Source organism: Schistocerca piceifrons, chromosome X, assembly GCF_021461385.2.
Source record: "Schistocerca piceifrons isolate TAMUIC-IGC-003096 chromosome X, iqSchPice1.1, whole genome shotgun sequence".
Lineage (NCBI taxonomy): Eukaryota > Metazoa > Arthropoda > Insecta > Orthoptera > Acrididae > Schistocerca > Schistocerca piceifrons.
In genome coordinates this window covers 871,001,431-871,073,519 of record NC_060149.1, presented here as the reverse complement: position 1 = coordinate 871,073,519, position 72,089 = coordinate 871,001,431, and positions in this window count along the sequence as shown.

Sequence of the window (72,089 nt, the reverse complement as noted above, 5' to 3'; positions counted from 1 at the left end):
CGCTGAGCTAGCGGAACAGTACCGACCGCAAGGTCCAAATGAGATAAATTTGTCGTGGAGGCAGACAAAAATGTGGGGACCCCAGTGTTGAGGCAGACTACATCCGCTTGGTGGAAGACGTCTAGCAATAGGGAGCCACGTGGACATGGATGTGGAGATCCCCACAACGGGTGGTGGGCATTTTAGTCCCCAACCAGCAAATAGGGGGGTGGAAGCTGATCAAGAAGATGAAGGAGATCAGCTCGTGCCATTGGTGTGGACGATGGAATATATACCGTACATAGAGAGAACGTGTATCCAGAAAGGGAAAGACGGACGGCGACAGCTTGGAAGGAACTGTTTAAGGGGATTGGGTGATAATGGAGAGTATCATGGAGCAGAATCATGAGTCCTCCATGGGCTGGAGTGCCTTCAACAGAGGGGAGGTCATATCGGACGGACTGAAAATGAGGGAGAACAAAGCGGTCATGGGGACGCAGCCTTGTTTCCTGAAGACAGAAGATGACCGGCGAGTAGGATCGTAAGAAGATCGACAATTCATCCTGATTGGCTCGAATGCCGCGGATATTCCAGTGGATAATGGACATAGGGGGAACATAAAATGGAGGAACGTGACCAAGGGTGCTGTCAACTCAACGACTGCTCAGAGCTTGCGACCGACAGCATGGAATGGCATTCAGTCGAAGGCAGAAGATCCTGATCCATAGGTTGGTCAGGAGCAGCTCCTGCCACCAGCGATCGGCCGGTTGACCGGCCACCAGCAGTACGCATCGGCGACACAGAAGACGGCCGAGGGCGATTTCCGCCAGGTGGTGCTGTAGATGGGACACACCTTGACGGAGAAGGAGAGGAACTGTGTTTCTTCGTAGCCTTCTTGGAAGTATAATGTTTAGATGAAGGAGGAACCGATGGTTGTGAAGTTGCGGTACGTAAAAACTCTTCACGAGAATGCTCTTTTTTCGAAGACTTGGCGTCTGACTTTTGGGCTCGAGATTGAGCAGAACCCGACGAAGGGTGAGCCATTGAGTGGGCAGGCGAAAGTGGTGAGGTTGAACGGGCGATCTTTGCGCTGGCCAATCTGATGACCGTGGTACTAAAGGTGAGGTTGCAAGTCTGTGTGGCCGCCTCCTTTGTTGGCCGAGGAGAAGCAAGGACAGTGCTGTATTTTCCTTTCTGAGGCACGGTGGGCTGCCGACTGGCGAATAATTTTCGAGCAGCAAAGGTCGACACCTTTTCCTTCACTCTGATTTCCTGGATGAGCTTTTCGTCCTTATAAACAGGGCAAACTCGAGAGGAAGCAGCGTGGTCACCCATACAGTTGATGCAGCGAGGGGATGGAGGTGGACAAGCACCCTCATGGGCATCCTTGCCACACGTAACACATTTGGCCGGATTGGAACAGGACTGGCTGGTGTGATTGAACCGCTGACATCGATAGCAACGCGTAGGGTTTGGGACATAAGGGCGAACAGAAATGATCTCATAGCCTGCTATGATTTTTGATGGGAGTTGAACTTTGTCAAATGTCAAGAAGACAGTGCGGGTTGGAATGATGTTCGCGTCAACCCTTTTCATAACCCGATGAACAGCCGTGACGCCCTGGTCAGACAGGTAGTGCTGAATTTCTTCGTCAGACAATCCATCGAGGGAGCGTGTATAAACGACTCCACGCGAGGAATTTAAGGTACGGTGCGGTTCCACCCGGACAGGGAAGGTGTGGAGCAGAGAAGTACGCAGCAATTTTTGAGCCTGGAGGGCACTGTGTGTTTCCAACAACAGGGTGCCATTCCGTAATCTGGAACAAGACTTTACAGGACCCGCAATTGCGTCGACACCTTTCTGAATAATGAAAGGGTTGACCGTGGAAAAGTCGTGACCTTCGTCAGACCGAGAAACAACTAGGAACTGTGGCAACGATGGAAGAACCGTCTGTGGCTGAGACTCAGTGAACTTACGTTTGTGAGCAGACATAGTTGAAGGTGAGGAAACCATTGCGGAAGAATCCCCCATGATTACCGGCGTCTCCGATGGCGCGCTCCTCCCTTGTGGGGGCCCTCACCGAGGGCACACCCGCCTTAGGTGATTGTTCACACCTCAGGTCACACCTCCCGACAAACGGACGGAGGGACCAATCGGCACTTTCGGAAGGTATCAGCTCGGGTAATCACCCCTCCCTGGGCCTGGCCGTTACCAGGGGGTACGTACGTGGCCTACCTGTCTACCCGGGGCGGGGAATTACGCGTTACCCCGTCACCGGCTACGCATGGAAGTGCGTGGGTCGGCCTTCAGACACGCACAGGGAGGAAAAAAGAGAAAGGGAAAGGAAAGAAGAGGGGGTCTTAAACGCCGCAGCGGAGAAAACGGCAAGGAGAAGAGGGAAGGAAAAGAGAAGGACAGAGGAAGGACGAGGACTTGTAAGTGTAGAAAGCAAGGAATTTGGAACAGCTTCGAGCGTCCGTCTCCGGACGTAGGCACCAACCATACTCCCAGAAGGGGAGAAAGGGAAGGAAAGAGCCAGAGGTAAGGGGGGGGCGAAGATGGGGGACGGGGAGGGATGCAGAAAGGGAAGGGAAGGTATGCAGCCCGGAAAGGAAGGAGGGCCACATTAGCTCGGGGTCCCGTGCTCGCTACGCACGTGTCCACAAAAGAGTTGTGGACCCCCTGGGGGGGGTCTTCACTGTGTGGCGTTGGTGATGGAGAGCAGTCTTTCATAAGCTGACGGTGTGAGTAAACATCTGAAATATTCAAGTGCAATTTTCTGTAGCTTTGGATAGTTACTAACGATGAGATTCCATACTTCTAATGGATCTTAAGATCTAGAAAACTATGTTTCATATAATAATTGATAGATTCGTATAATAATTTATAGCTCCATTTCTGTTTCAGTTTACAAATTATTCTTTTTATTGAAATATTGTGTATGTGCACACCATAAACTAAACTTATTGTCGTTTATCTTTTAATCATCTGGCAGTTAGAATTGCGTCTAGTGGATACTTCTTCAGTTACGAAGTTGCAGTGCTTGTACTATTCCGAATTACGATGTAATGTTCCTTCGGACATGAACTGACGCGGCTACAGCCGCTATGAAAGTCGTAAAATGTATTCGCAGTTGCGAATATGGACAACCGTCAGCTCTGTAGTGGAATGACAACCAAAATTTGAGCCGGACCGGAACACGAACCGGGATTTCCCGCTCGTCGCAAGCAGTCGCCTTGACATTTTCCTGTTGGAGCACTATTCGCGGCCAGACCCAGACTTCCATATGTAGTCAACCACGTGTCTACAACCTGTGCTCTTCATACATCACGTATATTCACCCACCGGCACTAATTTTCATTGTCGTCATGCCATTATACAGATGACGGTTGTGCATATTCGCAAACTGCGACTACATTGCATGTACTTCTTCAGTTACTTTGAGCTGTGATTCTCTTCTTAGCTGATGACTCGCTGATACACTTCCTTTAATCACTGCTCATTTCTTTTCACAACGGTAGTCAAGCCGTCACTCATCGCAAAAGCTTTTTTTTCCTGCGAAATTAACCTTGTGGGGGAAAAACTATTAATTTTTTCTTTCATATTCAACTGCCAGCTGGGGTGGCCGAGCGGTTCTAGGCGCTTCAGTCAGGAACCGCGCGACCGCTACGGTCGCAGATTCGAATCCAGCCTCGGGCATGGATTGTTTGATTTCCTTAGTTTAGTTAGGTTTAAGTAGTTCTAAGTGCTAGAGGACTGATGACCTCAGATCTTAAGTCCGACAGTGCTCAGAGCCATTTGAACCATATTCAACTTCTACTCCTTTAATCACTATAATAACGTTATTAGTCATTGAAAAGAATATTTTCCTGCAAAACTCTTAAGACGTTATTGGCAATGGTAAAAAGTAGCTTGAGGTTTTCAGCAACGTCGAAGGTCTATATTTTGCCTTTGATATCGATGTTAGACTGCTGCAAAAACATGGGTAACGAAATTTAAACACGGATACTTAAATTCAGATCATCGGTAATGTGTAAATACACATCCTTAGCTAGGAGTAACTGTACGCTGCAACCTAAAGTGGAACAGAGACAAAACCTCATGCAGGTAATGCAAACGCCAGCCTGAGACTCAGTGGAAGTGTCTTAAGGAAACGTGAGTAATGCACGAAAGAAGTGGCCCACAAAACACTCGTTTCACCGTTTCTTTACTACCGCTTGTCACTGTAGCACCCTTACTAGAAACGACTGTTAGAAGAAGTGGGAAAGTCCTATGAAAAGCAGCGCGTTTTGTTAAGTCTCACGAAATGAGAAGACCGGAGGAATTACAGCCAGCGTTGAGGTCCGTCCAACGCGCCATCCATGAATAGATTAGGGAAGAAGGGGAGGTTTTGGAGCGTGGTGCTGGTACCACAACTGCCCAGCACGGGCTTTCTGAGTGTACAAGTAGACGGAGAGAGAACTCTCAGGGTATTTGATACGCGGGATGACTTTCACATTCCTTCTCCATTGTGAACGCTGTGCCTAGAGTTTCCAAGTTTGGTTTGCTGCACCGCTAAAGTGGTCCGTCCCATTTGAAATCCTGCGACGCAGAACACGGTACAGCGCTGCTCTGACTGGACGCCCTACGCTCGGCTGTGTTTGCGTTTCCTCACTTATAGCACAACATTCTGCGTACCGGTACTCACAAGAAACCCAGCAAACGAGACACGTGACGAGTGAGCGCTGCAGACAGCGGACGAACTCCTGTGCGCCCAAATATTTACCAGGCGATCAGTCCGAGGCAGAGGCGAGCCGGGCTGCGGGTTCTTGCGGACGGTGTGGGCTGGGGGTAGGCGGAGGCGGCGGCAGCTCTCACCCGCGCTCTTCGCAGGGGGCGGCGATGATCAGTGAGCCCCGTTAGCGAACCGTCGCCATCAGTCAGCAGCCTTTCCACTGCTAACACTAGTGACGTGGTAATCAAAAGGGGGGGCGGAGGGGGGGGCGGAGGGGGGGGGGGGATGCTGAATACAGTTTAAGTTACTAAAGCCCAATAATGCCTCTAAATGTCCCCATCAATTAATATATGGTATTTTTGAGTATATTAACTCCATTCTTCAACACAGTTTACCACAGAGCGAAATGGACTTGTAAGGTCCATTTAACGGAATGGATTGTATCACGAAAAGAGGTATATAAAAAAAGGAAGACAATGGCTCCAGAATCTGGTCGAATTCAATCAAGTATTACTGAGGAAATTATAATAGGGAAAGAGGTAGTGGAGGTGGTACAGAAGTTATGCTATTTTGGCTGCAAAAGAACTGGCGATGGGAGACATAAAGGGGATATGAAATGGAGACTAGGTGAAAAAATATATGTCAACATTTGATGTAAATTTAAGAGATAGTAAGTCGTTCACAACGGTATTTGTCTGCAGCATTACATGGAAGTGAAACTGGGACGATAGAGTTCAGACGACAAGATAACAAATGGTTCAAATGGCTCTGAGCACTATGGGACTCAACTGCTGAGGTCATTAGTCCCCTAGAACTTAGAACTAGTTAAACCTAACTAACCTAAGGACATCACAAACATCCATGCCCGAGGCAGGATTCGAACCTGCGACCGTAGCGGTCTTGCGGTTCCAGACTGCAGCGCCTTCAACCGCACGGCCACTTCGGCCGGCAACAAGATAACACATATTACTGCAATACGATGCGCCAAATGGGATTAGATGGGTACACTGGGTAATTAACACGAGGTTCGACATCGAATCGATGTGTAAACAAATTTATGGAATAACTTCATTAAAAGAGGGCATCGTCTGAATCTACTCATTTTTCTCTGGCATTGGAGAGAGTTGATTTAGAAATGAATGAAATATGGAGAGTCAAAACTGTAGAGGGGAATAGACGCTTGACTACAGTTAAACGCTTAAAAGGAACTTGTTTGTAATAGTTAACAACAGACTTGCAAGAATAGACTAGTATCGAACGCATCAGCAGCTGAATCCTTTCACAGAAGACTACAACAACAACATCAAGTGAAACATATAATACCATTAGAAGGTAGTTAGGTATTCTGGAATAATGGGGGCATTATTCTCACTAAGTAAACAAACCAGCCACTTGGTAGTCTAATTTAATAATCCTTGTGGAACAAAGTGTTCACTTGGTTGCATGTTTTGTTCATTTAGGCCCTAATTAGTGGTCAGCTACTATTCTGATAATTCCTGTAATTTATAGGCAAGATGACGACCATAGTTCACACTTATTCAGGTGTTCAGTGCTATTAGCTGGAAGTGATAACTGTCATTTTCTCATTATGGTAACTCATGAGTTAAGTGTTGATGCCCCCTCTGTGCAGCTATTGGCCATCTCCCCAAACTACCACAACCGCCCCCCGCCCCCATTGTTTCTTAGCGTCCCTGAGACTGTCGTTTTTAATGTGGACATCCTGTTCCTATTTTTACATGCTGCTTTCTCATCAAATTTTCAAAACAATACTCATTGACAAAATCAAATCATTTAGTACAATTAATCAGGACGAACAAATTACGTCGTTTGGAAATAAAAACATTAGGGTAGCACTTTACATTTTTGACAGTTATTTGTCCTTGTGATTTGAGTTTAATATGAACATTTCAAAACTCAAACATTTAGGAATCATCGTATGGGTTTTTGTTACAGAAATACGTGTGGTTTTTGAAGCGGTTTACAACAATCACTCAGTTGAACATTAATCATTCTTGTTCGACTGTTGTAAAGGCGACGCATTGTAGGCGATATCAGCAATGGCGAATGCTACAGCGCGACTGTGGTGTAGAGCGGTCACGGGAGCGTGCTCACGATGCTGTCAGCTGCAATCAACACCGTTGCCGCACAAGCACGTTCATGTTAGTTCCGGTTTCCGCACATTCATTAGTGTCCTCAGAATACCATACATTACACATGTTCGCAAAGTGTTTATCAAAGTTTTCGTTTCTTAAGCGCTTAGCTTCGCGTCGGCGTGTAATAGTCATTCGTGATGTCGCATTGATAAAGTTCCAGTGCTACAGTCTGTTCCATGGTTCATGAGCGATACACACTACCTGAGTTTCAAGTAACAACACTTCACTGTGTTCCACATCAGCGGATCATCTCATCACCTCAGTGCTGTCGTCTGGGTGAGTACACAAATAAAGTTCACTTGCCACAAAGAGTGCCGTCCATATTCGACATTAGCGCAAAGTGTTCGTATTTATTTGACCAGGCGAAATTGCATTATCACGCGTATAACGTCTCTTGATAACGCATATTTTTCTTTGCTCTTGTATAAAGAGTCCTCCTGTGAAATGGAAATTTACGTGCGCTACTTCAGCACTGACAGTTCTGTTTGCCATTGACAACTTATTACTCATCCCCTGTCGTTGTGTGTCATGTTACTTACAAATGTGCTCAAAGAAAAATCGCACAGCTTACTTACTATGTTATTGGAAATAACCGTGTGATTTACATAGTTTTTATGTTCTATAACTTTCTAACTTTTTCCTCTTAAAATTCTTCGCGACATTAATTTCGTTGTGTGGCTGTTTGCGGTAGTGAACCCTAGCTTTACAGTGTTTTTTCAGTATGTAATGCGAGTTTCGTCATTACTACTGGAGCTTAGGAAATCGCTGACTGTTTTTACTTCACAAAACCTGGTGTGTACCGCTGAAATTAGTCGCAAGAATTAGTGCACAATACGAATCTGCTTATAGCACAATGTCACCATTTCAGTACTGTTGGACTAAAATCTCAGTAGTTTTATCACTTCACTTTGCAAACATAAACGGCAAGCTACTGTGGGTCGTGTTTTTAGACTACTTGCTAGGCATAAACAGAAAATTATTTTATACTACAAATCATTGCATCTGTCAAAAGTTAAGATCTACTGCTAGCAAAACTTTATCATTTGTACGGTTTCTTAGTTAGTTTCTTTACTTAGAATTTCATAGCAAAGGTAATGGAATAATTGCATCCATGAAAATGTTACTACGAATACATTAAAATAAGTTTCTTGTTACTTTTATCTTTGTAATGTTAAGGAAAAGTCTTTACTTAAAAGATGATTCCTGAACTTGCTCATCAGCAAAAGATTTACTTCAGGTCTGCTTATGCACATGAAGAAAATAAAAATGTCTTAAGAATGCTATGTACGCTGTGAAACGTCTTACATACTAACACATTTACAAATTCTCATAATATTGACAGGTCCATACACTCTAGGAAATGTTTACTCAGCAAAATATTTCTTTATGTCTTGTAACATCAGATGGATTTCATTCGATACAGTTTCTCTGTTGGCTCACAGGACAGAAAAGGTAGAGTGGCAAAATGTCACGTGGAGCTTTGGGTTGGGTTGTTTGGGGAAGGGGACCAGACACCGAGGTCATCGGTCTCTTCGGATTAGGGAAGGATGGGGAAGGAAGTGGTCCGTGCCCTTTCAAAGGAACCATCCCGGCATTGGCCTGGAGCGGTTTAGGGAAATCACGGAAAATCTAAATCAGGATGGCCGGACGCGGGATTGAACCGTCGTCCTCCCGAATACGAGTCCAGTGTCTAACCACTGCGCCACCTCGCTCGGTTCGTGAGGTTTTACTTTCATTGTATTCACACATCCTTTAATTATACTGAGTTTTTCATCAAAAACATACATATATTTCTTTAAAAGTTCAATCAGTTCGCTTTGTTGTGCAGTGTTTAAAAAAACTGATTCATAAACTTTGCTTTGTATTTCTTGCCTGTAAGACTGTACATCAAATTATTGTTGACTAGACTGTGTTTGATCTGGCAACATAGGAAATTGATTGTCACATAAAATTACCTGTGGTTTTGTGTATTTGATTCGGACTCCTTGACATGACTTTTTGTGAACCGGCTTGCTTTTAATGAGTGGTAGGGCTATACGCTTCCCATTCATTTTTAATACACATTTGCCACAAGAAAGATCAATTACTGCATCTCTTTCTTGTAAGAAATCTACTCCACAAATGCAGCTCACTGATAAACCTTCACAAACTGGGAATTTACTCTCTATAGCTCCATTACCTGCCTCAACTAATACATGAGTCTGCATACGTACTCCCCTTGACTTATTTACAAACGCACCAATGACCCTACAAATGTGTACCGGCAGCGTATGTGGTGTCTAAAGTTCACAAATCTTATTATTGAATTCTAAAGCCATACAATTTGTAGCCGGGCCCGTGTCAACAGTAACTGTGGTTGGTAATCCATCTACTACAGCGTGAAATGAAGCTTGGGTTGTTAGTTACACAATTGGTGTAATCACTCAGATTTTTGCCCTGATTATATCTTGTTAAATACACGCTCTCACGACATTTGCCCCCTGCTTTGAGGTCGCATTTAGTTTAACGCCTCTGAAGTGCTGGGCGTGGTGCTGCCCACTACTTCTATAATTCTTACTGGTGGCTGTTTGCCACTGGACACAATAGTTCTGGACAAACCTCGAGGATTGTTCGGTGGTGCAGAAGCGCCAGCTGATTGTGTATTGCTTCCTTTATTAGGATGCCAATTAATGTTTGACTGCTGTGATAGTGGGTGCCAGCGGTTCAGCTGATTATTGTTATTGCTATTGTAATTACTGTACCCTGGATGATATCTGTTATCTTGCCTACGCCTCTTATTAAAAGGAGACTTTCTTCCATCCCTTTGTCCTAGGTTATTATTGCCATTGTAAGATTGAGGCAAACCATTCCCATTTTTGTTACCATTACCGTTTTTATTGTGATATTGGTAATAGTTATTACTGTTGTTATTCGATACTTGAGCATTACTACCCCCGCTCAATTTCGCTTCTTCATGCAACAGGTCAACAGAATCAAGCGTTGACATGAAAAGTTCTACGTCTGGATCTGGTACATGAATTAGTAATTACTGTACCCGTAGCTTTTATTAAGACTGGTAATTTTGATTTTAAAAGCTATATGACTTCCTGCTTGGGCATTGGTTCATAGCAATATTTCGTCTTATTCATATATTTCTCAAAATATTTACATAGTGTACCTGCTTTACTATTGTACATCTTGTGATTAAACACCTCACGCCTTGAACACTCTTCTGTATTTGCTGGCCAACACTTATTTAGAAAAGCTTTCTCGAATTCCTCCTAAGTATGGCAATAATCTATTACTTCACTCGCCCATAATGCTCCATCACCTTGAATATGGGTAGTGACAAACTGTATTTTCTGTTGTGATGTTTAAAGCTTTCCCGGCGTACTGATTGTTCCATAAAAACACGGGAGAAGTGCCGGATACCAGCAACGTCCTGCCACGATATTTCGGCGCACAGTCTTCTGGCCATCTTCAGGTGAGTGCCACTGTAGTGGTGCTGGCGAGTACGCGCTGAGCTCCGCTATTTAAAGCCGTACTGAGGTGAATTGCACATGCGCTGCTCAGCGTGCGCGTTCATAACGGCTCCGTGCGCTGCGCCTCGCGCCCTCCACTGTGAAAGCCTGGCGTATTGGTATCAGGTCGATTTCCACCTTTATGCAGATAACTACGTCGACTACGAAGTTTCTCTATAACAGGATTCTAAGCAGAGTTTAGCTGATAACCGTTATCTCGATTAATGACGGCCTCGTAGTCAGACAATCTTATTTCCACAGATTCATTGTATTTTCTGTTTATCATTTCATGCTTTTGGTAGTATATCACGGAAGCTTTTGATAAAAATAATAGGGTGTGGTATTTTGCGATCCTGTGTAAAACTTTGGAATGGTCTGTATGTTAGTAACTTCTCTTCCACAAGTATGTTAGAAAGAGAACTGACCGCCCCCCTGTTCACAAGCTACGTGAACGGGTTGCGGACTGGGCATTGTTGCTGAACAGCTGATTGGTGTTGCTGCTCGAGATGTCACAGTCTGATTTTCTGGCAACTTATTGACACGTAAATCAGACTCGCCTGCTGCGTTTTTTATCGCTGTCAGCTCCCTTTTTAACGAGTCTACTTGTTCTGTAAGTGCCTGTTTCCATTCAGAAACCTGTTCGGTGTTTTCACCGAACATGTTTGCTGCAGACAAAGCTTCGTTTGTCGCTTTCTTTGCTGTTACAGGCAGTTCTTTCCGTAAACAATCTTGTAATTTGGTGTCTTTCATGTTCAATCATTTTACAAAGTTAAGAGTAAACTGATTGCCTTTCTCTACAAACTTCGCTTCTACAGATTTCTCCTGTTAGACAGCGAGTGCCTGTACCTGTGTAGCCATTTACTGCACGGAATTTTCTAATGTACTTTGAGCTGCATTAACTTGCGCGACCTGCTTGGTTACATCATTGACAGCTTTGGGCAAGTGCTTGTATGTTTTTCGCATGTCGTCAAATTCATCACTAATATTTTTGAAGTTACTTTCAATTTTACTGAATTTTCTATCAAGATCTTCGCGAATTTGTAAGGCAACATTTTCTTGTATCTGATGGGCTATGGCGTTCAAAATTTGGTTTACTATTGTGGTTACATTATTTTGAATTTCAGTGGCCACAGTTTGTTAGTTTAGACGAAATACTTCAAAATGTGTCTGACAGTTTGAATAGAAAACTTCACTCATACTAGTTTTAATTTCAGTGGCTGCAGTTTGCAGTTTTGTATCTAAATTGCCAGTTACATTTTGTTGTTTTGCCTCTAAATTTTCAGTCACATTTTGTAGTTTTGCATCTAAACTGTCTGTTACATTTCCTGAACTTCTATAAAGCGTGCATTTTTATCATGAGCAGTGCAATGTAAATCTTGCATCTGTTCTCTGAAAAATGTGAACAGTTCCGCGAAATTAGTAGGTACTAACTTACTCTGGGTGGGTTCGGCAGTATGTTCGGCCGTAGCTGCATTTTCACCCGCCGATAATTCATTATTTTGAGTTTCGTGACTCGCCATATTCTGCTCGTCACTGTCTACGTCTGACTCTACTCTGGGCGGTGTAGCCATTTTAATGTTTCTACCGTGTTTGCCCATGAATTTAAAAAAATACACCTCACAGAATTTAATAAAATTGAGAGTTAATTCTCCTCAAGTTACACGCAGCAAATGTTATTTAATAAGAATTACTGTTAATTTAATCTGTCGTCCAATATGCCCCACATCGCTGCCTGTCTTTAATTACGTAGTGGGGAATCATCCGATCTCTACCTTTTTGTGATGAGACTTGGTCATCAAGGCCATAAGGCCTACTCGTCGTTTCACCAAACTTCAACCACTTCCCATGAGAGCTTACGGCAGTGATACCCCAACAGGCTACGAGCTTCGCCGTTTCAGGGATACTCGTTTCCAGCCATAGCCTACAACAATGTGCCCTTTGTCCAAACCGCTTATATCAGCGGATTTGCTTATTTGTGGCCCATATCTTCGCTATAATGTCTGTCCATTCGCCTGTCCTCCGTTTACACTCTTTCCTTACTGCGTCTTGCGGCCGTAACACCACCAGGAGGCACTGAGCCTCGCGGTGAGCAGTGGTCATACAGCTTTTGTTCATCAGTGTATGCTCCACACTTGCGCCACTGCCACCAGTGTAAGGAGGAGAGCCATGCACTGTACTAAAGAGCGGTAACTTTCCGTATTTTGCACAATTTTCCTATCACACCGTACCGCACACCTCAAAGAACTTGTCTTGATATCATGAAGCCTGTAGAAAGCAAGCTACCATTACTTCTTTACCTAAAGCTGAAAAAAAATGCGACACAACAACTTCTGGTTTGTGTTTCATAGCCCGCATCTCGTGGTCGTGCGGTAGCGTTCTCGCTTCCCACGCCCGGGTTCCCGGGTTCGATTCCCGGCGGCGTCAGGGATTTTCTCTGCCTCGTGATGGCTGGGTGTTGTGTGCTGTCCTTAGGTTAGTTAGGTTTAAGTAGTTCTAAGTTCTAGGGGACTGATGACCATCGATGTTAAGTCCCATAGTGCTCAGAGCCATTTGAACCATTTTTGTGTTTCATAGCTGTCAACTGGATCACCATCACTGTACTTCATGGTGGAGGCAACTTTCCCTTGCATGTGGGTAAACAAAACACAACGGTTATAGAGCTCGAGTTGTCTTTGTCGTCGGCTGTGACCACTACCCCATCCCTCCCCCCCCCCCCCCCCCGCCCCCCCTCATCCCATTCACCTGCCCAGCACCCATTCATATTTCCACCCATACAGTGTTTGACAGAGGATTGAACATGATACCGAATTCCATCTAATGCTGAGAATTTCCACTTGGGTAGAAGGCATATGTGTAGTGCCAGTTATTTATTTTGAAGCAAGGCCAATACTTACATTCTTACCTGACTATCGAACATCGAGAGCCAATTAATAAAAGACTACTGATCGAGTAAAAGCTAACTGACTGTCTACCTCCATACATACGCTAATCAATCCCTACATTTCTTGGAGAACTACGTGTCTTTCCCAGAGACTATTTTTTTCGGTCACGTATCGGAATGAAGTATGCAAACCTATAGGATTCTAGCGGCATAAGCATCATGCTTTTACTTCGCAGATCAGCTACATAACATGAACAAATGTAGTCTCACATGATTGTGTTACTAAGCTGACAAAACGAAGTCACTTTCTAGCAATGTCACTATTCACCAGTATATATTACTTGACCATAATCGTAAAGGCGACAATGTGGCACTTCCCAAAATCCGTCCACAAACATCTCTATTAAAAAAAAAAAAAAGAAAAAAGAGTAACAGTGGGAGCCCTATTTATTGAAGCAGAGTGGATGCACGTATTTGCAAAAAATGGTTCAAATGGCTCTAAGCACTATGGGACGTAACATCTGAGGCATCAGTCCCCTAGACTTAGAACTGTTAAACCTAACTAACCTAAGAAAATCACACAAATCCATGCTCGAGGCAGGATTCGAAACTGCGACCATAGCAGCAGCGCGAATCCGGACTGAAGCGCCTAGAACCGCTCGACCACAGCGGCCTGCACGTATTTGCATCTTTCCTAGACGCTTTTAGTGTGATTAAAAAAATGTGGACGCTTCCAAGCCCTGGACCTCTGCTCTCATGGCTACTGTAGTACGATACAGCTAATCAGCCAATCACAGCAGCTCTACTTAAATATGCACGCACACACATACACACACTCTACGAATTGTTTAACGTTACACTGTTCCTACTTCTATAAATGAGACTGTATGAATACCTCATCATGATGACACATTTTTCTCCACAGCAAGACACGTACCGTTGTCCTTGTCAAGTCATTGTACTGCCAGTGACATTGCGATAGTGTTCAGCATACACATCAACGGCACATTGGTATATCATTTACGTCGAAACCGAAATCAGTTCTATGTGACACAAAGCTGGTATACGGCCCCAGAGGAGTTCGATTCTATACGTATTACGAAATTTACTTTCCATAGCAGTCTGACAATTCTAGTATTTAATTTTTCTCATTTCGACAGAATGTGTTCAAATTACGCTCCAGTTATGGCATAAAACTCTCCCTATGCTTCAGTTCCACTATCACATCGATCAGATATACGCTCTGTAACTCCTAGTAGTTGCCAAATGTATTTGTTTTTTGTCTGCAGTTAGAACCATTCGTGATTTGTCCACAGAAGAAATGTCTGTCCGTCGGTCAGAGTTTTTGAGCTGCAGAGTAATTCCATAATTTTATTCAGCGTGTTTTATCTTCGAGTCAATCTAGTAAATTTTAGTTTCCTAATTGGATGTGAGTCCATCCATTTATATACAGGCAAAGGTCACGGACGTATGTATACCATGCACACAGTCTTCTCAGTTACTCACATAGTCTCTGCTAGACCTTAGCAGAAGACTGATAATAACTGTCGAAGCCACGTTATTATATTTCATAACTGAGCAGTTAAAAGAAAATGCTAAATCTCATGACAACCCCGTGTCGTTGATGTTTAACGTTTTCTTTCTCAAGTCATTGAAAAAACATATGGAAACCTTAGTTTATTTAGCTTGACACTACACGCTGCTTCAGGCTATTTACACAGCGTCATTTATTACATAATCGCCATATAACGGACTTAAAACGCAGTATAAATAGATTACAACCTGTGTTCGTTACTGGTACATTCTGTTGGTGGTTTCTGGCGGATGGGAGGTGTGTCTGTCTGTTAATCGAAATTTTTGAGCTGAAGAGCACTTTCTTCACACTACTAGGCAACAACTTTAATATACCAGTGTTGATCTTTGTTGAAAGATGTGTCCTTTGCTCACACATTCTCGTCTTTCACGATTCCTGATTACAAAACTTTAACCATCGATATATCGATGTACAACGCATGAGCAATATCGCCTTTCTTCCTTTTATATCCCACCCTAAGTTATTTATCAAGGAAAAAAAAACTACAGAACTGAATACCTTCCATTAAAAACCCTCGTATTAGCCTCCTCTTTTCTCACTGCAGTCACTTTGCGAGATATATGTGGGAGGCAGTAATATGTTTGTTAACAACATTTAGAAGAAGCTATAAGGAGATCATCTCTCAGCCTCCCTTTCTGTCAAAGAATCACCTATCCTCCACATTCTCACCATTCATGAATCTTTCTGTCTTAGCTATATGGCTTTTATTTTATTTTGACAAGTAAGGCTAGCTCTACATGTCGCCAGCCAAGTCACAGAGCCCTACTAAATCTCTCGAAATCCCATCACGTTGCGACAGCAGTGTTTCATGAATCAAAAGGCTGTCTAGGAGTTTCCACATGACTAGCTACGTAGAGAGCTACCACGAATAAAAACCAGCATACTAACATATATGAAGAATTTCATAACCATGGAGATGCTTACGTCAAGATATCTTTTACGACTACTGCTTCCAGTGATTTGTAGTCGATGATGTAATAGAAAAGTAGCATATTTCCTCGGCTCTTTTGGTTTCAGCAGTTACATTAATATACATTCAGATTCATTGCCTACAAATCTCAATCCTCTGCTAGTCGCTATAGCCTTCCCATGTCGCAACCCTTCTTTTAGACCGGCTCAGAAATATAAATACCTATTTCGCAAATCATTGCACAGTGTGGACTATGTCGTAGCAATCATCGATTTCTTCGCTCGTATTCCACTTCCAAAATTCTTCGTTCCTTTTCCACACTAAAAAATCATAGTTCTTTAACACAGTCCTGGAGTTCTTAAGATCACAGTGGAATCATAACTTTCATATTAAGAACAAGTATGCTTCACGTAAGAAAAAACAAGAAAAGAATGCGTTTTAATGATAATGCTTTATTCTTCACAATAGGTATTAAGTTCATATAAAAAGATACAGAATTACATAACAGTATCTCTTACAACATCGCCGCTTTCGGCAAATATGCTCTCACTCTGGCTGAAACAGATCTCTGACGCATAGTACACGAGGAAAGGGTAGGTCTACATTTACCGCAAGCAGCAATATGTCTCTAGGGAAAGAGTAGTACTTCCATTTCTTCCTGGAAACAGATGCTTCTTTCAGAAGATTTGATGGAAGATTAATACTAGCTGCATCCTTCGCAATAATTTTTACATGCATATTGTGAGAGATATTATCTACTAAATCCTTACCCTTCGCAAGAAGCACAAACAAGCAATTGGAAAACCACAACGCATGTTCAGCCTGTGTGTTGTTCATTTCGTTCTAATATTTCAGCCCTCCAGTACAATGGAAGCACACGGTTTCATCTCTGTCACTGCTATAAAATATTACAGCGGCATTACTTACTTAGCTAAAGACCAACCTTTGAAAGGTGCTAGCCTCACATCGTATATTTCATATGTAGGGTGAGCTGACTTAATCTCCCACACGCGAAATGTTGAACAGCCCATTCTAAAGACCTTAGATACAGACACTTATGCTTACGTGATATTGGCGTCTGTTCTAATCACGTATTCAAAATATGGTTGTAAATATAGCATATCTCCCCTTCGATGAAGTCAGTTTTTTGCACAGCTACTCCCCCTCTTTTTGAATGAGCCCCACGTTCGTACCTCACCATATATCCGCAGTCTGCCCTGGTAATGTTGAAGTCATTGTCAGCTGGTACTCCAACAGTAACACGCAAAGAAAAATTGGTTGTTAAATGACAGACAGCGACAATGTAGTATCGATTCGTCGATTCGTTGTTACTCTTCACCAGTGCATGTCAGTCATGTGAGCCCGTATCGTTCGTGCTACGTGGCTGATCCGGGAAGCAAACGCATCATGCTGATGATGATAGAATCGTATAGGATGGCATACTCCATTCGAATGTGTAACGCAAAAAAATCTCTGGGAAGGATGACGCACATCTGCCAGAAATGTAAGAGTGGATTAGGGTATGTATGGACATTTTACCGAGAATCATTTTTTTAAACTTCCTGGCAGATTAAAACTATGAGCCGGACCTAGACTCGAACTAGGGACCTTTGTCTTTGAAAAAAAAAAGTTGGTAGAGCACTTGCCCGCCATTTTTAGGGCCTCCCATCTCCCCTTCTAGCACTTCCATTCGCTCTCCTTCATGCGCCTTTTTCGGCGACCTTCAATGCCCCACTTTTTTTAAATTTATTTATTTTTTTTATTAATGGTTATGAAACTGAATGGCATGTTGAAGACAATGTTAGAAAATTGTAATCCGCATAGATTACCGTGAAAATAACTCTCTCTATAATACTATTGACTGCATTAACGGAACTCAAAATATTCTTCCATTAGAATTTAAACAAAATTGAGAGAGAAGCAAAAGTAAAAATTAAGAGAGGAAATTAAACTTCTTCAGTGATGCAAGTCTTATGCATGAGAATGGTTTTTCCCTACTATTCTTGCACTGTGGCATCACTTCTGTTACTTTTTGGGAAAACATGCTTTTTCGGGGTTCTGTTGAGGCCTTCACGGCTACCGTATCGGTCCCGGGGCCCACGAAGTCTCCACCGTACTTCACCCTCAACAGCAATCCCCTAATTTGACAGCCTATCTTGTTCGGTTGATTTCATATTATTTAGGTATTAACAGGTGCCTTGTTTCTGAAACAAAATTTGCATCATGTTGCCGAACTTCTTTTTATGGTCTTTGTTCCGGTATATTTTGATGTATTGGTCTTTCATATATTCTCGATATTCTTGTAGATTGTCATTGCCTGTGTTGTTGACAACATAATTGAAAAAATTTCCAAATAGCCAGAAGATGACATTGTTTTTTTGTCGTGGAAAGGAAATTTCTTCTGGGAAGAGTATATCGTGTAGTGTGATTTCTCTTTCATCGGTCCGTTTGAGAAAAGCGACTTGCAATATAATGTCATTCCCAATATTCTTGTATCCATTACAGATGAAGCGATGCTTTAAGGAACCCAAACTGTATTTAATAGGACTACAGGCAACCAATGTGTGCCAAAAATGTCACAGTTTTTCATTGGTATTAATAGTGTTGTTGACAACTCTGACTACGGAAGTGCAGGCGTCATGGTACAGTGTCTTGTTATTTATATTAGTCCATATTTTTTCCCAGTTTTTGTTGGGATACTTCAACACCATTTTATTTTGGTTTTCACCTGATTGTAACTTATCTACTATGTATTTACTTGTCCTCTTATTTTTGTCTGTTGAAGTGCATGTCAAGTAGCTTAATTCTACATAAAAATCCTTAATATGCTTTAGGTTGTAATTTGTTGTGAACATCTACTGGCGACTGCATGCTTCCGTATTTAAGAAGGTCAAATAGAGCGGCAGTTATGCTGTTCGGCTGCGTCTCTATAAGTTTTAGCGCTCTTTTAATGAAGAGGGCAGTGTTTTTTGTCCGAAGGTCTGTCAGCCCTAGGCCTCCGTTTTCGGGTCTCGATGTAGTCGTTCCTACTGCTACTCTGAAAATATGGCCTTTCCATACGTATCGACAGATTGTGCTCATTATAGATTTCGCTATGTCTGGAGGTGTTGGTAAAATATGAGCGACATATGCAGCTTTCGATGGTGGTGGTGGTGGTGGTGGTGGTGGTTAGTGTTTAACGTCCCGTCGACAACGAGGTCATTAGAGACGGAGCGCAAGCTCGGTTTAGGGAAGGATTGGGAAGGAAATCGGCCGTGCCATTTCAAAGGAACCATCCCGGCATTTGCCTGAAACGATTTAGGGAAATCATGGAAAACCTAAATCAGGATGGTTGGAGACGGGATTGAACCGTCGTCCTCCCGAATGCGAGTCAGTGTGCTAATCATTGCGCTACCTCGCTCGGTGCAGCTTTCGAAAGAACTGCACAGTTTATTAGTTTAATTCCTTGCTTGATATTTAAGTCTCTCGTTTCATGCAGTATTAAGCTGCCTCTGATTTTTCCTAACACCTGTCTCCAATTAGCAGCCGTTGTTCTTAATGGGCAACTGTAAAAATTTATGCCCAAAGCAGTGTGACGGTCCACCCTGTTTGCCCACGGTAGCTGCACATTGTCAAGACCCTGCAAATTTAAAAAGGAACTTTTCGTTTCATTTATTCTCGCACCAGTTACCCTGCTATAAAGCAATAACTTGTCCGTTCGCTGGGCATAGTCATCATCGCTCCTTACTAGAACTCCCACATCGTCAGCGTATGCATTTGTAACCGTCTTCAGCCCAGCTATTGTTATGCCTTCTAAGGCTCAAATGGCTCTGAGCACTATGGGACTCAACATCTTAGATCATAAGTCCCCTAGAACTTAGAACTACTTAAACCTAACTAACCTAAGGACATCACACACACCCATGCCCGAGGCAGGATTCGAACCTGCGACAGTAGCGTTCCCGCGGTTCTGGACTGCAGCGCCAGAACCGCACGGCCACCGCGGCCGTATGCCTTCTAAGGTTATGTTCAAAAGCCGTAAAAGGGGTTCCAGAAAAACCACATAAAACAACATGGACAGGGGACTTCCCTGAGGAACTCCACTAGATATCAATACTTCATTAGTATGTTGTCCATTGATCGAGATTTTGGTTCGTATGCCTCTGACGATGTTCAATAAAACCGCTAAGTTGCCATCATTGAAACCTATGTGTTTCAAGGTTCTGAGCAGATATCCGTAGTTGACTCTGTCAAACGCTTTAGCAAAATCAATGAAGGCAATGCCTCCATTCGCTGACGATCATGAGAAAACTGTATGTGAATATAGACATTATTTCTGTCTTAAAAATGGTACGTCGAGGGAGACACGTCTGGTGGCATCCAATGACTTTTCTAAAATCGATCCCATTCGTTCTTTAAGCACACGTGCAACTGCCTTGTTATCTGAGCTCATTAGACTGATCGGCCCCATTTTAGTAATATCTTTCGTGTCCGTACTCCTTCCCTTTGGAAGTGGTACAGTTACACTTTCCTTGAGAGCAGCGACAATTTCCTCTCCCCTCAAGACGTCATTAACTACTTCCGTGAATTGGGAACCTATTAGGTGCCAAAAGGTCCTATAAAACTCCACAGGCAGGCCGTCTGGGCCGGGAGACTTCCGTGAAGGTGAAGCTTTGAGTATATCAAAAACCTCGTCATTCGTAATTTCTAACGTTAAAACTCTGTTCTCCTCCTCTGTAACAACTGCCTCTATTCCGGAGTTCTGTCAAAACTCCTGTACTGAGTTGTCGTCAGTAGCATTTCCAGAATATAATTGCTGAAAAAATCTATGTGCTTCATTTAAGATATCCCTTTGTTCTGTCAGGACTCTTACCTTCCGTTCTGAGGCTGGCAACAAAATTTCTTGTTCTGTTTTTTGTGTGTTGTATCAAGTAGCAGATCGAGGTGTATTTTGCCTCCACCATCGTTCTAGTGTGTGATTTGATTTGTAAACCCTCCAAATGTACCCTCTTGATACTTATCATTTTGGCTTTAACGTCTTTAATATTGATAAAGACGTCTTGAGACATTGGTTGGTCGTAAAGGTCTCTTAAGCAAGAGTAGTAAAACTCCATTGTGTGTCTTGACCACATAGCCCTTTCTTTGGCTTAAATTATCAGCGCTGCTCTTATCTTTTTCTTAGCGGCCATAGTCCACCATTCAATAGTTGTTCTATATTTAGTACGCAGCCTTAAAACAGACTGCCAAGTTTCTTGCATCTTTAAAGCTAGAGCGTTTTCAGAGAGGGTATTGATATTTAATTTCCATAGTGGGCGACACCAATAGGTCTTTTGCCTGGTTAATTTGATGCTGCACCTCTCTCCGAGGTGGTCAGAGAAGGCAGTTGGCATCACCTCGATACTACTGATTTTGGTGTCTAAAGTGACCAACGCCTGCAGTTCTTGGGAGAAGTTAAAATTTGGTCGCTGATCCTTTTTATTTAAAACACAATTAAAATCTCCACCAATGACAACTTCTGCAGGGTTTTCTTGGAGTAGAAATAAAATATCACTTTTAAAAAAAGGCTGCCCTCTCTCGTCTCGCATTGTTGCCTGAAGGTGCGTAAAGGTTTATAAATGTGGTGTTAAAAATTTTGCAGCTAATTCCCCTCCTCGACTCCAAAAGGCACGCGTTTGTCATCTCGATCCCTTCTTTAGCAAGGATGACTGTTCCACACGCGTTTTCTGGAGCCACATTCAACACCTCTTTGTAACCTGAAACATGCAATTCTTTGACATTAACTTCCTGCAGGAAGGCGATATCTGTATCTGACTGATACAGAAAGTCCTTCAGTGCAGCTACTTTTGCTTGACTCTGAATTTTGTTTATGTTTAAGGTGGTTACGTTATATGTATGTTCCACTGTGAGACGCTACAAGACAGTTAATAGAGGACACTGTATTGGAGCCGCGTACAGTAACTTCTGTTTAGATTATATATAGTGTTATTTTATTTTACTCTTTTTCCATTGACGGTTTTCCTTCTTTTTTCTTTATTTTCTTTCTTCTTAGGGTTCATTGAGTCAATTTTTAATAAAAAAATTCTTCCTCAAAAGCCCCTTCCGCCCCCATTGCATCGGTCTGATCCTTTTCGTCCGCCCAGTTAAATCGTGGCGCGGTGATGTCGTGTCCATGTCCTTGTCCAAGTCGGGTTTCATTGTCCATATCTGATGTCGTATTGTCATGCAAGGGTTCAAATGTTCCGTGTGGCGTGTCAGCCCGTTCTTGTCTCTTGTTCCGATCCGAAGACTCGCCGACCGCTTCCTTTTGTGTATCTTCGTCCTTTTCGATCTCCTGTATCTTCCTCAGCCGCTCTCTTAAAGGAGGGGCCTAATTCTCTGCAGCTTGATGTGCTCTTCGTCTCTTTTTATTTTTTTATTATTTCGATGAAATCGTCGGTGAAACCTTTGGTGAACTTCCTGGCGACTTCATGGAAGGTCGAGGAGAAGTCACCTGTCCCGCATTCGTAGCGGAAGATTTTTGAGCTCCGTTAATTTCGGAGTCGGCCGTTGTTGCTCTTTCTACGGCACGTTAGATGGGTGGTGGCATTGGTTCGTCGTCTTGCGCTTCCCCTTTTTCTTTGACGTTTCCTGAACCTGTCTGTGGTTTCCTGTCATGTGGTTGTCAGTTATTTGTTGTATCACTTTCTCTTTATGTCCATCCACTGTAGTTCCCTCTGGGATGTTGGCCCTTTCGTGTGTAACTACCGCTTCGCACTCTACCAAGTCTACATCAGGTATTATCGATGAAACTTGTCGCTCGTTGGAAGAGTTGTCAGACTCAGAGGGCAAGCGCTGTGCTCCCTGAGTGACGTCATTACTGGCCAAATTCTGACTGTCATCGTTAATCAACTCCGCGGTGCTTCCCGTTTCCGTGCGCGCGTCGTAAGGTCCCGCCTGCTCGGCCATATTCTGTTGTTAGCATGCAAGTGACGTACGCTGCCGCGGCAGCTAGCCGGGCCCCCTATCAACTTGTCCTGGGACAGCCGCCTCGTTAGGCGGTAACTGAGGAACACGCCTTCTACTGCACCCACTTCTGACGTGCACTGTGGCGTTACATAACGCACAAGTCCGTAGCTGACCATCATAAATTATGAGAGCGCGATGGCCGCAGATATTCAAGTAAGAAGGGGTATGTCGTAAGAGCTCCATCTTAATCTGTCTAACTCCATTGAAAACCGGAAACACATATAGCTCCGACCATTTTTCTGCAATATTAGATATAACCCTACCATCGGGCTGAAGAGCAGCATTGATTGCTCCGGCAGGGACCTCGAACGGCAGTTCGAAAACTCTCACTGTTCGAATGCCTAGCCCGGCATGGGAAACAAGAACGTCACTAACGGTTCCGTCTGCATGATTAAATTTCGTTTTGCCATCACACTTGTCAACTATCGAGGAGCACAAATCAGAGGAAATCAATTTCAAAGAGACAGAATTAGTTAAAAGAAAGATGAACGCCAATAATTTCGTCTCCTGTGATCTTGTTTCCGTTTCTGAAAGCCACCTTTTGACCTCAAAAGCCTTTGGTCCTTTACAGGTCCAATCAAAAGTGAATCTAACCGTATCTCTTGTTTCACGGTTAATTTCGTTCATTTTGTCATTTTAAATCACTGAAAGATGCTAAGTAAACAAAGCGCTCTACCAACCTTCGTAACAGCCACACAGCCGCTGTTTACGCCAGCCCTCCTAGCGCTGCCGCCACACGTCCGTCCAGCTCGGCGGCCGAGCAACGAATGCCAACCGAGCTACCCAAGCACGACTCACGCCCCGTCCTCTGGAATCATTTTTTACTCGTTCAGCCCGTGACATTAGAATGTAAAAGTAATTGATAATCCGGTGCGATGCACCATGCAACGTACAGCAGCTTGTGGTATATTTGTTACAGATGTAGGATACTCGCAGGCGATGCAGTTCTCTAGAAGAAGGCGGGAAGACCTCTGATGGAGCTTGCACAGAGCATGAACGTAACTAATCCATTGCACACTAATAGGACTAGAAATCCTATACACTGCCTTCAGAAGCATTAATCATCTGGAGGTGAGATGAAGTGGAATGCATATGTCTGAGTCATATTTATTTGCCGGAATCTTAAAGGAAGTAATGCAAAACAGTAAGGATTGGTAGGTTGCTGAGATAAAGCAGAAGAATACGTCCGACTCAAATTCATTTGCACTGATTTCTTTAAGTGATGTAAGCCACCTGCTAAGAATTGACAGTGTAGGAGACGGCTAACCGCAAATCTCACCGGTATGTCACCTAGACACTGTGGTACTTCAATCTGGATCGAGGTCTAACTGCTGTTGCTGGAAGAAACATCGACAGTGATTGGATCTGGCTTTTTGGTTAGCTGCCTCTCGATGTATGATAGTCAGCTAAGTGTGTCAGTACTAGTTTTGCTTCTACATAAATAACTACCACGACTTGTATGCACAGTACTCATGTGGGTATAGTGTACTCTAGCTGGAATTGGGTGCAAAGTGGTGCAAATGGCTCTGAGCACTATGGTACTTAACGTCTAAGGTCATCAGTCCCCTAGAACTTAGAACTACTTAAACCTAACCAACCTAAGGACATCACACACATCCATGCCCGAGGCAGGATTCGAACCTGCGACAGTAGCGGTCCTGCGGTTCCAGACTGTAGCGCCTAGAACCGCACGGCCACCCCGGCCGGCTGAAATTAGGTAACGTAATCTTTGAAGATCTGCGAAACTGTTAGAATCGCAATATGGAGATATATCCCAAATGAAAAAAGGTGAAGTATTTCTTGTGGAGCACTATGCTATCAACGAAAATTCTGAGACCCTCATGCCGTCATATATCTAGTGTAGTGATCACTGGCATGCGCCAAAGGAGATTAGTGCATGCACAGGGACACATTTGTAAACAATAATTCAGTATCGATGAATTGCAGGTCTTATTTATCAGATTTTCTTTTGTGCAGTCCTTGTATACTAAATTTACAGAGATAAGGTTTCCTTGGCTAATAAAAAAACTTATATCTACTGTAGCGATCACAGAGGAGATTAGGGTATTTGTAGAGGCATACAAATAATCACTTTTCCTCGATCATTAGGCATGTGATTTGAAAAGGAACGAAAGAATGGACAAGACTGCTACGACATAGTCCACACCGTGCAGTGATTTGTGGAAAATGTGTTTGGATTTCGGCTCCTATTTATAGCTGGGTTACGACACAGGTAGGCTATGGAGTGGATTCGTGGACGTTGGAGCAGAATGTAGATTAGTGTAACAATTGAATGTAAAATAGCCAAAGAGACCTGCTACTGTTCTATTACATCATTGACTACAGATCGCTGGAAGCAGCACCAGTCGTAAAAAATATCTGGACGTAAGTATCTGCATTTTTGTAAATTTCTTCCTGTACGTTAGAGTGCTAATTGTGATAACTCTCTAAATAGCCAGAGATGAGTAAAGGCCGAGACAGTCTTCTAGTTAATGCAATAGTCCTTATGTAATGTGATGGGATTTTGAGAGAAATACCAGGGATCTGTGACTTGGCTTGGGACATGTAGAGCCACCCTTACACCTCAAAATGTAGCACATCCTAATGCCATTTCCCGAAAATTGGAAGATTCATGAATGGTGTGATTGTTGGGATTAAGCAATTCTCTGACGAAATGGGAGGCTAACAGGTGATGTCCTTAGCGCTTCCTCTAAGTGTCGCTAGCAAAGATATTACTCCCTCCCACATACATTTCCCAAAGTGACTGCAATGAGAACATAAGGGGTTAATATGAAGTATTTTGCTGGAAGACATTCAGTAGCAGAAGTTTTGTGTTTGTATTTTATCTTGATAAATACCATAGGGTGGGATGAGATAGGAAGAAAGACGGTGTTACTGCTGCGCTGTACATCTATATATCGATGGGCGAAGTTTATAATGGTTGTATTGCGAAAGACGAGAATGTATGAGGAAAAGAAGGTCATCGAGATGATGTGGCCCCTGGCCCAATCTTGATGTCAAATTGATATGCAAATCAATTATACTGATCATTTAGGTACACCATACCGAAACCCCCCCCCCAACCCCCCCCCCTTGGATAACATAAGGTGCTCTACCCAGTTGACACATGGTCCATCCTCCTCCCACTCCCCAAACCTACTCCTCCCCACCCCTCCCCCACATACCCTATTGGCAGAAATTTTAAGCTTTGGCGGGAAATTCAAAATGGCAGGAATTTATTTGTCCAACAGCTGTACTGACATCACACCCCACCCGGGAATTAGCGGGAAATTAAAAATGGCGGAGCCCTTCCTGGCACTTCAAACCCGTTCCCTCTGGGCAGAATGTCCAAGTGCATGTGCATGGCCCCCTGCCCCTAAACGAAGGGAAACTTTCCAGATGCAGGAGAACAATGTTAGTGTACTTTATTTATTTTGGTTTTGAAACTGAAGTGAGGATCGGTCCTAATTACGTAATTAATCATAAACGTCGGTCCTAGTCACACATCTATGTGCATAGCACCACACGATCACCTAAAATTCGTCAAATTTTGAGCTGTATTGGATGTTGTGCAACTGGTGTTATCCTGCTGGGAAAAAGTTGAACAATACAACTCGAAACTAATGGTAGACGTACTCAAATTCTACATAGGATTATCCCTTCACCTACAAGTTGGCGGGAAAATGGCTGGATTTGAAGATACTATCTTTATTTATGGTCAGGATTGTGTTCTACTCGTGTGATTCTGCAGTTGGACAGAGAGGAGTGTAATAAGTGTATTGACTGTAAGCATACAGCTGAGGACTATGTCTGTCGCTGTTTGATGTCAGAGGTTGCTACAGATGCCTCCCACTGCATTGCATGAAAATCACTCTTAAGACAACGTAATTGAAATTAAGGAATGCCAATACACACTGCACCAACTGATGGAAATGCTTCACTATTCTAATTACATATGGAAATTGTCACGAAAAAAAAAGAAACAGCACTTGTAATCAATGGGTCATAATGCAAAACCTCCACTAGGAATTGCGGAATATCGTCATCACAAAAGATCACATTGAGAGAAAACGTATGCAACTGCTGCCCCTCTCTCCTGATGCAAAGTCATGAACTAACTTACTTATAGTCACTCTTACCAACCTTCATTCCTCTTTCACCCCGCAGTAGGTAGGGATACAGGCATGTTCTATCTGTACTCAGACCCCCTCCATGCCATTAAACGTACTTCGCAGGAAGACTGGAACAACGTCGAAATCCTGGAGATCTCTCCAGATCGCTTTTTCAGGAGGACGGCTGCTACTGCCACTGAGCGGTGCCTATGCTGACTGCAGCCCCCTCCGTATCTGGGAGCAGGATCTACAGTCCAATGTGTCCCTCGTGGACCATGTTGCTGGACGACTCTGGAGGTCAGTCAGAGTTAACGATACCGACATCTGCAATAGGGCGCGACGCTGGAATTCTACAGAACAAAGCGAGATAAATCATGAATACCCCGACAGCAATTTCTTTGTCTAAACTGCAGCTGCGACACACTGTCACCCATGCTGCCAGCGTACCACCCCCACAAGCACCAGCCATTCTGTAATGAAAACAGTTCAGTGTAACGATTGTATTTTAGGTCAACACACCTCCTCTAAAAGAGCATCAGTTTAAAAGAAGAAACACAGTTGTCACGACAGTAAATATCCTGTTTCCAAAAAAATAGGCGCAGTTTATTTTGTTTTTGTTTTTACTCTCAAACGTTAAATCTATACCTATTTTTCTCATAAAATTATTAGAATCTCTCTCTCTCTCTCTTTCTCATCTCCAGTCATTTTGTGACATCCAGAAACATGGAGCAAAAAGACTGTAGCCCTGCCACAGATTACGGTTGACCAAGCTGCAGAGCTCGGTGCTATACCTCTGAGGGATGTATTAACTTATCTCCCATCTCCTGTACATGTTTACCATGCATGAAATCTAAGAAAAACGTTCCACTGTTTTGCTGCAAAAAATACCGATCACTTCAGAATGTCCTCATCTTTTCGAAACATTCACTAAAGTAAAGAAACAGGGAGAATATAAACTGCAAGTAAAATACGTCATTGTTAAGCAATTTGTTTCAGTTTGATGGAGAGCATCACATGGTTTCAGAACGTCCCTCGCAGTCAAATGACGGTCTATAAATAAATGACCATGAATTTAAAACATTTCAGACACATGAAATAGCAATACAGAATACAGCCTTTCTCACCATTTGCTCACATCTCGGGAAAAAAGACGATTATTTTATGTTCGACAAGAAGAAGATATAATTAAAGAGAATGCTGTTGTTTTGTACATTATGGCAGGTCCCATTTTACCAGTGTAATGATATATCGCATTGGCGTTTACGAAACAAAAAATAAAAACTAATCGTGAGAGCATGTCTTGTAATAGAGCCCACTAATGTCATCTAATAGTGAACGCTATAAGATTCCTCAAATACATTGGAAACAAATACTGTCTGCATGCTAAAATCTGACATTTTTCCTCCATCTCTCTCCTCTACCACCCTGCATGTAAGGTTTCTGCCACTCTTACTTGAAGATCCAAATCCTGTAGATTATTATTCGTAATAGCAGCAGATTTTTGCGGTGAAGTTTCATAAGCAGTTTCATCGTCACAGAAAACCCAATTCACACAATCTACGCATGTCGAGAGAAACATTTTATTTTGTATGTTTCACAATGGGTTATAATTCAAATGCTGTCTACTTTGTAACTAGAGGTTGATAAGTACGAAATAACAGTGGACTTAGAGTAATACATATTTTTAAACATGCAATAGTGACGATAATTATAATGACAGTCATGATTCCACGAGAACAGATACCTCACTGCTATTAGTTTTATGAGGGAAATCTGTATAGTTTGAAAGCATTATGTGCATTAAAATTACAAACTGTCATGTATGAGCGCTAAACATGAAAAACCGATACAGATCACCATCTACACAGTCCTTTGCTACTTTTGAGAGCACTCTTCATTGCCGTTTTGTAACATTCAGAGGAGATAAAAAACTTAGAACTCTCTGCATCCCATCATACTAATCGTTGTAATAGAACCTCCCAACATCGCACTATAAGATTTTACCACGTCTCTCTCTCTCTCTCTCTCTCTCTCTCTCTCTCTCTCTCCCTCCCCATATGTTGAAAACCAAATATCGTTTGTATGTTGACACCGAGCATATTAGGTATGTAAGTATTGGTCGCCTGGAGCAGGTGGCCAGTGGCCGAAGTCAGTCTGTGGGGCATGGTCCTCGTCCTTTACAGGGGACAAAACTTTACACAGGTCTCTGCAACTATCAGTCACAATACAGGGTCCTTTGTTGCTCTTTCATAAGCAGTCTGGTATACTGCTTGGATGTGCTACACTTAAAAAACAATATAGGACTACAGCTATGTACACCACCATAGATTTTGTTTTTCTGCCATGACTTCAAGGTCTGTGCTAGGTACAAAACTGATGTTAACATGGCTCTCACCAAAAACTGGACATCACAGGGAGTAAACTACGCTGCTCCTGCAACGTACAGGATGGTAGAAATGTAACACAGAGATGATGTTTCTGATTGTCGAAAACATGGAAGACGCCGCAATATAGGGCAACAGAAAAAGTTTGCGGCATTGTGGAGCATATCCAAACAACTGCTCAAAGGTGATGACCTATAAAGTTAACCTCATCTTCTACAGTGACGGGGTAGCAGATGTCACGGTGTTCTTTTTCGAAGAGGCCAAGAGCATTGTTCCCTCTTTTTGCACTTATGTACATGATCACTGTTCAGTGCTGACCATCACAGGAATGTGCTGCTCACAACACATGCAGTGTAGTAGGAGTGAAAAGAAGTACTCTAATGTTACTGGTGAAAAAAAATGATCAGTACATCCCAGCATATGGGAATGGGACGAGTCTTCAACGTTCAGGAAAGTCGCCAAACAACTGTCTGAAGGTGATGACCTTTACATTGAGTCGCATGTTCCACATTGACATATAGCAGATGTCCAGTGTTCCTCTAAGGCCCCCTCCATCTCAGTCAAGTGGTGTCAGTCAGTCATTAAGTGGTGGCCAACAGCCATCCAATGAATGAATGAATGGGATGGGATGGAAAAGACACAGTCAATATGAGATGATGTACTGTAATAAGGACTGCAGTTGGTAGTGCATACAATTTTAGCAACTTCACCAGTTGTTCCATAATTTCAATACCAGCCAATGACACAGCAGAATGCTTCCCAATTTCTGTAAAATCACTAAACCACTCCTCCACTACCTTGCATGTACCATATACTAGACTGAATGGGGATGCTGCACAGTCATCTATCTGCATTTGAAGTCATATACACCGAAGTATACCAGAGAGCGCCCTCTACCAACACCGTTAGGTTATCTACTTATTTCTAGCACGTCAATCATAGGTCGAAATTTACAATTACGACTGGCCTTTCTCTGTGTGGAGAGAGGTCACAAAGTATTCTCGCATGTGTAGGATAAAGTCGGTGATTGACAGATCCCTTTGAATTGTCCTTGGCGAACCCTGCTTGTAAACACATTCGCTGATTTACACTGCACTTGACCAGAACTAGGAGGGTACTACACCATCTGTAGAATATAAGGTTATGAGTGACTGGGTGCATTCGAGTGTAGTGCAATACTGTATTGTCTGACTAATGCGCTGATTTATCTTGTTTTTAAGAATAATATTCACGAATACTCTTCTCTCTCCATCCAACAGACATCTAGCAGACAAAAAAGTGGAATTTATATGATCTTGTGCCATCATCGATGATCTGTAGTTTTGCAAAGAACTTCTTGCTATTTGTAGAGCTGTAGCACCGTTGAAAATAAGTTACAAGTGGTTGAAATCGAGATGTCACAGCTGGTAATATGCATGCATAATCTGTAATGTAAGTGTGTAGAGCTGTCAGTGATAGCAAGTTGTGCATTTGAACCGCATCTGCCCAATTGTTTGTCTATAAATTACGCTGTTGGGGGGGGGGGGACACTACGTATGTAGGGAGAATGGAAACTGTTACAGTCGAGAATGCGAAGTGCAGTCGACACATTGTCAACTAACGAATAGCCGGCCGCTGTGGCCGAGCGTTTCTAGGTGCTTAAGTCTGGAACCACGCTGCTGCGACGGTCGCAGGTTCGATTCCTGCCTTGGGCATGGATGTGTGTGATGTCTTTAGGTTAGTTAGGTTTAAGTAGTTCCAAGTGTAGGGGACTGAAGACCTCAGATGTTAAGTCCCATGGAGCTTAGAGCCATTTGAGCCATTCAACTAACGAATAACTTATTACTAATATAAAGAAAACTCGGAAATCTACTATATCCATTACATTCCATTTCTTATGAAGTAACAGTGCAACCTGTTTCCATAACTTCTGTTCAGCAAAAACTGTTTCTAAACCAAACTTACTTATGGCACCTATCCAAGTTTGAGTTCCAGGGTGTCACCGAGATGAAGCTTCAGTCTTGGCCTCTAGCCCAGAGACACGCAGCACATAGAAGTCCGCTGTGTTCAATATGAAGGTGCTACTTCAACAGTATTGAGGCTACATGGACTATACAGAAGAGAGTTTGTACCACAACATATGGAAACTTAAGTTAAGTAGCTCTTTGTTTATAAATAATGAACCCACTTATTAATTGCTTGCAGTTTGCGTTATAGAACGAGAATACCGACCACCAACCAAAATCCACTCCTTGCTTCCTATGGTACAGCCCTACAGAGACAACCAGACGACATAAAAGCGGCCAAAGAGAATACAATAGAGACATACACTTAATTTTATCTTTCACAGTGACAGTAGCAGATAAGTCATCATCTTTGAGCAGCTGTTTGGAAATACTCCACAATGCAACAAACTCTTCTACATTCCATATGTTGTGACGTCTTCCACATTTTGTCAATAAGAAACATCACCTTTGTGTTTTATTTCTACCACCCTGTATGTTATGGGACCAGTGTAGTTTACAACACACAGTGTTCAGCTTTTTGTGAGAACCAGTAGATCGAAATGTGTTAATGTCAGTTTAGCACCTGACACTGACCTCGACGTCATGGTAGAAAAACAAAATGTATGCCAGTGTCAAAGTTGTAGTCATACGCTGCCAGGATGTATTACAACTGAAGAACAGTGTATCAGAATGTTTGTGGAAGAGCAACACAGGAACCCTCTCTTGTGACTGATAGGCTGTTGGATGAGGTCTTTTTCCACCAGATGCACCAAAACTTTGATGTTGTTTACACAGGCCAGTGTAGTCACTGGCCACCTACTCCAATCGACCAGTACGTATACATGTAATAACGTCGATGTCAACAGACAGATGCTATTTGTTTTTCGACGTATCGGGATAGAAAGAGATGTGGTTGTGGTAGAACCTTATAGTGCGATGTTGGAAACTTGTATTACAAGGAGTGGTATGACAGATTTAAGTTTCGATGCAGATGTTTCTTAACATTTTACCTTCTCTGAATGCTACAAAATAATGACGAAAAGTGCTCTCCGACATAATAATTGACTGTATACATGCTGATCTGTATCAGTAAGTCAGACATCTCAAGGAATGTAATCCCCTTGTGGTTAACAATTTCTAATTTGAATACCTGGAATGCTCTCAAACTACACCGACTTTGCTCACAGAGCTAAAAAAAATCGACATTATCTGTTCCCATGAAATCATGATTCTTTTTATTATCATCATCACAAATGGATTTTTAAAAATTTGTATCACCTCAAGTCCTGTGTTATTCATACTTCATGATATCTTATTACAAAGCTGACAGCACTTGAATTATAGCTCGTTGTGAAACATGGAAACGATAGGTTTTTTCCCGACATCTGTGTAGATTGTGTGAAACAGACCGTTATGTGATGATCAAATTGCTTATGAAATTACAACGCAAGTATCTGTTGCTGTTAGGAATGGTAAGCTGCCTGATTTGGACTACTTCTACAAGTACAAATGTTAGAAACTTTACACTCAGGTTTGTAGAGGGGAGTTATGGAGCAAAAATGTCAGATTTTAGCATGCAGTAAGAATTTATCTTCGATATATCAGAGGAATCTTACAGGGTTTTCTACTAGATGTTGTTAGGAAGATCTGTTACAAGACATACTCTTATGATTTGTGTGTTTTTCTTTTTTTGCATTTTGTAAACGCCAGTGAGATACAGCATCTCATTGGTAAAATGGGATGTCACATAGTGTACAAAACAACAACGTCATCTTGAATTTTAGTTTGTTGTTGTTGAACGTAAAAGAATTGTGTTTTCTTCTGACATGTGAGGAAGTGGCTTGAAAGGCTGTATTCTGTAATGTTATTGCGTGTATCTGAAATGTTTGTAATACACAGGTGCATTACAGTTTAGTTACAGACACATATTTGAACGCGAGGGATGCCCTGGAACCATGTATTTATGTCCATAAAACTGAAAGAAATTGTTTAATATTGATGTATTTTCTTTGGAGTTTAAATCCTCGCTCTTTCTCTCCTCCAATGAAAGTTTCCAAATAACGAGGACATTCTATAGTGACCAGTGGTTTTTGCAGCTAAATAATGGAAATTTATTTTTGATTTGACATTTATTATCCTTGGGATTCTCTTAGAGTTCTCTAGAATTTGGTTGTTATTCCAGTCACTGTATAACAGTGTGCAGGAGGTCCGAGTGCCACAGACCAGAGAGTGTATCACTGTCACCAGATGAATCTCCTTGTAGAACATCACCTACAAGACAGAACAGTCCTGTATCCCTGCCTACAGTGGGGAGAGGGAAGAAGGTAAGAGGGGCTCGAACTTGTTTAGTTTGTGACCATACATCGAGGAGATCACACATCCAACTGCCAACCCCCTCTCCTGATGCAATCTTTTGGGACAACGATTTTCCCCAATCTGCAGCATGTGTTGCATTATGGCATGTTGGCTACAAGTGCTGTTTTTTTGAATGACAGTTTGGATGGGTAATTACAGCAGCGAAGCATTTTCCATCAGTAGTTGTAGAATGTGTTGGCAGTCCTGCATTACAGTGACCTCAGGTGCAAGCTGATTATCGAGCAGTGGAGCAGGAGGTATCTGTAGAGAACTCTAACATCAAACAGCGATGGACATAGTCCTCAGCTGTATCCTTACAGGTAATACACTTATTAAACTCCTATCTGTCAAATACCAGCGTCTCGTTAATGGAACATTATTCCCACCAAAAATAAAGATATCACCTTCCACTCCCATCTTTTTCCTACCAGCTTGTTGGTGAAGAAATCATACCATGTAGAGTTTGACTACATATGCCAGGGTTCAATGAACCACCTTCAAACTGTCTCTACCATTCCACTCTCGAACAGCGAGCGGGAGAAACGTGCACATAAATTTTTCCATGTGAGCCCTGATTTCTCTTATTTTATCATGCTGATCATTTCTCCCTATGTAAGTGGGTACCAACAGAATGATTTTGGAATCAGAGGAGAAGACTGGTGATTGAAATTTCATGACAAGATTCCATCGCAATGAAACACGCCTTCGTTTTAATATTGCCACACCACTTCACATATCATGTTTGTGACACTATCTCCCCTATTTAGTGATAAAACAAAACGATCCGCCCTTCTTTGAACTTTTTCAATACCATCTGTCAGTCCCACCTGTTATGGATCCCACACCACACAGCAATACTTAAGAGTGTGGTGGACAAGTACAGTGTAAGCAGTTGTTTAGTAGATCTGTTGCATCTTCTAAGAGTTCTGCCAATGAATCGCAGTCTTTGGTTTTCTCTAGACACGACATTATCTATGTGATCGTTCCAGTTTAGGTTATTTGTAATTGTAATCCCTAAGTATTGAGTTCAGTTTACAGCCTTCAGGTTTGTGTGACTTATCCCATAATCGAAACTTAGCGGATTTCTTTTAATACTCACACTTTCCTTTATTCAGGGTCAATTGCCTATTTTCGCACCACACAGATATCTTATCTAAATCATTTTTCAATTCATTTTGGTCATCTGATCACTTTACAAGATGGTGAATGACAACATCGTCTGCTAATAATCTAAGAGGGCTACTCAGCTTGTCTCCTATGTCGTTAATACAGATAAGGAACAATAGAGGGCGTATAACACTTCCTTGGGGAAGGCCCGATATTAATTCTGTTTTACTAGATGACTTTCCATCTATTATTAGTTTCAAGTGGTGTTGTGAAATATTTTCCCACAAAGATAACACCAGTTGTATGACATCATCCATTTTTGAGCTGTATTGTGATTTTTAGGCGTCCCAAGTGTAGCACTATGCATATAGAAGAGTAAATACTACCAATCTTCTTAATTAGAAGCGATCTTCACTTATTATGGGTGGGAAACTGAAGTAAAGTACAGTAAGCTAACCTTTCTCACCTGCATCTGGACTGTTTCCCTGTGTTGGGGTAATTTACTTGGACTTTCTGTGCAGAAGGACTTCGATTCAAGTCCTAGAAAGGGTAGAGCAATTTTTAATTTCCTGCCAATTCAAAGGTGGGGATTGGGGGTGAGGGGGGGGGGGAGGACCTCAGCACAGCCCTGGCGTGAAGAAAGTCGTGGTGAAGGGGGGAGGGGGAGGGGTGGGGGGGAGGATAGGGCAGAGACCAACAACATGCTGGCTGGGTACAAAACATGACTTCCTCTGTGGAGGGGTGGGGGTTTGGGTAGGGTGGTTGGCATAATGAACTGATCAATTCAATTAATTTGTGTGTAACTTTCACATTAAACTTGTGCCAGAAGACCCGTTACCCTACTACTGTCATCCACAAAGGATCAGTTCTTGTGTATTTAAGTTGGCTAGTAGATAAAGGCCTGTGAATAATGTGCTCTGCAGCTCAAATATTTTCATCGGCAGACACACACACTTCCCACCTGTCGGAAACGACCGAAAGAATTACCAGCAGTGAAAGCAGGTTGTAATGAATCAATTATGAGACTAAAATTTACTTTACTGGCTCATAAATAAAATACGGTGACAAAAATTGTGGAATACCTCTGCAGCTCAAGTGTTGTGATTTCTACAAGGAAAGAATGTCTGTTTTCATCTGCAGTTAGGACCACTCGTGACAGGTAGACAAATACGTTTGACAACTCCTAGGAGTGACAGAGCGTATATCTAATCGCAATAATAGTGGCACTGAGGCAGAGGCAGATGTGTCTGCCCTAATTGGGGTATAATTTTAACACATTCTCTAGGTATAAGGGAAAATAAATGCTGGAATATTGTCAAAGTGCGATGGAAAGTAAATTTCATAAAACTATACCTGTGGAACCGTATGCAAGCTGTGTGTCACATAGAACTGATTTTCGTTTTGGAGTAAATGATATACCAATGAGCTGTGAAGGTGTACGGTGTGCACTGCCAGAATGCCATTGACAGTACAGATGATTCAACAAAGTTTACTTTACACATCTTGCTATGGAAAAAAAGTGTCAGCATGATGAGGTACATAGAAGTAGGATTCATGTTACACTAAAAATTTCTGAATGTGTGTATGTTGCATATTTAAGAAGCGCGGCTGTGATTTGCCAACTAGCTGTATTATACTACAGTGGCCGTATAAGCAGAGGCCCAGGGCTCTGGATGGCGCAGGATACTTGCAAGTGCTGGACAAGCTGCTGCGTGATGGAAGCGGCTATGTCTTTTTCTAATCACACTACAAGGGACTACAATGGATGCAAATACGTGCATGTGGTGTGCTCCAGTACATAGGGCTGCCACTGTTACTCGTCCTTACTTTGATCTAGATATGTGCGGATATATGTCATTCACAGAGGGTGGTTGCAGCTCAGGCCACACAGAAGCCTGCACTTTTCTCTCCAAACAGTCTGGGCAGTTGAAAGGGGTGGGGGAGAGGTGAGGTGGGCACCAAAGACTACTCGAACTTGATAATCATAATGTTTTGTGTATCCATGGGTGGGGGCAAGCTGCATTCGAGACGTACTACACTGGCTATGTTTCAGTTAACAGCTACGTAACATACACTGAGATAGATTCTTATACACATTTTTCCGCTTTTAAGTAAAGAAGTAATGAGAGCACTATTTCCACAGCCTTTGTGATATCACGAAGAGTTCTTTGGGGAGTGCAGTGTCGTTCGGTAGGAAAACTGTGTGAAGCATGAAAATTTATCATTCTTTAGCATAGTGCATAGCTTTCCTGTTCCTACTGTGATGGCAGTGGCCCAAGTGTTGACCATATTAACGAAGTATGATACCTTTCTCTATAGAAACATTGCAGCCACTATTTTCTGCAAGTCATCTGTAATTGCATAGTGTTAGGAGAGCTGATAGTTATGCCACCTGTGATAAGTTCGTTCTCATTGAAATGTAAGTCTGGTGCGTTTTTTGTTTTAAAATAAATTTGTTTAACGCTAATTATGTGTAATTTGTTAGATTGTGCAATATTATCAATCTTTGACCAATTTTTATGTACGTTTTCCTATTTGTGGAGGAAATCGGCATAATTTTAACCAAAACCCCATTTTTACATGTGTCGTCTTAAAAATCAGTAAAATTATAGATATTTGGAGAATATTGGGGGAGAATTGATGAAATTTCCCTGAAGACTGTCTATAGCATGTGTTGGTGGTGTTTGTTACTAAACATTTGAAGCTGTGTACGAGGTGCGACAGTAAAGTGATGAGACCGAGTTTCTTTGCAAGATGTGCCTACTCAAGCCTGTAGGGTTGCCACAATATCTTTGACCTTGGTGTATAAGGTGCTTCTAGTCCAAGCGGCGCGGCACATCAATGTAACTGCTCGGTCGTGAGTTGTGCTGTAATAAGTTAACACATGTTTGTGTTTCTCGTCACGGAAATGGAACCGCATAATATTGTGCAACGGTGTGCCATTTCTTTTTGCGTTAAATTGGATGAAAACGCGACGACAACTTACAGTAAGCTTCAGAATGCTTTTGGAGAGGAGGTTGTGTCGAGAGCTCAAGTGTTTCATTGGCATAAAATGTTTAGTGAAGGCAGAACGAATGTTGGTTGTTCACTGTGGTCTTCATCTTCATCAACCTCACAGACAGATTTCAACTTCGCCAGGGTGCGTGAACTCGTACGATATGATGGAAGATTCTCATACCAAGATCTTCAGTTATTACTAGACGAACCGTATCGTGATTGAACTTCAATTCTTCTGCAATCATTTTCACGGATAAAGATTTGTGCAAAAATGGTACCCAAGCATCTCACACCACAACAGCGAGAAACACGGAAACATGTGACAGCCGATCTGTTAGAGCAAATGGAGATCAATCCAGAAATTTTGACCCATGTTATCACTGGTGATGAAAGTTGGCGTTTTGTTTCTGGATTGTACTGAAAAAACCAAAGTTAGCAATGGTGCTCAAAGGGATCAACCAGACAAAAAAAGCTCGCATATCAAAGGCCAAAGTGAAATTGAAGCTTGTGTGCTTCTTTGATTCCAAAGGAATTGTTCATCAAGAGTGGGTGCCTCCTGGACAAACAGTTAACCAATATTACTACAAAGAAATTTTAGAAAGACATAGTAAAAGAGTTCTTCGTGTCCGAGCCAACATTGCTGATTATTGGATTCTGCATCACGATAATGCGGCATCCCATACTGCTCTGTCAGTACAGAAACTTTTAACCTGAAAACAAATTTCAGTACTACCACAGCCACCTTAATCACCAGATATCGCTCCGTGCGACTTTTTTCTATTTCCAAGAGTCAAACCGGCGTCAAGGGACACCATTTTCAAACAACACAACATGTCCAAAAAGCTGTGACGAGGGTCTTGGAGGATATTACAGAAGATGAGTTCCAGAAATGTTCCTAACAATGGCAGAAGCGCTGGAAAAAGTGTGTGCAATCAGAATAGACCAACTTTGAAGGAGACAGCACTAAACTTGGCTAAAACCGAAAGCAACATTTTTTTTCACATCAGTCGCAATACTTTATTGTCGCGTCTCGTATTTTATGTGCGCTATCTGAAAATGGATAAAATAGCAACAAAACCATTATTTATGTGTGTGTTTTAAAAAATCGGTAAAATTAGTCGCGAAACCCATATTTATGGGCATCTTCTTCAAAAGTGGGGGAGAACAGCAGGAATTGATATAAAAGTAGTAAAAATTTATCTCCTTAAAAAATAACCACAAAACATTAAATAGTTTTGTATATTGTAGAAAATATCATTGGACTCCGAAAATTCACGAAAAGTAGGCCAAAACTGCTGGGTGCTTTACTATGCTGAATATTTGCAATATCGCCTGAATTTTCTAATGCTGCTACTGCTGCTCCAGTGAAATCGACATTAGGAATGACAATCTCAGGGATGCTAAGGAGCAGTAGGGGCTGTGGTGGCTCTGCAGTGGCAGGATGGGGGTGGGGGCAATGGCTGATAGCAGCTCAGTGGGGTGTCATTCTTTTAGGTCATAAATTACCATAATTAAAAAGTACTCGTTATCAGTTCTAGCTCAAGTTAAGAATAAATGACATGCGGAGGCCTTGGTTCATGTAAATTATGCTAATTGTCAAGACAGTAATTTTTATTAATTATGGCTTGAATAAAAAAACATGTAACTCAGTGAACATACATAAATATTATTAAATTAGGCTATCGCAAGTGGCTGGTTTGCTTACTCAAGGAGAGAATTTCCCCAATTGCGTCACAATGCCCAATGCCCCACTACTAATACCGTCCGATATTTATCACTTCTATTTGCGTCAGAATTGTAGAAACTGTAGTCAGTAATACGATCTACATCGAGCAAAATATTCCTCTGTATGGAGTTTGAGAGATCAATTTCTCATGACCGACTCTCGTACTCTACTCCCATGACATTAATAGTGTCCATATAGAAAAAGCCGAATTCCTTCGGCGTTTCTAGGCCTCCAAAAACCATTTCGATCAGTATTACGCCTTTTAATGAAAATACGCTACTGCATGACATCTGACCAGGCAACGAGAATTTACGGACAGATAACACGTTGGTACACCTCTGGCCCTTATGCAAGCAGTTATTTGGCTTGGCACTGACAGTGGTTTAGGATGTCGTCCTGAGGGCTACCGTCCCAAATTATGTCCAAATAGCGCCTTAGATCATCAAAATCCCGAGTTGGCTGGAGGCCACTGCTCATGATGCTCCAAACTTTCTCAGCTGGGGAGAGACGTGACCAACGTAGAGTTTGGCAAGCACGAAGACAAGCAGTAGAAACTCTCGCCGTGCGTGGACGGGTATTAACCTTTCTTAAATGTAAGCCCAAGTTTGCTTACCATGAAGGGCAACAAGACGGGGTGTGGCTCCTAACACGTCTTCGGCCTGGAAGCTTATTGACTGGAGCAGAATTGTCTTTAATGACGAGTGCCACCTGGAACTGAGCATCAATGACCAGTGATGCGGTGTCTGGAGATGCCCCGAACAGCAGTGAGATACCAAGCTGACAGTTTTCCGCCATACGGCACGATAACAAAGAGTGGTGTTCTGGTGTGCCATTTCTTTTCATCATTTGTATATGTGTTCATATACATCATACCTACCAATTTTCGTTCCATTTGGGTAATTCCTTCGCCGTGCGTCGTTCTTTTTCTTTTGTCTTTGAGTGTATGTGGGAGTAAAAATGTACTATATACGTAGTGGGCCATTGCATACGCAGACATTACATATGGCAAATAGCTGGATACAATTCAAAGCGGGATACTGAGAAACGGTAGATCGTCTGAAAACGTGTTTGCCCATACCTGACTATGGCTTAAGTACGTGAGTTCGATGTTAGATCGGTCTCAAGTGGGGGCATTGGGCGTGTATGTATAAGGACCGATACGTAAAGCCGCAGTGCTGTTTGACAGCGAAGAGTGTGTCACGCAAACGTTGAGCAATCTTAACTAGCAAACACTTGAGGGAAGAGGCCGCCCGTCAAGAGCAACCCTCCTCGGAGAACTTCCTGCATGAAATTAAAACATCTGACACAGAACACTGCGAGAAGTGATTTCCATTCTCCATACGTGAAAGGAGTAGGAAAATGTATTGTTATACGGTACACTGAAAACTTATCTTTGCCCTTCAGTACAATGTAATTCGCGGAGTATAGTCCAAGTGTACCAGGAGAAACCCAAGCAATCTGTGTTGAATGTTGTCTCTTTCGCAGCTAATTGAGTAAGTGTGTACGTATGCGATGGATATATCCGATGGAGACTGTTCACAGTGGCATCTCGCACCGTAATGTAACTATGTTTCAAGAAATCTAGATCTAAGCCTGAGATGCAAATACTACCCCTACCGCGGAACTATTTGATTTCCATCCAGTATACCCACAAATCAGAATTTGTAAATTTCGAAACAAACAAATATGGAACCGTCTAGTAGGTACGCATGACACGTCCCTGAAATCAGACAATTTGCGTTTTCAAAATGGCTCTGAGCACTGTGGGACTTAACAGCTATGGTCATCAGTCCCCTAGAACTTAGAACTAGTTAAACCTAACTAACCTAAGGACAGCACACAACACCCAGTCATCACGAGGCAGAGAAAATCCCGACCCCGCCGGGAATCGAACCCGGGAACCCAGGCGTGGGAAGCGAGAACGCTACCACACGACCACGAGCTGCGGACTTTGCGTTTTCAATTTTCATAATCAGCTCCACCGATCCTACTCATTTCCAAACAATATAGGAGCCAGACTGATAATAACACGAAATAATAAGTTAAGCAATATGTCTAGAGGAATTCCGCAAAGGCATTCATAACATCGTTCGTCGGTTTCTGCATGGGTTTTTCTATAGAATGACTGCCGCTATCAGCTGCTGTCATGTCTTAAATTACATCGAATCATCCAATCTTTTTGTAATAATCGATAGCAAACACTTCATCTACAACAGATCGATTGCTTGAGATTGTGGGCTTTCGCATTCTTTTTTTTTTTTTTTTTTTTTTTTTTTCCACAACCTAAATTTTCGGATAACAGAAGTATAACATGGCACATTTGAGTTAAAAGTTTGGATTTGTTGTCTGTTTCCATATCAGAATTTTTACTTCTATTTATTATATCAGCTTACCCTGTGTGATTCAACTTTCTTAACTTTCTTTCCATGTACGAAATTATCTCCAGTGTTAGTAACATTTATTGGATGTCAGAGCCATCATTTAATCGCAGTGATAACAGGTTTTGTGTGGGATAGTTTCTACGAACTAATTCCACTGAGTCCGGTATGTGAGCTCAGCTCAAGCTACTTTTTGACACTTCCGTTACAGAAAGGTATCACACTCGATGTAGGAGGTAAAAATATCTCCAGTCAGATAATCTATTTCAGCTGAAGGACGATGCAAACATCGATAGAATTGCATGGATAATTTATTATATGTTTCTCTTAAACATATAAAAACAAAACTCGAGTCCTGATTTGTAATGTGTGAATCAGATGGAGTTTTTTTCATATATACAGAGTGTCCCAGGAGGAACGATCAATATGTAGCGATATGGTAGGAACGGTCTTTCGAAGAAAAGTCGAGTAAATATGTATTCTAAAACGTATCCCTTAAGATCTAAGACCACTTCTTCATTTCCCAGATTGTGAAATAAATCCTAGATTGTGAAATAAATTTGCTCTACCGCAAGCTCTTTGTTTTCCGTATATGCGGAGGTGACAGTAATAAAAACCTTCCGGTAAACATGGGCTCCAAATTGTGTATGTTAAGAGCTCTGGATGCCTACCCACCTTTGCTAGAGTATTGTGAAACATTTCTACTGAAAAAATACCTAGAACCTCTGAAAATATGAAAGGCAAAGAGTTTGCCGTACAAGATATTTGTTTCACAGTATCAGAGATGAAGAACTGGTCAGAACTCTTAAGATATGCATTTAAAGCACGTGTTTACTTCTTCCTTTCAAATGATCTTTCCTGTCTCATCCCTAACTAGTAACTACTCCTCTTACGCCGCGTAACGATCACATTACGTTTTAATTTTTTGGTTTGATTGTACATTCATACAAGTAATGAATGATTAAACATCTAAGGTAACTAAGTTTCAAATTCAATGGAAGTTTCATTGCAACATCACAGTATATAAGCCACAGCGTAAGTGAGCGCACTGCACATGTCAAATTGTTATTTTGTAGTGCTGTGAGGTGACTTATGCAGAATAATAGCGCTGCAGTCGCCTACGCATCCTCTACATTAACGCTGATACCAGACAGATGTAAGAAGACAGAGCTAATCTGCGTTGTCAAGCCCAAATACAGGGTGTTACATAAAGGTACGGCCAAACTTTCAGGAAACATTCCTCACACACAAATAAAGAAAAGATGTTATGTGGACATGTGTCCGGAAACGCTTAATTTCCATGTTAGAGCTCATTTTAGTTTCGTCAGTATGTACTGTACTTCCTCGATTCACCGCCAGTTGGCTCAATTGAAGGAAGGTAATGTTGACTTCGGTGCTTGTGTTGACATGCGACTCGTTGCTCTACACTACTAGCATCAAGCACATCAGTACGTAGCATCAACAGGTTAGTGTTCATCACGAACGTGGTTTTGCAGTCAGCGCAATGTTTACAAATGCGGAGTTGGCAGATGCCCATTTGGTGTACGGATTATCACGGGGCAATAGCCGTGGCGCGGTACGTTTGTATCGAGACAGATTTCCAGAAGGAAGGTGTCCCGACAGGAAGACGTTCGAAGCAATTGATCGACCTCTTAGGGAGCACGGAACATTCCAGCCTATGACTCGCGACTGGGGAAGACCTAGAACGACGAGGACACCTGCAAAGGACTAAGCAATTCTTCGTGCAGTTGACGATAACCCTAATGTCAGCGTCAGAGAAGTTGCTGCTGCACTAGGTAAAGTTAACCACGTCACTGTATGGAGAGTGCTACGGGAGAACAAGTTGTTTCCGTACCATGTACAGCGTGTGCAGGCACTATCAGCAGGTGATTGGTACACTTCTGCGAATGGTTCATCCAACAATGTGTCAATCCTCATTTCAGTGCAAATGTTCTCTTTACGGATGAGGCTTCATTCCAACGTGATCAAATTGTAAATTTTCACAATCAACATGTGTGGGCTGACGAGAATCCGCACGCAGTTGTGCAATCACGTCGTCAACACAGATTTTCTGTGAACGTTTGGGCAGGCATTGTTGGTGATGTCTTCATTGGGCCCCATGTTCTTCCACCTACGCTCAATGGAACACGTTATCATGATTTCATACCGGATGCTCTACCTGTACTGCTAGAACATGTGCCTTTACAAGTACGACACAACATGTGAAATGTGCAGGAGCTCCATCGTGCATGAACCAGTCGAAGTGTTCGTACGCTTCACAACAACAGATTCGGTGACCGATGGATTGGTAGAGGCGGACCAATTCCATGCCCTCCACGCTATCCTGACCTCAACCCTCTTGACTTTCATTTATGGGGGCATTTGAAAGCTCTTGCCTACGCAACCCCGGTACCAAATGTAGAGACTCTTCGTGCTGGTATTGTGGACGGCTGTGATACAATACGCCATTCTCCAGGGCTACATAAGCGCATCAGGGATTCCATGCGACGGAGGGTGGATGCATGTATCCTCGCTAACGGAGGACATTTTGAACATTTTATGTAACAAAGTGTTTGAAGTCACGCTGGTACATTCCGTTGCTGTTTGTTTCCATTCCATGATTAATGTGATTTGAAGAGTAGTACTAAAATGAGCTCTAACATGGAAAGTAAGCCCTTCCGGAAACATGTCCACATAACATATTTTCTTTCCTTGTGTGTGAGGAATGTTTCCTGAAAGTTTGGCCGTACCTTTTTGTAACACCCTGTATAAGACAACAAGCGTCTGGCGCAATTGTTAACTAGGTCACTGCTGCCACAGTGACGGGTTATCAAGATTTAAGTAAGTTTGAACGTGGTGTTATTGTCGGCGCACGAGCAATGGGACACACAACTCCGAAGTTGTGACGAAGTGCGGATTTTCCCGTACGACCATTTCGTGGGTGTGCTACTCTGACAGGTGACACGTACGTAAGCATCCTGTCTGATCATCTGCATCCATTCATGTCCATTTTGCATTACGACGGACTTGGACAATTCCAGCAGGACAATGCGACACCCTACACACACAAAAAATGGTTCAAATGGCTCTGGTTTTTTACAATTAGTTTTGTTTCTTCTGGCAGTTCTAGACAACAGAATTCGGCAATTTTAATTTTCCTCCTATTTCCTGCGTAACACTGAAGAACTGGTGGCCTATACCCAGGAAGATGCTGAGTGCTAGAACAACAATGAGTTTTGTGTGACATCTTAAAATGTGGACTAAATGTAAATTTACATCTACATGCTGACTTTGGAAGACATCATTTGATGTGTTACTGAAGTTACCATGTACCACTACTAGTCATTCCCTTTTCTACTCCATTCGCAAATACAGCCAGGAAAAAGACTGCCTATATGCCTCCTCATGACCACTAATTTCTCGTATCTTATGTTCGTGCTGCTTATGCAAGATGCATGCTGGTGATGGTAGAACCCTTCTGTGATCAGCTTCAAAAAATCAGTTCTCAATAGCATGCCTCTAAAATGATATCTTCCCTGCACGGATTCCCATTGAAGCTATCTGGCGGGGGTAATCAGACAGATGAAAAAAATTACTCACCATGAAAAGTAATCTCATGATCAAAAATGTCTCTAAGGACTATGGGACTTAACATCTGAGGTCATCAGTCCCCTAGACTTCGAACTACTTAAACCTAACTAACCTAAGGACATCACACACATCCATGCCCGAGGCAGGATGTAGCAGCAGCGCGGTTCCGGACTGAAGCGCCTTGAACCGCTCGGCCACAGCGGCCGGCTCTCGTGATCAGTTTAGTTAATTAGCCTATCAGTTTTATATCAATGACATGCAGCCAGGCGGGTGAAGGTAAGGACTTGAGTACCACTGATAGGGTTCAGGAGTTTGAGTAGTAATCAGACATTTTTTTCATTGCGGCGAGATCGTTTAACGAAATTTCAGTCTCCCACCTGCTCAGGAAGAGACGACATCATAATAAAAGCAGCTATATTACCGAATTTATAAAGTGATATGTAGTTTAAACCTGATATTCACAACCCGTCAGTGCTGTTACCTTTATAGATTTTGTATGTGACGAAGCCTTTGGTTACTTGAAGGTAATTCAAAGGTGAGGAAGCATCCTGCAACAGTGTTAGAGCACGCTCTTAGCACTCCATCGTGAGCCAAAAATGAGTATAATATTCTAGTCCTGTGATGCAGGACATACGACATTAAGCTGATTAGAACAGATTTTTTTACCTGTTGAGAGAATACTTACAGGAAATGTAGCCTATGCGATACTGTTATGGGGTTTTCTCCAAAGGAGATGTGAAAACATGTGTATGAACTGATCTTTTTCTGTCTTCAAAAATAGCTCTATAAAAAGGAGAGATCTCCTTTCATGAGAGAAATTAAAGGTGTATTGTCAACAACACCCTGTCTCGGGATCGATAAAGTGAAATTTTTAAACAGGTGGGATTACGTCCAGGTGGTACTGCAATTAGAGCTACACATCCAACCCACACCTACTTGTCTTGCAGTGTGCCGTGACTGGCGGCCAGAGTGGGCACAAGGCTTCAGTTGACTGGAAGCTACAGCTTAGCCTGTGACAGGCGGTTAGTTACAAAGAGTTCTCCAAGCTGTTGGTTCCCGCCAGCAGCTGCGAGGACAAGTCCTGGGGACAGCGCTCTCTGGATGATTGACTAGCGAATTAACCAGTATGCTGGGTGAGCGGCAACAGAAGCAGACGTGTGTTGCGTGAGAAGATTCAATATGAAGGGTGTCTGCATTGGGCAAGTATTCCCCCCACGTAAATTGGTCATTTGACCTCTTGGGGACAGTCTCTCCGACCTATGAGCATTCAGTAGGACCTACGTGTGGTTACTGAGGTTGGCCGTGAAGCTGCCGGCATGGCCGAAGTGTGTGCAAGTTGTTCCAGATTGGTACCTGAGAGATATTGTGACGTCCCATCCGGCTGTGCGTCTCTCTCTCTCCCAGCAGTCAGCGAGTGTGTGTGATTGGAAGGATAGTTTCGCCAGATATTTTTAGTGGAAATGTGTTTCAGAAAGGTGCTTGTGATGTCAAATGTCAGTGCATACACAGCCTTGGATATATTTCATGCTATAATCTATCTGTGACAGAAATTTTATCAATTGATTTGCAAAATGATTCTGGATGATTCTCAAACACAGGGAATATGTCTTATTACAAAGAAGAGTCGTTATAAGATGGTGCTGAGTGTTATAAGGATCTGTTTGATTTCTGCAAAATGTTGAACAATTAATTTAGTAGGGTAGTTCAAATGGACGATTTACCTCTATTTTTGATATCGAAATTGTGTCAACTCTCCCTTTGTCCTCAGCATCAGCTAATAGGAACACAGTATTCTAAGGAGAGATGAAAACCTCTGTTTGCATGCTTGGAGATGTTGGTTCACACACACAGGAAGCAGGCACATCAGAGAGACAGGACAGGCGTTTGGAATTTCCCGTCAACAGAATGTCACCAATTGATGCTTTATTTGGGGCCGCAAGATCAAAGGAGACCGACATGCAGTCCATGGTCGGTGGTATTTAGCATTGTGATCTGAAATAGGACATTGGGCGGTTTTTGACCTCTGTGGCGGTGCCCGGACGGCAGCTACACGAGCGGGTGACTCCGAATGGCAGCTACTACATTCTATTCCTTGGTGCTTACAGTTCTTACGGTTACGGGAAGTGGGGTAGGGTGTGCAGATGTTAGCTCTACCCAAGTGGGAAAGCCCTTTGTTCCCCAAAGTGATTCAATATAGAATATGCATAAATATGACACTACATTCAAATCAATGTCAGTGTGTACTGTAAAGAAAAGATCTCATATTACTGAGTTTTTTTCCCCCCTCAAAAATTTTTTCTGAGATGGCTGGGTGGGCAGGGGTCGACAGGTGGGTGGTGGGATATCATCTGGTGTTGATATTCTCTACTAGCTCAGTCGATCCCTGCACATCAAGTGGAGTACAAACACAACAATTTCCCAACAAGGTAATACCTCCAATCAGCAGCAGTGTAATTACGTAATTATAACAAGTAGTTGCTGGATTTGAGGTTTTCACAGCAAATAAAGAGATCCAACTCCTGAAAATTGAATTTTATAAATACAGTGTGGTGTCACCGCCAGACACCACACTTGCTAGGTGGTAGCCTTTAAATCGGCCGCGGTCCATTAGTATACGTCGGACCCGCGTGTCGCCACTGTCGGTGATTGCAGACCGAGCGCCGCCACACGGCAGGTCTAGAGAGACTTGCTAGCGCTCGCCCCAGTTGTACAGCCGACTTTGCTAGGAAATGTTCACCGACAAATACGCTCTCATTTGCAGAGACGACAGTTAGCATAGCCTTCAGCTACGTCATTTGCTACGACCTAGCAAGGCGCCATTAACAATAGATATATATAACTTGTGATGCCTGTACCGTCAGACCAATGTTCACCAATTATGGATTAAAGTTAAATATTACATCAACTACGTACTTTATTTGCTACTATTAATTCCCTTAACTGTTCCACACCTCACGCCAGACTGCGTGAGCTTAAAAGCGTGCATTTCGGCCTCCTCTAGCAACACGGTGTTGGCTCTTCTGCCAACACTTCAAACAGAATACCCGCTGCTATGTAATTGATGTTGATTTCAATTTTGTGTTGTGAGATCCTTACTCTCCAACACAGACTGAGTGTTTTTCCCTCTAATTTCTGGATGGGGGAGGGGATGCGGGGTGTGGAAGGGGAGAGGAGGGTTCAAATGGTTCTAATGGCTCTGAGCACTATGGGACTAAACATCTGTGGTCATCAGTCCCCTAGAACTTAGAACTACTTAAACCTAACTAACCTAAGGACGTCACACACATCCATGCCCTAGGCAGGATTCGGACCTGTGACCGTAGCAGTCACGTGGTTCTGGACTGAGCGCCTAGAACCGCTAGACCACCGCGGCCAGCGGAGAGGAGGGCTGTGGGATTCCCCAGAGAGATGTGAGTTACAAAAATTGACTAATTTAATTAACTAGTCAATAAATTTGGTATCTGTGAGGAGGGGAAGGTTTGGTAATATCCCAGATAGTTGGGAGTGGAAGAGGGGGAAGGGGGAGCTTGGTGGCTTTCTCAGAAGGACAGATTGTTCCCAGGAGGTCAAAAAGTCAATTAGCATAACAATAGGTGATTGGGAGAGGAGAGGTGATGAATTTTTCAGGACAGATTATCCAGGGGGGGAGGGGGAGGGGGGAGGCAGTCATAAATCTGTTAACTTAACAGTAGGTTAAGAAGAGGGCTACGAGGAGGGGTTACATTAAAAATGATTTATCAATAGCAGTGTAACACGAAACCCATGCCCAGGGTTACGGGTGTAGACCTTAATGGCTGCAATGGCGGAGAAGAAAGACTTCGGAAGGGTGTAGCTGGCAGATGAGGCAACCCTCCTTTCTAGGGATTAAATGAGAAGGGAACGAATGCCTTGTGGTGGAAGAGAAACTCCAAAGGCTAAGGGAGACAACAGAAAATCCTTTCTTGCTTTAGGCCTAGCAAGCCAGTAGGAAAGTCTTCATATATTGCTTTCAAAACAGAGATGAGCCTCAGAATGAACCACTTACGATTTGACTCCACTGCTTCTTCAGCTACTGGTGCAGATGATGGGAGACCTGATGATATTCATCAGTACGAGAATATGAAACCAAATGGACTAAAAAATAACCTAAATATTGGCACCTTCAGTGTATTAACTATCAATGGATAAATCGAAGATTGGTTGGTTGGTTTGGGGGGAGTAAAGGGACCAGACTGCTATGGTCATCAGTCCCTTTTTCCAAAGACAAAGAACACCCACAGAGAATAAAAACGAGGAACAGAAGAGATCACAGACGATACAGAACAAGAGAAACTGAGACAAAGACAAGATAAAACGAACTAAAACCACACAGAGTGTGACGGTGGTTGGCCAACCATAGAAATAAAAAAGGAAAAGCCAACCACTTAGAAATACATTAAAAAAAATCAGTTGAAAATCATAGGCCAAAGGCCAGAATCAACACAAAACAATAAAATAAAACAGAAACGCTCAGATTAAATGATAAAATCCCCCTGCCCAAATAAAACGTACAACTAAGTCAGCCATAGTGGAGTCGTCTGTTAAAAGGGCAGGGAGCGTATCAGACTGCGCAAATGTCTGCCTGACCACAGCTAAAAGGGGGCAGGCCAACAGAATGTGGGCCACTGTCAAAGCAGCCCCACAGCGACACAGAGGAGGGTCCTCCCGGCGCAGTAAATAACTGTGTTAGCCGGGAGTGGCCAATGCGGAGCCGACAAAGGACGACGGAGTCCCTGCGGTTGGCTCGCAGGGATGACCGCCACACAGTCGTCGTCTCCTTAATGGCACGGAGTTTATTGTGTGTAATCCGATCGCGCCATTCAGCGTCCCAAAGCGCAAAAACTTTTCGGCGGAGGACTGCCCGCAAATCAGTCTCTGGGAGGCCAACATCCAGAGATGGTTTACACGTGGCCTCTTTCGCCAGGCGGTCAACATGTTCATTGCCCGGGATACCGACAAGACTGGGGGTCCACACAAAGACCACAGAGCGGCCGCAACGCGCAAGAGTATGCAGGGACTCATGGATAGCCATCACCAGACGAGAACGAGGAAAACACTGGTCGAGAGCTCGTAAACCGCTCAGGGAATCGCTACAGATCACGAAGGACTCACCTCAGCAGGAGCGGATATACTCTAGGGCTCGAAAGATGGCGACTAGCTCAGCAGTGTAAACGCTGCAGCCAGCCGCCAAGGACCGTTGTTCGGAATGGTCCCCTAGAGTTAGCGCATACCCAACACGACCAGCAACCATCGAACCGTCGGTGTAAACAATTACAGAGCCCTGATACGTGGCAAGGATCGAATAAAAGCGGCGGCGGAAGGCCTCTGGAGGGACCGAGTCCTTCGAGCCCTGTGCCAAGTCGAGCCGAAGGCAAGGGCGAGGAACACACCACGGGGGTGTACGCAGAGGCGCCTGGAAAGGAGGCGGAACAGGGAAAAACCCAAGCCCGCAGAGAAGCTCCTTGACGCGTACGGCGATCGGACAACCTGACCGGGGCCAACGGTCCGGCAGATGGACGACCGACTGCGGGAACAGGACACGGTAATTTGGATGCCCGGGCAAACTAAAAACATGGGCAGCATAAGCAGCCAGTAATTGTTGGCGTCGTACCCGCAGTGGAGGTACACCGGCCTCCACTAGTACGCTGTCCACAGGGCTGGTGCGGAAAGCACCATTGGCAAGGCGTATCCCGCTGTGGAGAATTGGGTCCAGCACCCGTAACGCAGATGGAGATGCTGAGCCATAAGCCAGGCTCCCATAATCCAGACGGGACTTGATTAACGCCTGGTAGAGCCGCAACAGGGTAGAGCGGTCGGCGCCCCAGCGGGTGTGGCTCAAGCATCTCAGAGCGTTTAGATGCCGCCAACACGTCTGTTTAAGCTGCCGGATATGAGGCAGCCAAGTCAACCGGGCATCGAAAACCACCCCCAAAAACCTGTGGGTCTCCACTACAGCAAGGAGTTCGTCAGGAAGATAAAGCCGCGGCTCAGGATGGACTGTTCGGCGCCGGCAGAAATGCATAACGCGGGTCTTGGCTGCCGAAAACTGAAACCCATGCGCTACAGCCCAAGACTGCGCCTTACAGATAGCGCCCTGTAGCTGACGTTCAACAGCTGCAATGCCAGTAGAGCTGTAATAAAGGCAGAAGTCGTCAGCATACAGGGAAGCGGAGACAGAATTTCCCACGGCCGCAGCAAGCCCGTTAATGGCTATTAAAAACAGACAGACACTTAAAACAGAGCCCTGTGGCACACCGTTCTCCTGGACGTGGGAGGAACTATACGAGGCCGCGACCTGCACGCGGAAGGTACGACACGACAGAAAATTGCGGATAAAAATCGGCAGAGGACCCCGAAGACCCCATCCATGGAGCGTAGAAAGAATGTGATGACGCCATGTCGTATCGTACGCCTTCCGCATGTCGAAAAAGACAGCGACCAGGTGCTGACGGCGGGCAAAAGCAGTACGGATGGCCGACTCCAGGCTCACCAGATTGTTGGTGGCGGAGCAGCCTCTACGGAACCCACCCCGAGACTGAGCCAGAAGGCCCCGAGACTCCAGTACCCAATGCAAGCGCCGGCTCACCATCCGTTCAAGCAACTTGCAAAGAACGTTGGTGAGGCTAATGGGACGGTAGCTGTCCACCTCCAAATGGGTCTTTCCAGGTTTCAAAACGGGGATGACAATGCCTTCCCGCCATTGCGACGGAAACTCCCCTCGACCCAAAGACGGTTGTAAAGATCGAGAAGGCGCCGCTGGCAGTCCACTGAAAGGTGTTTCAGCATCTGACAGTGGATGCCATCTGGCCCAGGAGCGGTATAAGGGCAAGCAGCTAGGGCACTGCGAAATTCCCACTCACTGAATGGAGCATTGTAAGATTCCGGGTGGTTGGTGCGAAACGAAAGGCTCCGACGTTCCAGCCGCTCTTTAATGGAGCGGAAGGCCTGGGGGTAATTCGCAGAAGCGGAACTCACAGCAAAATGCTCTGCTAAGCGATTTGCAATGACGTCGGAGTCAGTACACACGGCTCCATTCAGTGAGAGCGCAGGGACGCTGGCAGGGGTCCGATAGCCGTAGACGCGTCGAATCTTGGCCCAGACCTGCGAGGGAGTGACATGGAGGCCAATGGTGGACACATACCGCTCCCAGCACTCCTCCTTGCCTTGGCGGATAAGGAGGCGGGCCCGCGCATGCAGCCGTTTGAGGGCGATAAGGTGCGCTAAGGAGGGATGTCGCTTGTGACGCTGGAGCGCCCGCCAGCGATCTTTAATCGCTTCAGCGATCTCAGGCGACCACCAAGGCACAGCCTTCCGCCGAGGAGACCCAGAAGAACGGGGAATGGCAGATTCGGCGGCAGTAACGATGCCGGTGGTGACCGATTGAACCACCGCATCAATGTCATCAGTAGAGAGAGGCTCAAAAGCGTCAGTGGACGAGAACAAATTCCAGTCAGCCTTATTCATAGCCCATCTGCTAGGGCGCCCAGAAGAGTGACGCTGTGGTAGTGACAAAAAGAGCGGAAAGTGGTCACTACCACACAGGTCGTCATGCACACTCCATTGGACAGATGGTAAGAGGCTATGGCTACAGATGGAAAGGTCAATGGCCGAGTAGGTGCCATGCGCCACACTGAAGTGTGTGAAGGCACCATCATTTAACAGCGAGAGATCGAGCTGCGACAATAAATGCTCAACGATGGCGCCCCGACCTGTGGCCACTGACCCACCCCACAGAGGGTTATGGGCGTTGAAGTCGCCCAATAGCAAGAAAAGTGGCGGCAATTGGGCGACCAGTGCAGCCAAGACAGGCTGCGAGACATCACCATCCGGTGGAATGTAAAGACTGCAGACGGTAACAGCCTGTGGCGTCTGGAGAGGGACAGACTCGCTGTGCAGAGTGTGAAGGACATATATGCAGACGCCACCAGACACCCTTTCATAAGCTGCTCGGTTCTTATAATAACCCCGATAGCCACGGAGGGTGGGGGTTCGCATCGCTGGAAACCAAGTTTCCTGGAGAGCAATGCAGAAGAAAGGGCGAAGGCTGAGAAGTTGGCGGAGCCCAGCTAAATGGTGGAAGAAACCGCTGCAGTTCCACTGGAGGATGGTAGTGTCCATGGGGGACAAAGGCGTGATGGGACTGGGAAGGCAGATTACACCGCTGGGTCACCTGCTGCCTCCGATTGAGCACCCGTGCTAGCGCTATCCATGGCGTCTGAGGGACTGGCGAGATCGAGGTCCTCAGCGGACGCCAGGATCTCCACCTCGTCCTCAGACGCAGATCTGGAAGGCGGCGGTGGGGTGGCTGCCACTGCGAGTTCCTTGGGCTTAGAGCTCTTCTCCTTTGATTTCTCACGCTGCTCCTTGGTTTTAACTGGCTGGGAGGGCTTCACCGATTCAGTCTCCGGGACTGAGGAGGATCGTGAAGCCCATCGACCAGCTGATTGCGGGCACTTACGCCACTGTCGGTCGTCAGCCTTCCCACTGGCGGAAACCTGGGAAGGGAGGGACCCGAGGGACCCCTTGCGAGCGTGAGAAGCCGAAGAAGTTGGACACTTCTCCGGCTTAGAAGCAGGGACGGACGTCCCTGATGGGGCGGATGGTGTTGCCCCTGAGGTAGGTGGCGCAGGAGCAACCCGGTGGGTAGAGCCCCCCACTGGCTAGGGGGCAGGAGGAGTCTTACTGCTTATCGAGCTGGCTGGAAGTCTCGAAACTGATGGGGCTAGCACAGGTGTTGTAGCAGCTGCATGAGATGATGTCATTCTCACAGGATGGAGTCTGTCATATTTCCTCTTGGCCTCAGTATAGATCAGCCGGTCCAGGGTCTTATATTCCATGATTTTGCGCTCTTTCTGAAAGACTTTGCAGTCTGGCGAGCAAGGTGAATGGTGCTCCCCGCAGTTGATGCAGATGGGAGGCGGGGCACATGGAGTATCGGGATGAGATGGGCGTCCGCAATCTTGACATGTGACGCTGGAAGTGCAGTGGGAAGACATATGGCCGAACTTCCAGCACTTGAAGCACCGCATCGGGGGAGGGATATAGGGTTTGACGTCACATCGGTCGACCATCAACTTGACCTTTTCCGATAACGTATCACCCTCGAAGGCCAAGATGAAGGCACTGGTAGCAACCTGAGTGTCCCTCGGACCCCGATGAACGCGCCGGACGAAGTGAACACCTCTACGTTCCAAGTTGGCGCGCAGCTCGTCATCAGACTGCAAGAGGAGGTCCCTATGGAAAATAACACCCTGGACCATATTTAAACTCTTATGTGGTGTAATAGTAACGTTAACATCCCCCAACTTGTCACAAGCAAGCAACCTGCGTGACTGATCGGAGGATGCCGTTTGTATCAGTACTGACCCAGAGCGCATTTTAGACAAGCCCTCCACCTCCCCAAACTTGTCCTCTAAATGCTCGACGAAGAACTGAGGGTTTGTGGAGAGAAAAGACTCCCCATCAGCTCTCGTACAAACTAAGAATCGGGGCGAATAACTGTTACCTCCATCCTGAGACTTACGCTCTTCCCACGGCGTGGCCAGGGAGGGGAACGTTTTCGGATCGTACGTCTGAGCATTAAATTGAGCCCGAGAACGCTTAGAGACTGCTGGCGGCTGGCCGCCAGCGAGAGATGATGTACCACGCTTCATTGCGGGTCATCCGCCCTGATGCCACCTACTCCGACCAAGGGCCCTCCCCACGGGCGCCATCCAGACACAGCAAAGGCCACCTGGCAGGATGGCCGTTGCCGGGAGTCCCGATACCCCAGGAGGATAGGCATCTACTCCTTGGCATACGTGGGGAGTTAACGGCGCAGGCATCAGTAGAGCGATCCCTGTGTTGTCGGGGGGCTACAACCATGAGGGTACATGGCGGCCCCACCACAACGGGCTGGCTACCGTGCTGGATCTTAGGTGCAAAAATGTCCAAGGTCGTCGTCGCAGTTAAAAGAAACACTGCAGAGGGCAGCGTGGTAATCGCACCCAGGGACGTATCCTCGCCCAAGAGATCGAAAACGAGCGGAACACCATTGCAACGACGAGAAATCCGGCTAAAGGTCTAATTGCACGACGGATACAGTGCACCATGTAAGGCGCCCTTCACCAATTGGCTCGCTCTTCGGATAAATTTAGCAAGATGGAGGTCAAACCCGAGAGGGGACCGTCACATAGGGCCGAAACATGTGAGACTCCTTTTAGTCGCCTCTCACGACAGGCAGGAATACCGCGGGCCTATTCTAACCCCCGAACCCGCAGGGGGCGGAAAAATCGAAGAAATGACAGATGTACTAACAGAGAGAAAGTTAGATATTTTGGGGTTAAGCGAAACAAAGTGGAAGGGAAAAGGTGAGAAGAATTTGAGAGGAGGAAAACTGTACTGGAGTGGGACTAACAGGTTTAGAAGAAATGGTGTGCCAATGATGGTGAATAAGAATGTACAAAGCTGTATTGAAAGTGTGAGATATATATCAGACAGGATCATAATCTTAAACCTGCGATTCCAAAAAGAAACACTAAAAGGTACCCAGATTTATGCACCTCAAGTGGGATGTAGCGAAGAAGAGAAGATGTACTTTGAAAACGAGTTAGAGAACCATATAGAGAGTGCTAATATAGTGATGGGAGATTTTAATTCACAGGTAGGCAAAGACATGAAAGGATTTGGGCAAGTGTTAGGATGTTTTGGATATGGAGGCAGAAATGAAGAAGGGGAAAGACTCCTGGATTTTTGCCAGAGGAATGGAATGAAAATAGCAAACAGCGAGTTTATGAACAGAGAAAGTCATGTTTCACCAGATACAGTTGGGATGGAAGAACGAAGAGTGTAATTGATTATATTCTAGTAGATATGTTATGGGGAGAGAAAGTAACAAATATGAAGGTAATTCCAAGTCTGAGTGCAGATGGTGACCGTAGATTACTGGTGGGACAATGTAAAATGAGTCATTGCGTGAAAATAGAAAACAAAAGAAGATGATGAGGATACGGGATTGGAAACTGAAGAAGAGTTAAAGTGCTGGGAAGTATAGAGAATTAATCACACAAAAATTTCCAAAAGAAGTTTTCTGCAATGCAGAAAAAGAATGGAGTTTTTCAAAGACCCTTTAATCGAAGCAGCACAAAAAAATATGTGGTAGAACATCTATAAGTGAAAAAGTAAGACATACAAGTTGGTGGGATGATACCACAATCCAAGCAGTTAGAAGAAAAACTGGAGCATCGAGAAAGTGGTGGGTGTTGTGACATGGCAAGACAGCCAAGCCGTTATGAGATAGCCGAAAGGCACGCGTTTAAGCTCAAGCAGGCTGACGTGAGGTCTGGAACAGTTAAAGGAATTGAGTCTAGTAAAAAAAGTACGTAGCTTCTGGAATACGTAACTTTAATCCATGATTGGTAAACATCGGTCTGACGGTACATGCATCACAAGATAAATAGCAAATGATAATGGCGCCTTGCTAGGTCGTAGCAAATGACGTAGCTGAAGGCTATGCTAACTATCGTCTCCGCAAATGAGAGCGTAATTTGTCAGTGAACCATCGCTAGCAAAGTCGGCTGTACAACTGGGGCGAGTGCTAGGAAGTCTCTCTAGACCTGCCGTGTGGCGGCGCTCGGTCTGCAATCACTGATAGTGGCGACACGCGGGTCCGACGTATACTACCGGACCGCGGCCGTTTTAAAGGCAAGTGTGGTGTCTGGCGGTGACACAACAGTGGAAAACTAAAAATGACAAGGATCATAAAAGATATATAGAGGAAAAGAACAAGTGCAAAGAAATAGTGGAAACAGCAAAGAAAACGGCATGGGAAGAGTTTACAAAAAAATTGAAGATGTGAAGAGCATTAAGAAAATGTTCTATAAAATGATGAAAAATAAAAGGAAGGCTATAATGTTACTTTAAATCCGTCTTGATTGCAAATTTTTTTTTATTATTCATATGACCGGTTTCGGTTCATTCAGAACCATCTTCAGATCTGATATTTAAGTTACAGGAGTAACCCGTCCAATTCAGCAACTTTCACATGCTACGTCACATAAAAAAGGAAGGCTTTTGAGGTACCAGTAAATATGGAAACAGAGGATGGTATCCTGACTGAAGAATCAGGGAATATAAAAGATCTCTGAAAAGAACATTTTAAGAAACTTTTAAACGCTGAGGAGCAGGTACACGAGGAAACAACAAATAATGGAAAAATTGAGAGAAGTTGGGAAGCAGAATTAGGACAAATTACACGGGAAGGAACGGAAATAGCTGTGAAGAAGATGAATGGGGGGGGGGGGGGGGGGGAAGCCCCACGACCTGATGGAGTGTCAGTGGACATGACAAGGGCAGGAGGTCCAGTGGGAATGCAGTGGCTGTATAGAGCACTATCTAGTGTGTTGAGAAATAGTACAATACCTGACGATTGGAGGAGAGGAGACATTGTTCCTATCTTCAAAATAGGCAATAAAAGACTTTCTAAAAACTACAGAGGATTAACCCTTATGAGTCATACAGCCGAGATTTTTGGAAGAATTTTACTAAATCGAATAAGTGAAAAGATAGAAAAGGAACTGAGTGAAGAACAGCATGGGTTTAGGAAAGGAAGAAGCACAATCGACCTGATATTTTCTATCCGTGAACTGATGGAAAAAAGTTGGGAGTTTACCAAAGAGGTGATAATGGTTTTTATAGACATAGAAAAGGCATATGACTCAGTTAACAGGGGAAGACCCTGGGAAGAAACGAAGAAAATATAGAAGATGGATACATTAATGTAATAAATACAATGCACAGAGGACACAATTGTAGAATTAATTCATCATTGGGAACTCAAAATACTTCCTGGTTTAAGTCCCTGTCTTATTTCGAAGTAATCAATCCCCACTTTTTAATGGGATGGAGGGAAAGAATAGGGCAGTTAAAGATATAGTGAAAGAAAAAGACAAAAAGATGATTTTTGCAGATGACATGGTACTATGGGGCGATTAAGAGGTAGATGTACAGTTACAACTTGATGCGTGGAAGGAAATAATGAAAAGGTATGGATTAAAAATAAATAAAAATAAGAGTGAAGTAGTGGTATTTGGAAGAGACAGATGTTTCACTCCCTAAATCAGTGAAACTGAATGGAGAACCCCTCAAAATGGTAGACAAAGTAATGTTTCCGTTGATCCCTTTAATGGTGGAGGAATAACCAACGAAATTAATAGGAGGTTACAGAGGGATGCAATTTCTACCAAACAATATAACACCTGTTTTGGAATAACGAAGTTTCTAAAAAAGCAAAACTCCTTATGTATAAGAGTTATTACTTCCCAATTGTCACCTATGGTGGGGAAACATGGACAATGACAGAAATGGACTGGAGCAGACTGCAAGCGGAGGACATGAAACTCCTCAGAGCATTTAAGGGAAAAACAAGAATAGACAGTTTAAGGAATTGATTTCAGAAAGGACCTTATACAAGAAAGTGTGAGAGAAGAAATTGAAAAAAAGAGATTATGATGGTATGGGCATGTTAAGAGGATGTGTGGACAGACTCCCATAATTATGGAAGAACTAAAGGTGGATGGAAAAAGGCCTAGAGGGCGCCCAAGAACGCGGTGGAAAACGGGAGACTATCTGTGGAAAGGAGAGGTGTGACTTGGCAGCAAGCGGAGGAAGAAAAGTGGTCGGAGGATCGAGCCAAATGAAGAGGACTCGTCAGCACCCAGACCCGGCAGTAGCTGGAGCGGGACCCGGATATAAATAGATAGTAGGTTAAGGTCATATATCAATCAGCTGCCACAATTTAATTACATCGCATATTGAGAAAGGAGTGCTAGCGCACTTTTGATATCAGATCCTCTACTAATGTGCCGGTCTTGTGTTGTTTTATAAGGTTCTTGTAAGTCTCAGAGCGCCACCTGTACAAAACGTGTTGGAAATTTTCGTTACGGGGAGAAAAGCGCATGGAAACAAGGCTGTCCAATTACATAGGTAGCAACTGGCTAGGAGTTGCTTTCATTTCATGGAGGCCAGTATTTAATGTTATTTATGAGGGGAGTCTTCTCGAAAGCTGTATTTTCATTAAACCAGCATCTCTGAGTCTGGCCTTTACTTACTGTCGTTGCAGCTTTCAGTGCCTGGAAATTCCAGTGTTCGTTCTTATTCAGTGAGGAAAAAATAATGTTAGGTTCTGTAGTAGCCTGTAGCCAGTACTTGATCCTATCTGCAAGATACTCAAAATATTTTACGAAATTTTTGTCCCTTTCGTAACGTTGATCTGAACTATTCCACTTGAGAGAACAGTCATTTATTTAGTCGTTAGTTGCAGTGTTCTAGCCCAGACTGTAATACGTTTGTTTGATACTTGTGGATGTGTTGTCAAATCTTAAGAATCTTTTAATAAGATACTGAGAATTCAAGTACTATTTTGAGCATGAATGTAGATCCCGTGGTGGAATGGATATTGTACTTCGGTTTGTAACTATTACGCCAATTTTTCGGTTACTAAAACATCTCTGACATATGTATAATTAGGTATGAAAAGTGCAACTGTCAGTTTTCGTGAAACTCGATTCAGAACTTCTTCACAGAGTGAGTACAACGCATCTTTGCTTAATAGGAAGAGATCGTCGAACGAAATACTAACTTCGAGCTTATGCCTACAGAGTATTATATCTGTTACAGAAACGTGAAGCATCTGCTGGCTAACAACGGAAGCTACGTAAGGCTGATTGCGAATGACTTCGTTGTCTGTAGCAATGTCACAATGCCAATAAATTGTAACAAAATGCAGGAATACCTGCTGAGGATTGACACTTGCGAACGGCATGTCAATATTTTGTGATCACACAGAAAAGAAACTTTCGCATTGCTCACAAATAGGGGGCCAGACCCACTGTTTTACACTACTAGCGGGCAACCATAGAAGGCGTGAGGCAGAGCCTGCAAGAGCTGGAGCCTTGTAGCCGGCAGTGCTGTTGCCAGCATTCACCTTCAACAGTCCTGCATATAACTGCGGCAACACTGAGGCGTTGACGTAGAGATGTATACAAAGTCACGCTAAGCGATTGCCTGAGGCAGACGCGTGAAGCAGCAGCACCGAGCCAAAAACAACTGTCAGGGTTCAAATGGCTCTGAGCACTATGGGATTTAACAGCTGTGGTCATCAGTCCCCTAGAACTTAGAACTACTTAAACCTAACTAACCTAAGGACATCACACACATCCATGCCCGAGGCAGGATTCGAACCTGCGACCGTAGCAGTCGCCCGGTTCCGGACTGCGCGCCTAGAACCGCGAGACCACCGCGGCCGGCTCAACTGTCAGGGAACTTCTTTCAGTGACTCTCCTACAGGAATGGCCATCCAGAGCCACCTAACATGGAATGAGCACATGAAACTGTCAGAAAAGGAGTCGTCAGGTTTATATTTACTGGAAACATTCTAGGAAAGTGTAATTCACCATCTAAAAAGAAATAGCTTACGTAGCACAAATCATGTTGTTACAAAACTGAATAAGAAAATCGAGAAAGACAGAAGAATAAACCAAGCTAGATATGTAAGGTAACACGCTACACAAATACAAGAAACCACAACACACACCACAGGCACACACTACCACAACACAACTGTGTTAATTGACAGTTTTTCCAGAAACTGTCTTGTAACGTCATCATCAGTTATCTGCTATGTTGGCAGGTCCTTTGCCTCTCCATTTTCTGCGATCCATTGTTTCCTTATTAAGGCTGCTGTATGTTGTACCGTCCATTATGTCATTCATTATCTGGAATCTCTTCCTTTCTCGCTTCCTTTTCCCTTCTACATAACCTTCTAAAACTGTTTTTAATCAGTCCGTCATTCTTTCTCAATATATGCACAATCCTCCAGCCTATCTCTGTGGTTCTTCCTCATAGTCCATGTTTCAGCGCCATATAGAACAACACTCCATACAAGACATTTGATGAGTCTCTTCCTGAGATCTCTGTCCCGACCACTGCAGAATTTTTTTTTTTTTTTTTTTTAGACGCCTCTTTTGCCATTGCTATCCTTGTTTTAAGTTCTATGGTGCACTTCCACTCGGTGTCTATCCTGCTTCCAAGATACTTACAATTTTGCACCTGTTCTAGCATTTCTCCATTCAGGATCATTTTTATTTCCTTATTTCCTCCTAGTGCCAATACTTTTGTTTCATTTGTGTTAATTTTCATTCCATATTTTTTCCGTTAGTTTCAATGGTGTCCACCAAATCCTGTAATTCTTTTTCCACTTTGAGGTTTGCTCATGACATGGTCCTCCTAGCCAAACACCCTACTCTTCTTCCTCCAATTTCTACTCCTTTGTCATCTAACGATCATTGGTCAATCATATTTCCCAAGTAGAGGTTGAGAAGAGTAGGTGATAGACAGCATCCCTGTCTTACTCCTTTTCCTAGTCGGATCCAGTTTGTACTTTCTCCTCTCACTTTAATTGAGGCTTTTTGATTAAGATATAATGAGTTTACAAGTCTTCTGGTTTTCCAGTCCACTCTCTTTTCTCTCATTATAGTCGCCAGCTTGTCCCAAACCACATTGTCAAATGCCTTTTGTATATCGATGAAGCACATATATAAGTCTCTTCCTTTTTCAATAAACCTTTCTCCCAAGATTCGTAGGAGCCCTATCGCATCTCTGGTGCCCGTATTCCGTATAAAGCCAAACTGTTCCTCGCCAAGATTCTCCTCCATTACTTTTTCAAGTCTTTTATTAATTATTCTTAACATCACTTTGGCTGCATGTGAAATGAGGCTGATTGTTCTGTGCTCGCTGCATTTCTTGGTTCCTTGGTTTTTCGGTAATGGAATCATTACTGTTGTCAGAAAGTCCTCAGGCCATTCACCACTATCATATATTTTATTGCATAACCTCAATATTTCTCTTATTCCATCTTGATTCAAGCATTTTAATATTTCTCCCGGTATCGTATCTGTACCTACGGCTTTACCATTTTTCGTTGCAGCTATAGCAGACTTTACTTCTTCTATTATGATGGTTGGTTCTTTCTCGACATCACTTACACTGTTGTGTGCTTCAAGTTCCAGAGTTTCTGGTTTGATATTTGTGTTATATAGCTCTTTTAGATATTCTTCCCATCTCTGGAAGACATCGTCACGATCTTTGTACACCACCTCTTCGTCTTTACTCAATTTCCATAGTAGCAATTCCTGCTCTGTTTTGTTCCCATGTCATTATCTTTACTCTGTTGTATAATAAGTCGTATCTTCCCTTCCCGTCCAGTTCTTCAGTTTCATCACATTCCTCTTTTAGCCATTTTTTTCCTAGCGTGCTCTGTTTCTCTTCGAAGTTCATTATTTAACCTTCGGCATATCTTTCTTGCATCTTTAGTGTTCTTGTTTTTCAATTTTCTTCTCTCCTCCATTTTGGAAATCATTTCTTGTGTGACCCATGGTTTTTTTGACCTTACCTCTTTTACATATCCTATACTTTGCTGTCCACCTTTCAGCATATTCCAGTACTCGTTGGCATTATCAGGTGGTTCTTTGTCTCGTAATGTGTTTAGACAGCATTTCTGTAATTTGTTCTTTGTTGGATCTTACCTTCTCTAGACCCCACTTCTTCAGCATGGTCGCTTTCTTCAGTTTTTTCATTTTTATTTTTATTTCTGCCATAAGTAAGTTGTGGTCGCTATTAATATCTGCACCTGGTAATGTGTGCACCTTCTTGATTCCATTCCTGTATCTTTCTTCTACCAGTATAAAATAGATTTGGCTTCTGTAATTATCCCCTGGTGATTTCAAAGTGTAGAGCCTCCTCTTGTGGTTCTTGAACCATGTGTTTGCCGCTGTCAGCTGCCTTTCCCAGCAGAAGTCAATTAGCCATTCACCTCTATCATTTCTCTTTTCAAGACCATGACTGCCTACTATGTTTCCCTCTTTCCCTTTTCCCACAATGGAGTTCCAGTCTCCCATTACTATTTTGCAGAATTTTTTATTTTCGTCCATTATTCTGTCTATTACATTGTACGTTTCCTCTACATTTTGGTCGTCATGTTCTGAAGTTGGCATATGCACCTGGACAATCAGCAAATCTTTTTGTGCTCCTTTCAGCCTTACACCAATAATCCAGTCATTTGCATAGTCTACAAATTCCACACATTTAGCCAATTCCTTTGTCATAATCATTCAAACTCCATTCATTCCTTTTACTTCTCTTCCTGAGTAGTACAATACATATTCATCTGACTGCAACTCTCCACGTCCATTCCATCATACCTCAGCAACTCCTATGAGGTCCATATGATTCTTTTCCATCTCTCTTTTAAGGTTTTCTTGTTTTCTTGCTTGTAGCAGAGTTCTAACATTCCAGGTACCAATTCTCGTTTTGGTTTTTTGCCTTCTTTCAAGTGTTGTCCCGTTGTCCCCCCCCCCCCTCCCCCCACCCCGGTGATCCGAATGGGGGACTATTTTACTTCCGGATACTGATTTAACATGAGATGAAGCCATTTTTGTGCATAAAATGGAGACTGCATTATGCAGGGAAGATAGGGGCGGCCTCCAGAACTGCGGAAGGCAATGGAATACCACCGCTGATTAACATCGGATACAGACGCCTTTTGCAGCCGCCCGCTCCGGGTCAGATGCTGCATGACAAGTATAGTTTCGAAAATGAACGACCCATAGCCCTCGAAACCTAATAGCGTCAGGTACGGAAAAGAAAAAGAGCTGGCCGAGGGTAGCCAGATAGGAAAGATAATAGTGAGGAGCGTGGCATAAGTAAGTGGGAGCCATGCCAGGACTCAGCTCGGGGCCCCTTGGTCGCCAGCCACGTAATCACTAGTGGTGACTCCCTGAGGGGGGTTATGTACATAAAATTAAAATTCAAAGACCTATTCGACTGGAATAATTAATCAACAGTGATAAATGTGATATGTAACAGTACTAGTGGAAGTCAGTAGTTGACTAATGTAATTCACTGTGAATCTACTCTTGTATTACAATGTGCATGCTTTAATGAATCTGGTCTCTTCAGAACATTCGTACTTCTTTTGAAATGTTCGATTCCGTGTAAATTTCTGCCTTACTATAGTTATCTTCAGATGTGTAATATGTAATTTAAATATAAAAATTAAGTTCCCATATATTTGATAACAAAACATTATTTTCTAATAATATAATCTTCTTTTTCATATAAATTAGTTTAGCAGCATCGATCTTGATACATGAAATATTAGCAATCACAATTGTCAACTTAAATAGGAGAAAAACCACTTTGAAATGAAAGTAATATTATTATGCTCCAGTTCCCATACAGAAAATTTTGGTTTTCATTTTTGATTTTTCCATCTTAACTTTCGATAACTCAATCGACAATTATACAGAGAGTAGGCTGATAGCTTTTATATTATCAACATTTGTCAATTTCATTATTATATATTGGGTGGATAAATCTTTCCATGAATGCTTACTTCCAGAAAATATTGTGTAAAATAGATCTGAAAAGTATTTTCAAGCACGACACTGATAATAAAATTCGTTTGTACTCCATCCTATTCTGCAAGGTACTGTAATAATCAATACTTATAGACACTTTAGGTGTCAAAGGCGTCATAGTAGTTTTACTTGTCAAGATTGGTGAATGTAAGCATGAAGTTCCTTGTGTTGTGCTGAAATGTTGCATTATGCATTTACTCAACAAGTGGTGTTGTAGAAAGTGTGAAGAATTCGTGCGTAAATGCTGATCTCAAAAAAAAAAAAATTCCATTGACTCATACTGAAACAGAAAACATTGGACCTATTAATTGGAAATTATAAACACGAACCGACACCCTAGACAACGAGTCAGTCATAGCAAGAGAGGTAACATTTATCGGCTAATACAACGTTTGTGCCCTTAGGAATTTATAAAGACATTGACAACGCTAGAATGGTTCGTTCAACGTAGGATATTCAATTTGTGCACATCTTTGAGGATTTTGATAGTAAGGGATATGTAACATTATAATGCCTTACGAATAATGAGGTGTTGAAAGCAGATTTTGGTGAGTCAGGTATGGTCAGGTAAGGCACCACCCCACCACCCTTGGAGCAGTTCTCGGAAAGGAGAGTGGGGAGGACACGCACGCAGGTCAGTGGCTCGCAAGTCTAGAGCCAGTCTTTCGTTGTGTTGCTCGCCACCTGAAGCACAGCAGGCAAACAAGAGTAAGATCTCCTGTGTCGTAGGGTTACTCAGCCGCGACCATTTCTACAACCCAGAAGTTGAATGGGAGGTAACGACGCTTTTCACGAGGTTCGAGAAGGCACTACTGTGCACAAAAAGTAGAAACCAGCGTTTCCTCCGGAAAGTGCTGCATTCTATAGATGGAGTTGGGACCTGCAGTTTTGGGACACTACGAAAGTGAGACACACCGCTGGACGTTGACGTCACTAAAACTAAATATTTACTCAACAGAACAACTCCCAAGACTGGATAATATGAATGGAACAGAGGTTAGATATGAAAAGATGACTGTGCCATGGAAGATCAGGATCCATCTCTTTGGCCACAGAGAGAGACGGAAAGAGACTGAAATGCCTTTTTTCAGTGTTGAATAGCAGGATGACTGATACTGGTTAATTGCTTAAAAAATAGCCGACTAAAGGGGGAAGCATTCTCCGAAGAACTTTATTACAGGCCAGCGCTTGGAAGTGCTGAAGCCCAGGCAGTCTGCATAGCCCTCTCAGACACTATGGCTGTAACGGTGCTTTTTAAGTTTTGTTGTGGCTTAGTTTTCCATCGCGGAAAAAAATTTCTGTTGCAACTAAGATACACATTTGTGAATGTTCAACCCTTTCATAATGTGCAAGTGCTGCTAACTGTTGGGCGTCAGTGCAAAAAACATCAAATCAGTGTAGCAGTGTGCAGCACCTCGTGACCACCAGAATAGAGAGTTGTAGTTGGTTCGCTATATTCCACTGTATAACTGAACATTGTTATTGCTACTTTTCATGGCAACTATTGACTGGTCATTTTATTTATTACAATAGAGAATATTTCATAATTAGTTATTTTAGTCCACTAATTGCAGTCAAGTGTACAAAGTATATTTTGTAAATGGATTCATATTTTTGTATAAACCCGGGATCTAAAATCGTGAAAAAATTTTCTAAGAGTATGACCACATAAAGACGAACTTTTTCCTCTAGAAAAAATTTGAAGTCTTACAGAGATGTAGTAAAGAGCGAAAACGCAGAAATTCGAGTTTATCTTTTAGAGAAAAGTTTGTACAAAATTACTTCTTCTGATGACTTCTTCTCTGGTAGCCAACGCCGCCAGAATTCGACTCTGCTGGGCTGTCACACCACCAGAGCTGATGTATTGAGGGACTTACAGGGAATTTGGGATGATTTGCATTTAGCCATTGGCTATGGTCCTCGGTGTGCAGCCAATGACTGAATCTCTAGCCGCTTTATGCTCCACCTACAATTTATTGTGATGAGATCAACCGTGAGACGATGTGTAGGAACATTGGAGCTACCTTATAGCATTTCATGACGTCAAGCTTCAGGCTTGCATTCAGGCTGAATGACCAGCTTACATGTAATTTGGTGTTCCATGGGCCCCCTGCCAGGTACTGTGATATGCGAAGTAGACATGTAGATGTAGATGCAGACGTAACGCCTACCACAGGTTCCATGAATTCACTTCTATAATACTATATGTCTCTTCTACTAACATCACGACAATGACGGTACAACTACGCGTTCGTAATTGTTTCAGTTATGCCATTATTAGAATTTTATCCCAGACCCTTTTGTCAGATATGCCAAGGTTTCTTTACTAGAATGATATTATCATTGCTTGTCTAATGTATTTTTAATGGAATGAACCGAATTGATTGTGAATTTTGTTTCATTTAATAGTCACTTAATTCCTAGTTAATGAGTTTGGAGGATACTTCATTTAACGTACGTCAGATACAGGGCCCAATTTCCACACCTCCAACGGGTAGCACACGAGCTTATAATAGAAGCTGCAACAAGACGAGGACACCACACTGAAACACAACAGACAAGCTGGTGGTCACTCATATATGGAAACAAACTGGCACACAGAATTGACAACATCGTAAGAAACTAGCTTACCAGATCATTAACCGAATACGAAAATGTTTAAAAAAGGAGCATTACATAGACACATAAGAAACCTGGAAATTTATTGACCCCAGTTAAACAGTTGTGAACGTCTATACTTAGGACCATCAGATCATTTGAAATGAGTTTTAAAGACCGTAATAGAACATGGAAGTACGCCACCGCCCATTAAGTATTTGACAAATATATCTGACAAGAAAACCACCACCCTACCACAATAGAAACAAACATCGGAATAATTAGATTCAGTAACGAGAAACATCTCGTGATCCAAAAAGAACATTTCCATATTCAAACGACAATCACAAAAACATGTAATAAATTGTGAAACAAACATTAGCACAAAACATTTGACTAATAAAACATATAGTAGACAAATAACCCCTGCAGCCACCAGAGACGTAGTATCACATAAACCTGACCATACACCTACCCACTCATGATCAACCGCACACTACCACACAATAGTAATAATCTGCGCACACAGCCACATCATCTCCCTTACACACACACACACACACACACACACACACACACACACAAGCAGATGCTCGTACGACTTCAAAAACAAATCAAAAGACAATCACGTCTACCACCACCAAAACAAAGCACGCGAGATGTAGGTAGCCCCATACAACATGAAAACTAAAATACTCGTACATTAGGCTTCAGTGAACTGCAGTGGTTAAAAATCAGGTTGATACGTGTAGGAGTACGTTAGGACGAAGAAGCCAACAAAAACACTTGAATAATAATAAAAATAATAATAATAATAATAATAATTTAACTTTTTAACAGTAGTAAGTTATAACAACTGTTTACTAACTTGACGTACGCTATCCGTAGCCCATATCGATTCCCGACACCCACTACTCCCTTTTCTTTTTGAGAGCTCGCGCTGATATTTCGTGAAACGCAAGTTCTGTCACCGTTTTCTAACTCTGGTGGATATGGCGGCCAACGAGATATTGATTAACCGATTGTCAGACCCCCAGCATTATTTAAATTGAAACCGCCATCCCTGTTTAAGGAGTCTATCGAAATGAAAACCTGATAATTACGCTGTCCCAGAAATTTGTCATGTGATCCATGATCCTGGTCTCATCGTATTTCGTTTCGTGGTTACATTCGAGGCAGTCCACGGCGACGGCTCATTTGCTTGTCCGTTTTAGTCAGGTGTGTCCCTTATATTCATCGACTGTTCTGATGGTCCGCCCCAGGTAAGACACGGCATATTCGCATGGAATTTTCATACACAACAGGCTTTCGGAGACCTAGAGCGTCTTTAACATTACAGACAATATCTTTTATCTTAGTGAAAGGGAGAAATGCTGTATTTCCGTAAGAGTCTACCGATCTTTCCACATATTCTGGCAGCATAAGGTAGATAAGTGATTTTTGGCTTCTCTTCCTCGGGCTCAGTCCGAGAAACCCAAGTATACTGTTGCCGGGGCTGTTAGAAGAACTAAATGTATTTAGCTGAAATACGTTAAATTGTGGAAAATTCAATGTGAATTAGACCCTTAGTACGTCATCTTTATTTCTGTTAAGTGTCATTAACTTGTTCCGTTTCTAAATCTGTTGGCCTAGTGTTTTAAATTCTTGAACCTCTATATATATTCCGGCACTGTGTTGTTGAATTGTCTGTTTCGTGGTACCTGTTGTCAATTGTCAGAATTAGTATTAGATATATCTGTTTTAGCGCCTAGAATTTTGTGGAGTTACCATTTGATGCACTATATAAGGTTCAGGTCTATTTGTTGATTTGAGTACAAGTAATATTTCCTCGATTTTTGTTGATCTCGTGTGCACTGACTAATTGTATTGTACTACCAATAAGCACAAGTAAGGCTGACAAGTGTTTACCACCAATTCCACTAACAACCCCCCCCCTCCCCCCCCCCACTTTCCACTTCTCCATTCTTACTGCGCCACAGGCGCAATGACCTCCAAAAGCCACAAAAAAGGAATAGATACACAGCCCGCAAAGAGAGGTCAGCATTCAAAGAAGATATAATTGTAATGTCAGAAAAAAAGCTAAAAGAAATTCGGGTCCTAACTAAAGCTTTCTTACCATTTGTCATTCAAGACTGACACATGGAATATGAGAAAGGATAATGCAATCAGAAGTACCCCGCAGTACGCTACAGAAGTTGCACTTGCAGAGTCAAGATGTAAATGTAGAACTGTTTACTACATCTTCGTTTCTGACTAACAACAGCTTTGTTCTTGGTTACTTCAACAATTTTAATAAACTTATCAAACACACATTTTTAAAACCCTGCTACTTAGTGATTTGTCCTCTTTCACTCCTCATAAATTTTGAAAAGACTGTCTCTCTATTCTCCACATTAACGGGTACAATTTAATGTTGATTTTTCACCCAAGACATCCTGTTTGGCAGATGACAGGACGTTGGCAGCATGAGCAGGCAGTAGGGTTGCCAACTTTTTTTTTTTGTCAAAATAAGGCAGACTTCGATCCGACAAAATTAATAGGCCTAACACAATTTATTTAAATCTTAAAACAGGTTTATTGCATGGACCAACCAAAAAACTTCTTCATAACAATTATAAGCTGAAGGTCTACAAAATTTTTTCCTTAAAACTATACTTTTTTTACACTTTTGGCGGCAGTCTGAAGTTTGCGATCGTTCCTTACAAATTGGACAAATTCGTCACATGTGTAACAAAAATTAACACTTATTTGTAATTCAGCTTTCAATAAATCTAGATTGTAACGGTTCCTATCATCAGAGCATTTGCTGTTCATCAAAGAAGAAATTCTTTTGGAGTGAACATTAGATGCTGGTATACTGAGAAAAAGGCCAAGAATCTTATTTGTCTCCTTGGCTTTAATTACTTTGAACTCTGCCTCAAATATCACGGATACCCACTTTCCAACTTTGCTACCGTCAGTGGCAATGGTTGTATTTATTATGTTTTTCAAAAAAGAAAATTCATTGTACAGGTTATCGTCATTTGTCTGCCTGAATATGAACAAGCATATTCTGAAAACCATTAAAATTAACCGAATTCTTTAGCCATAGTGGGAGTAAAGACTGAATTGTAGCAGTGTCAGAAATGTTCACATTTTTTACAAAGCGAGTATGAAAGGTATCATAAAGTTCAACAAGATTATTATGAATTCTCTTCTGACTGATAGGATCTAATCTATTTAAAATCATGTGTGTATTGCTTCGGCAAAACTAGTCATCTTTTCTTCACCAAATTTTCTTTGAGAAAGCTTCAGTGGCACTACGGGACTCCACTATAGTTAATTTCTGAAATCTCTAGATATTTTGAGGTTTCCAAAATAATATTTCCAATGTAAGAAAAAAGTTGTTGATATGTTTCGAGAATTAACATTTTACTTGGATCCTCATCACTAAAATACAATTTAAAAGCTTTAGGTGTTTCATTTGTTCTTTGAAAATAATTGATAATTGTCTTCCAGTTCTTCATTAGCCTCTCAACAACTGGTGTGAGGGACAGCCGCCTAGTAGGCACATGCCTTAAAATTTCACACCAATCAATTCCAACAAAATAAAAAAAGATCTTAACAACTATCATCTCCTGACAATTAAGATTATTGAACACTTTTCAGTGACAGCGAAACACAGGAAACAATGTCTAAGACATGAGAAGCATATTTCTGCCATTATATATTATGTGATTTGTGTGGTTTGCTTTAAATATTTTGTTATTTTTCTCACTCAACGACTTCACATAATACGAAATGTTATTTACATTCACGGAATGATATTCAAGACTATTTTCTGTCAAAGCATGAATTCCACTATCACTCTCACCTGCTTGTTCCACAAAATCTAATAGTTTATTTCTTATACCAACACAAGGCTCAAAGTGTCGTATCGATAGCTACATGCCACGGCGTAGGTAAAATTTTTTAGGTTGGCCCTACGACACAGACACCGACGACACCCTCTAGCCGGCGCTGTGCAGCTCTACGAGCACCGCTCCAGATTAAGCCCATTTGTTCGCGAGCTAAGACCAACCAACATTGTCTCATCTTCATAGAGGGCGAGCCACTACAGACCTTGCCTGTGTTAGCTTTGATACGTCCGGCTTCGCACCTAAGTGCTCATCTTTACAAAAAGTTACGTATATGTAATTGACCAATATTCTCTAATAAATGTACTTTTACGTTAAAAGCAGTACCGAGGCTTTTACCTCGCCTGCTTCTACTCGCTTCCTACATTCGGCCTACCATTCAGTTTACAGGAGCAGACCCACGCGCCGCCATCCAGGCATTACTATAGGAAACATTTTCCTGTTCTTGACATTCGACGCATCTGAAGCCACACAAACAGTGGTGCTACACCTCTCTGGATCATTAAGCACTTCTAGGAAATTACTTACACTTCTACGCGCTTATACGTCTTTTGCAAAAGACTACTTTGGTCCTACCACAACGTATTTTTTTTAGCCACATCCGAATCCATGAATACGTTTTTAGCAAGTTTATTTGCACAGTCCATGCTAATATGATTTACGTTGTGTTTCACTGTATGATACACAAACGATAACTCATCCACTGCAACTTTGTCGGATTCACTACTAGTGGGACAGTCACTTAAGCACTGAAAATAGCTGGGTATCTTAGA